Raw genomic sequence first — 72089 nt, forward strand, 5'->3', positions numbered from 1 at the left:
ATCATGCGGATATCAGGACACCGCGGTGTCCGTTTCGAACTCGTCTGAGTGCATTTGATTGCTTAGCAGACTGTTTTTATCGGGCGAAGCGGCTCGGCATCTCCGCCATCCACGCTACCCTATTCGCAATTCCAGCGCGCCGCTCGCCCTCCCGCGGACGAACCGAGAACCAGAGGAGCGGGGACGGCAGCGGCGGCGGCGGCGCGGAAACGGTGGCAGGGACTGTCGGCCTTGATGCGTGAATCCGTTTTAACGAAAGAAGTGAGCGTGTTAAAAAAGGAATTCTTGTGCTCCGCCTTGCAACAGCCTTGCACAAAGGACCGGGAGGTCTAATTTCATTAGGCACTTTTCGTGTATCGCATACGCTGCGGATTTCTGGTCTTGGGCATGGCCGCCAGCTCAATCTGTGCTCAACGTGACGGAAAACGCGCTCGCTAATAATGAAGAACTCTATAGTAAGGTCTACGGAAAGTCTATTCTTTCACAAAACTCTCCGCGCAACGGTATGTCGATCAATACAAATTGGGAATGGGTTCGCGTCTTAAGGCCGTTGCAAGGAACATGACCATTTTTTCCAAGCACTTTATAAATACAGAATACCTGTACTTGCTTTCGGGTAATTACAAAGCAAATAAAGAAATGGTCGAAGCATTCTAAGCGCGTCTGTGTTCGCCAGCCGTTTGTGACGAGAGCTTAGAACGCGCAGTTTTGACCAGAGGGACCGCAATGTTGCAAATAACAGGGTACAACAAATGTACGGTATATTAAAATATTGTTTTGATAGAGCAACAAATAAAACCCCTAAACACACCGATTCTGTTAATAGGCAGTTTTTGCATAGCGTACGACACCCCTAAACTTCAGTTGAACGTATACAGCGCACTGACGTTCAACCGGCGCTATCAATTTTCACGATCGGCTTGATAGCCGAGTTGTGCAACTTATTAAAATAGCTTAAGCGTAAATGACTGTAAAAAAAATAAAGAGAAAGTGATCGGGGTTTTCTTGGCCCTACTGCAAAACCGCGGTGTTTTTTGTTTTATTTTTCGATACTCTTTGATGCGTACTTTAGCTGTTTAATATCCTATATTGCGCCGTCATCAAGCCTCTCATAAAAGTTGGGGCCGTCAGTTCGACGTCAGTGGGCTGCACGGCGAACTGAAGTTCTGGAGTGTTGTGTATGTGACAAGGGGTGTAAGAACTACAACAGTTTCTTTTTTTTTTTTTTTTTTAGAGATGAGCACGGCGACGCTCCAGGCGCGCAATGAAAATTGTGTTTCAAAGGCGCAGCGCGAGCTTGCGGTTGTAATGCTACACCGCACGGTAGCCTGCAGTAATAAACTTTTTATCAATAACCATAGAGCAGTTTGATTACGTGTTGGAATACACAAAAACCGAGACGGCGAGCTGCGATTTGAGAGGCTGTGACGCGAAGACACCAGTACTGTGTATTGCTGCTCTTCTGTAGCTTGACGGTCACCGTTCACAGCTTTCTTTTTAGATTACTAATGGCCAGGCAAAGCGCAAACATATCTTCATCACCCTCAAAAATATTCTGCCACAAACAATGTCGTGGCCGGTGTCTAAAATGCGCTCGCTCACAACAAAGCTTCGCACTTTGAGGTTTCTGCAACTTTTAAATAACAGCATGCTCGCTTTCCTAACGTGCATCAGCATCTCCGTCACCTGTTGTACGATCCCTCCCTAACCGCTTCGCATTTGTAGACAAATAAATCATTTTTAGCGCGCTGAACAGCGTCAGCGCGAGCAGGCGCACGAGATATCCTGGAGAATCTATCCCCGTCTCTTCCGCCGTCTTGGAACTACCGCCCCACCACCTATAGGGCGTTGGAGTTGCTAATACTGGAACCGGCAAGAACGGTGGTTCTACACTCTAAATAAAAGGGGTGTGGAGGTTACACCCCTTGTCACATATACGACACCCCAAAACTTCAGTTCGACGTACAGCGCGCTGACGTCGAACTGACGGCCCCAACTTTTGCGAGAGGGTTAATCACGGTGCGATATAACATAATGAACAGCTAAAGTACGTATCAAAGGCTGCAGAAAAGAACACACAGGTCTTGCAGTTGAGCCTAGAAAACCCCGATAACTTTTTTTGCAGTCAGTCACACTTACATTAGCTATTTTAATGAGTTGTACAACTCGGCTGTCAAGCCGCTCGTGAAATTTGGTAGCGTCGGTACAACGTCAGTGCGCTGTACATCCAACTGAAGTTTTGGGGTGTCGTGTGACAAGGGGTGTAACGTCTACACCCCCTTTTTTTAGAGTGTAGGGTCCCGATCACCAACAGCGTATTTCGTTTTAGTGCCAAGTGCGATCTTCAACATGCGGATTGCCAGGACCATGGATATTCTTTCGACAGCGCCTTCACATCGGTGATTTTCCTTTGTTGTGGGCATAAATGTGACCATTAGCTTCGACGGACCGAAGACACGACGGACCACCCTCTCTTTCATGTGATTGACAAATAGAGGTCCTCCTGATCATAGGGAATCATAGGTATTCTTGCTACGCAATGTACTTTCTGTCACTATCCGATGAGTTTGAACCGTGTCGAACTCTGTGCCAGGAATCTCCGACGAGTTCAGCGTGTAATTCACAGCGATCGGCTTGAAAGGCCCTGTACAGCGCTATTTGTAAGTTCTTTTTATTCTAATAGACCATACGAGACGTTCTGATTGGTTATTTCTGTGCTCGAAGTCATTTTTCTTGTTAAAATATGGCTGTCGTTTTGGCGGTAGATGTGTACTGTAGTAAAAAGTCCTCCCGGTATGTCCAAAGCCGAATACCACAGAGCGTTGAGTAGTCCTTATTTGCCAAGGTTCGGCTTGTTGGGTGTGAGTGGAGTGTCAGTTATGTCACCGCGCTCTGCGAGTGTAATTGCCAGTAATTTTCTTTACACTACAAGCTATTTTATGTGCGTCATTTATTTTAAATTCTTGATTGATTCAAGCATTCAGTTCTGTTGAACTGTCAGGTTCTTACGTATAACGGGGTATTTATTGAACTCTTAATTTAGTAGTGCGTTTGACACTGGTGAGCTAAAGAGGGTGCCAGCGGTTGGATTTATACATTGTAAATATTATGGAGGCAATATGGGTACATTTAAAACTACATATTTCCCTGCCACCAAAACCGTAAATCTTAAACACATTTTTTTTTTCAAATTAACGTGGAACTATTAGTGTGAGCTTAAATAGTAAGATTGTAATTCTTAAGACTTCTTAAAGCTAGGTGAAAGTTAAGAGACACCATGATGTTGCAAGAGTAGAGCTAAGCAACGTATGAAATAACCTTCGTACTATTTGATTCATTTTTTTAAATCCCTATGAGCATTTTAATCTAGATCGATTGAGCTCTGACTAAGGACAAGACGGACGAACAAAACAATAGTAAGCGCCTGGGCCGTCTTGCTAGAAACAGCGTCTCAGCTGAGACGGGAGGAAAGAAGGCACTGTCAAAGCCAGCGTACGAGTTGAACGGGACTCAAGCCTCGACTCAAGACGCTTGCGCGTCCCAGCCTCTACAGTGCTTTCTTTCACCCAGTCTCAGCTGAGACACTGATTCCAGCAAGCCGGCCCCGGTGTCTTACCTGTGCATCTGTTTATTTTAGAATGCAGTACTCAGTTTTTTACATACAAAATAACGAAAAATAATTCACCGGAAAAGAACGTTTACAATAAGGAAAAGTAAACATAGAAAAGTCGAGATTTTATACTTGAAGAGCAACTGAACCGATTAATCGAATAGTTATTTAAAGGGCGGCGATTAATAATGAAGCTGCTATGTTTTATTTTGATATTCATTATTAACAAGCGTAGGAGAGAACTGAGAGCCTCTGCAACTCTTCACCTGAATCCAAACCCCCGCTTCTGCCTCTTTCGGAATCTTGTGGCCAGGCCCCTGCGTGGAATCCCTTTGCCCAGCCATCTGCCCTGTCCACTACCGAGCCTGCCGCCGACCCTGCCGCCGAGTCTGCCCAGGCCCCCCCTGATTGCACAATGTTTTAAATCTTTTTGTTCGGTTTAAATAAATTATGAACTGTCATACGTTATGAACAATTCATTTGCATGCTTTAATGATTTCTAATGTGTCCAAATACGGTAAAATTGCTGAATTTATTAGATTTTAACATCAGAAAGAAAACAGTGCTTGAGGAAAAAGGGCAAGATACTTGCTTGGTTCTCTGCACTGTATTTGTGACGCTGGTTACACCACTGGCTGAAAAATAACATCCAATAATGGCATAGACAATGGATGCAAAAAACTAGCCAGTGTATTAAACCGGATGCCAATATTGGAATAGCTAATATTTAAGCCAATGTTGGAAGAGCCAGTGTGTAGAGCGGTGGGTGCCAATTTTGGTTCAGCCAACGGTGAAACCTCTACACCAATATTGGAAAAAAAAAGCGCAAACCACGTTGGTCCAACGAGGGCTAGAACGTTGGCAAACCAGTGGTCCAATATTGGCACCAATGTTGGACCACCATTGGATCGGGTGGCGTTTTCGAAAATGCCAATAGACCCTTTCCGAAATTCAGTGCCATCTGGTGGCTCGTAAGGCAGTTTAGGTTCTGCCATATCAATGGCGTAAATTAACTTGTATCGGCACCGTCGCTTTCGCAAGTCAACAGCACGCGAGGAATGGTTCAGTGAAATCTTTCTCGGTCACTTTCAGTTCGACGGTGACCAAGAACCTACTTTCAGAACAAAGCTCGAACCCACTCAGATGCCCCGAGAAAATTCTATACACGAAAGTGCTTTAAAGCAGATTGTGTGCCGCACACAGATTGACTGAATCTGAGTTATTAGAAATAAACGCTTACGTAGCTCTTGCGTTCCATTCCTACGTCACGTCTTACTAACCCCTTGAATGTACAGGCCTCGCAAAATCCGCTTAGGAGCATCTTCAACGTCTTCTTTTATCAGTCACTAGAAGGCCGCCATTGGTATGGCACAGATGCCGTTCCACTGATGATGATAGTGATCAAAGTGTCCAGACTGAATTTCGGAAAGGGTCTATCTCAGACCAATATTGGAACCATTTTTTGCCAATATTGGGCCAACGGGGGTCCAACAATGGTGTGCTGCCTGGGTGGACACTACCCAAGAATTACCCCGGTTGTTGTTTGCTTTGCAATCTTCTTAGTTGTATCACAGCTGAGTAGTACCTCTTCACATATTACAAATTGCTGAGATTGTGCTTGTCTACAGAATAAGCTGTGTGTAATAAACTTTTAGGAGATTTCAAAACAATCCCTTGTGTCTGTTTACCTTCCTTTTTGCAAACAACTTGGCGAGTGCACTTGCAAAGAGCTGGGCGAGTGCAACGATGGCCAAAAATCAGCATGATGGCCAACATTGGATCGGGTCGCGCTTCCAGTGTTGTCCAATATTACGCCGGTCTTCGCCAATGTGGGAGCACCTTGGCTGGAACCATGGTTTAGCAATGGCCCAAAATTGGTACCAATGATGGGGCCGACATTGGCTGGAACGATGGCTGAACAGTGGCCCAACATTGGCACAAATCACTGGGCCAACATTGGAAAGGGTAACGCTTCCAATATTGAGGCCGGTCTTTGGCAATGTTAGGCCAATGTCGGATCGAGAATGGTGTGCTACCTGGTTTAGGTTACCTTCAGCAGCAACATGCCAGCATGATACAGTTTGTTGCGTGCCAGGCTGTGCAAATAATACTGCCAGCGCTCAGCGTGTTTTTTGGCACCGCTTTCCAAAAGACAGCGTCCTGCGAAGCGTTTGGGTGAAGAAAACTGCATGCAGTTGTCAGGCACCGCAGTGTATAATAGTTTTCAACGACGAGAAGGGAGAACCCCTGGAGATACAGGACACAGTGATAGAACACGTAGGAAAGCACAAATATCTGGGATGGGAGTATGTTTAAGTGAGGGAAGAAAGTATCTAAAAGGACATGAAGATATTGTAATAAAGAAGGGGAAATGAGATTCAGCTATTACGAAACACAGGGCACTCCGGAATAATGATATTTATTTATTTATTTATTTATTTATTTATTTATTTCAGTACCCCCAGTGCCCAAGGGCATTACAGAGGGGGTGGACAAAAAATATTGCCTCTGCATCAAATTCAAACAAGACAACTTGGTAATAAATGTTAGTACGGCACAATCCTAGTAAAAGTGAGTAGTTAGAGCCTTTCTAAATAAATCTATTGTTGGAATAGTTACTAATGATGCGGGAAGGTGGTTCCATTCAGATGACGTTCTAGGGATGAAAGAGTTGATGTAAGCTAAAGTTTCCAATGAGGTATGCCAACTTTAAGTGTGTGATCAATGCGGGGAGAAATGAAGGGGGGGGGGGGGCAATGAATATTTTGTTTTTCAGTGAAGCGTTGGAATGATAGATTTTATGGAAGAGGCATAGACGAGATATTTTCCGACGTGAGGAAAGAAGAGTCAGAGTTAGGGTGGTTTTCATAGATGAGACACTTGCGGTGCGATGATAGTTGCAGACTATGAATCGTGCGGTGCGATTTTGCAGGTCTTCTATGTTTGTTATAAGCGTTGAGTGACCTGGATCCCAGATTGCTGCGGCATATTCCAGCTTTGAACGTATTAAAGTATTATACAAGAGAAGTTTTAGGGACATAGGGGTTAAGGGAAGGTTTCTTTTTAAATATCCAAGCATTGAATTTGCGTTAGCGATTATGTGATCAGAATGAGTTTTCCATGATAGGTTAGAAGTCACGTGAACACCGAGATACTTGAAAGAGGTTACATATGCCAGCTGAATATTACATATTGAGTATGGTGATGGAAGTAAAGTCGTTAGGGGTGTATGAAAGGGAGTCATGGTCCCAAGACTGTCATTTGGAAATGGGGTATTTTGTATGAGGTCAGAAATCCAGGCAGGTTTAGAGATACAGCAAAGGAATATGGGTAGGTTGCCATTGGGGGCACATGGGAATACACCAAATGAGGAAGTACAGGAAGATGCGGGTTGGGCATCTTTCGATTGTAGAGAAGCGATCAGTTAAGTAAACTTTAAAAAAAGACTAGCTGAAAGTGAGGATACACGGTGGACAGCGAAAGGGTGTAGAAGTATCGATATATGAAAAGACTAAGCACTAAGTCGACAAACGGAGCCCGCAAGCTGAGATCTAAATACATTCAACGAGATGGGGCCGATCAGAACATATCAGTAGAAAAGGGAGTAAAGGAAACAGAGAGGAAATTGTGGGAAAAGAGAATACAGGGGGAGTCAGCTTTAACAATATACAGGGCACAAAAACAAGACATAAAGAAGGAACAGTTGTATGATAATTCATTGGGGAGCTCGTTGCTGTTTGAAGCTAGAACGTGGGTGCTAAGAACGAAACCATATAGGGCTAAATTTCAGGAACTAAATTTCAGGTCACGTGACTCTCGGGCGGTCACGTGACTATGGGTGTCACGTGACCTCGGGGGTCACGTGACCCTGGGGGAGGGGTCACGTGATCTCTGGGGGTCACGTGACCTTAAGGTGACCTTGGGGGCCACGTGACCTTGGGATGACCTTGGGGGCCGCGTGGCCTTGGGGTGACCTTGGTTACGCCGACGGCGACGGCGACGCCGACGCCGCTCAAGCCGGGAACGGGCCCCTAAGAGCTGCGCTCTAAAAAAGTGAAAGCCGTTTACAACTCCCCGTAACGCCAAATTAGAGCGCAGCTCTTGAGGAGGAGGAGGGAAGGGTACTGAGGTGAACTATATCCTTCCTCCTCACGTCCTCCTCCTGTCTGCGACTCCTCCCTCCGAGCGGCGTCGCCGTGGCCTCACGAGGGTCGCGTGACCTTACGGAGGTCATGTGACGTCACCGGGGTCACGCGACTTCACGAGGTCACGTGACCCCTATGAGGTCACGTGACGATGACATTGACGTCATCAGTGGCGTCACCAGTGACGTCACTGTTGACGTCATTATCACTAGTGACGTCATCAGTAATATCATCAGTGACGATGACGATGACGATGCGAATGCTGATGACGTCATCAGTGACGTCACTGATGACGTCATCTTGGCTAGGACGATAACGATGCAGATGCCGATAACGTCACTGGATGGATGGATGGATGGATGGATGTTACTGGCCCTTTGTAGAGGGTGGTAGCTTGCGCCACCTAGCCTAAGTCTAAGAAAGACAAACATTTGATTTGATTTCTCGCGCCCTTCTAAGCCAATTTCCTACCCCCTAACTATCACCAGGTAGTGTGGGATATCACCAGGATGACCTTTGGGGGATCGGGCGAAAAAACTAAAAACATCACCCCCCGCCTCTTCCCCCCGGCGAGGGAGTCGCCAATTTTCCTCTGGTCAGACCTTGTCGGCGTTACCCCCGCACCGGACCCACTGGAAGACAAGGTTGAGACTTTGGGCCGGAGCCACGCGGAAGGGAGTCCCAATTTTCCTCTGTCCCGCCTGTCCCCAGCTGTGCTAGTTAGTTCTGCATCATTCAATTTTCCCTAGATAATTTCCACCCATCTTCTAATCGCCTCTTCGTGACTGTAATCCTCTTCTCCGTCCCTCCATCGTCGCCAGCAAACCCCAGGGCCCCTGCCAGATCTGTTACCCCTTCAGGGAGTGCAGCACGAAGCCCCGTGCACTTTAATACCAAGTGCTCAAGTGTCTCACTCTCATTATGGCAAGGAGCACATAATGTGTCTATCTCCTGAAATTTAGCCCTATACGTCCTCGTCCTTAAAGCCCCCGTTCTCGCCTCGAACAGCAAAGAACTTCCTATTGAATTGTGATACACATTTTCCTTTCTTATGTCCTGCTTTCTTGACCTGTACACTGTTAGAGCTGATTTATCCTGCATTCTTTCTTCCCACATTTTCCTTTCTACCTCTTTCACCCCTTTTTTCACTGAAGTAGTCTGTTCAGCCCCATCACCAGTGTTTAGGTATTTAAATGTAAGCTTTCGGGTTCGATTTGTCCATTTTGTGTTTAAACTTTTCATGTATAAATATTTGAATACCTTCCGTGCCCACCGCGTATCATCCATTTCGGTCAACCTTTGTTCAAATTTCAACTTACTAACTGCCTCCCTGCTCTCAAAAGACGACCATCCCATGTCCCCCTGTACTCCCTCATTTGGTGTTTTTCCATGTGCTCCCAGTGCCAGCCTGTTTACGCTTCTTTGTCGAATTTCTAATCCTGATTGAACCTCTGATTTCATGCACAGCACTGCATTGCCAAAAGACAGCCCTGGCACCATCACTCCTTTCCATATACCTCTGACCACTTCATACCTATTATAGTTCCATAGTGCCTTGAGCTTCATAATTGATGAATTTCCTTTCCCTTTTCTAATTATATTCTCCACATGTTCCTCTAGATATTTTGTTCCCTCATTGAGCCAGACTCCCAGATATTTGTATTTTCCTACTTGGTCTATTTCAATGTCTTGTATCCTCGGGGGTTCCCTCTTTTTGTCGTTAAACACCATTACCCCAGACTTTTCTCTACTAAAACTCATGCCCAATGTGTCCCCTTCCTCTCCACATATTCCAGCTAGTTCCTGTAACGTATCCCGGTTATCTGCCATAAGTACTATGTCATGGGCATACATCAGTCCTGGTATTACCTGTACTACATTTCTCAGTCCTTCCATATAACTCACATCAAAACCTAAGTTGCTCTGCTCTAATTTCTTTTCCATTTCCAAATATATCATGAAAAGCAGAGGTGACAGTGGACAGCCCTGCCTGAGCCCTCTTTTTATCGCTGCGGGTTGTGTAGTTTCTGCCTCCCATGCTATAATTACCTTATTGTCTGTATACACTTGCTGAAGAAACCCAACCAAATATGCATCTAAGTTATATTCCCTCAGCTGACTCCAGAGTTTTTCCTAGCTCACATTATCGTACGCTCCCTTGATGTCCATATAAGCCAACCACAAAGGAGTCTGGTTCTTCATTGCTATTTCTATACATTGTGTGGTGGCGAATAAGTTATCTTCCAGTCTTCTATCTCTTTGGAATCCATTTTGGAGCTCACCCAGCATTTGATTTTCTTCTACCCATTCCTCCATTCTCCGCTTTACTATCTGTATAACTAATCTGTATAGAACTGAAGTTACCGTTATTGGGCGATACGACTTAATGTTGTCTTTGTTTCCTCGGCCTTTATATATTAGTCTCATTTTACTCAGTTTCCAATCCCTAGGCACCTCTCCTCCCATAATTATTTGATTTCTTGCATGTCGTAACTTCAATTTGCTTGTTTTTCCTAGTGTCCCTATGAGTTCCATGGGTATGTCGTCTGGGCCTGTCGCTGTACCTGCTGGAACCTTACTTTCTGCCTTATCCCATTCCCTTGCGGTCGTCTCCATTGTTACATAATTCTGCTCCTCCTCTATGCTGCTGCTGTCAGTGCTATCCACCGTCCCCCTCTGCTCAAGCTGGGAGAAAGCCCCTTCGATTGTCTGCCTAATATATTCCCGCGCCTCTTCCCCCTCCACTCTTCTCCCTTCCTGTGTGGTTAGCACATGTTGGAAACTATCTGTCTTTCTCCCTTGCGCCTTAATATGTTCCCAAAACCTTTTCGCTGCATTCCTATCTTTTTTATTTATTTCCATCATCCACTGCACTCCTGCACTCCTAATTTTGGTATGTATTAAAGCTGATGCCTCCCTTTTTCGCTCTTGGAAGTTTTCCCACTTTGATTCTACCTCCGTTGGCAAGGCTCCCCTTTTATTTGCCCACCTATGCTCCCTAGATGCCTCTTGGCGCTGCAATATGGCTACTTTGACCTTCTTATCCCACCAGCTTTTTGGTTTGTGTCTTTGTTTTTGCTGTCCTCTTTGTTTAATTCGATGCTTCTCTAATTCTCTTTTAAAGATTCCTATTAGATCCTCATATGCCCATTCCCTTTCTGGTTGTTTCGATACTATGTTCTCAATGCTTTTCGATACTTTTTCTATTTGAGCTTCAATCAGTTTAGGTTTACCCGCTCGTTCCTGGGCTTGCTGCTCTGGTTTAAATGCACCAAATTGAATCTTAATTCGTTTGTGGTCACTCCCTAACCTTTTGTTCCTTCCTCATCTATTTCCATACTTCCTAACCTGGCATACAGTTTGTGGGACATGAGGCAGTAGTCTATAGTTGAGTGCGAGTCGTTTCGTTCCCACGTTATTTTGCCGTCGCATTTTACTTGAGTATTCACTAACACTAGGTCAAGGGCATCACAGAAATCTTCTAGCAACTTTCCGGTTGTATCTGTGAGTCCATCACTCTTCTAAATTGGCATTCATGTCTCCTATCATAATTCCTCTCCTGAGATATCGTCATCAGTGACGATGACGATGCGGATGACGTCATCAGTGACGTCCCTAATGACGTCATCAGTGACGATGGCGATGCCGATGACATCACTGATGACGTCATCAGTGACGTCACGCGTCCCATAATGCACCGCGCGGTTACGCCGAAGGCGACGCCGACGCCGCTCAAGCCGGAAACGGGCGCCTAAGAGCTGCGCTCAAAAAGAAGCAATAGAAACGCTTTAAAAAAAAAGGGGGGGGGGGGGTTGTGTTAGAACGAAATTCATATGAACTTCAACATAGAAGGGATGACGAAGTGGCGCAAGCTGCCACCCGTTACAAAGGGTATAGCCATTACCATCCATCCATCCATCCGACGCTCTAACGGCGGCGCTCGCAGCGTCTCCACTTTTGGACTAGCGAGCGTGTTCGAAAGCATAGTATAGAGAAGTGGGTAATCCAATCTAACAAGCTGGTCCTTGTAGGTCGCCTTTGATTCTCAAAATCGGGGGTGTTTGAAGATAGACGATCTTGATCTTCTATCACCGTCATTAGTGAGGAGAAATTGGAGCTATTAATACTGCCACTAGATGACTCTGACGTTTGAGAAGGGTCAATTGCCGGTGTTGATGTTTGTCTCGTGCAAAAGCTCCCTTTTACGGCCGAATGAATGAAACTTCCTGTGTACGTCATTCGACTTTGTATTTTTATTTTCTCGTATTTTGCGGAATGTTTTGTAAAGGGCGCTGACCTTGTTCACCTTTAAAAGGTGTTTCTGACGAAGTCATTTTTAGACTTTAACTATAATATTTTCTCGCCTGTACGCCCGTTTTTACACGGAAAATGTATTCGGCTACACTCATTATTTTCAGCGTTGCCACTGCTCATGCCGGTGATGTATCGATCCTATTTATGTAGATGTTTCTGCATGACTTTTTTCTAAGTTACGAAAAACCAAATTTTTATTTCTCTCAGGATAAATCCTTCGAGCTTTTTGGCAAGATAAACAGTTATCGTGGAAATTCCGAGCACGATATTGCAGACGAGATATAATTTGCATTACGGCATGCACCACATTTCCAAAAGGTGTAGGGTTTAAATTGGCTTGGGTAGACTTACTGCACTGATTTTATTCATAGATTTTTTTATAGTCGCTGACAAATAAGACGCGCACGTTGTGTCGTAATATTATAATCTTGATTCTTACTTCTTGATTGCCTCTTCCGTGTTCTTACTGGATGAGAAGAAATAAAGAGATGCTCGCCAGTCAGCACGCCCTTCACTTCTTAAGTTGTGAGTGATTATAGAAGTGGAATTTAATAATTATATGCCGCTATATCTTCCGATCACAGGACGGGTTGATTCGGACACTTTAGTACGTTGGTATTCTACTATATCCAAATAATGTGTTCAAAGACACAAAAAAAGTAAAATTACGACTAGGTTAACAGAAGCCAAGCGATTATTTGTTTTTATATCTGTGACAGAAGTTGCAAACGAAATTTTAGTACTCTTAACCACATATGGTGATTATTTGTTTTATAGATTTGTCAAAGTCCCTTAGCTTATGCAGCATCCTTACGTGCTGCTGGCTAAAAAACAATGGTGCCTGGAACACGTCTCCAACTGGTGTGTTTACCGCGTTCTGAAAAATTTTCCTTCGATTTCCGCAATTGGGCGTCATATGAGTTTCATGCCGTCAGCCAAGATCCTCCCGTCGTCGCAGCAGCGGTGGTACGAGCAAAAAATACGAGCGTTCCATCGTATTTTTGGCCGGCAATTATAGCACCAACCGCCAGGGTCGCGACAGCCAAGAGCAGGACACTTCGGCTCCTGTAAGATCGTTTGTTGCTACTTCGGTATTCTTTTAAGATATGGGTGCCATAGGACCCTGAATACAGCAGTAGGAGACGAGTTCTATAGACATTGCACTCCATACTTCAGTCAGCCAAAGGGCGTCAAAAACAGATAGAAAGCGAAACCGGGGTCATCATACCGGAAGCAGATGTTTTCTTATTCAACGGCTGACGTACGTCAGGTCTACGTAAAGATCAAGCACTTGGTTTCTCCAATTACACCTACAAATTATGAGAGGGTGCTAATCTGGTTTATTAATCCGGAACGATAATTGCATTGTACGTGCACGGAATGCACAAACATGTAATTTTTTTTTTACGATTTTCAAACTGCCAGAAACTTTTCGCGTGAGGTTGGACACAGGAGAAAATTACTCTTCGCGCTTTTCTTAGCCTCTGTTTGTTCAGATTAGGTGTACCATCGAAGTTACTAAATATAACAACAACAATGTGACGTGCTGGGCTAGTTGGTTTGAGGTGAATGTTTTGGGAAGGAACAGCGGCAAAGGAACTTGGACGTGAGTAAAGAAACAAACACGACAGGACGGCGCTGAGTTAACAACTGTTGTTTATTACACAAAAGGGGGAAGGAAGTAAACAAGAAGCATCTTAATCAGAAAAAAAATATACACAGATACACACGCCAACAAAGCAGCATATTTTGTCACGATAGGCCAAATCAGTGGCTACGTAATGCCCCTCATAGTCGATTGCAGATACCCGAATTCTTCTTCAGACAACGCCATGACGGTTCGCTGACGCATTTCCCGCCAAGTTCTGATATAAAAAAAGGCCTTGATAATTTTCCTTGTCACTCTGTCTCTACGTCTATCTAAAACAGCGACTTCACTACAATTAGGCTGGCACTTGCAGTCCCCGCAGTGTTACTACCTTTGCACTGCAGGGAGTGCAAGTGCCAGCCTAATTTTAGTGAAGTCACTGTTTTAGATAGACTTAGAGACAGGGTGACAAGGGAAATTATCGAAGCCTTCTTCATCCTAGAACTTGGCGGGAAATGCGCCAGCGAACCGTCAGTGTCATCTGAAGCAGAATTTGGGTACCTGCGATCGACTATGACGGGCATACGTAGCCACTGATTTGGCCTACCGTGACAAAATGTGCTGCTTGGTTGGCGCGTGTGTGTGTGCATTTTTTCTGATTCTGTTACTTCTTGTTTTCTTCCTTCCCCCTTTTGTGTAATAAACAACAGTTGTCAGTTAAGCGCTGTCCTGTCGTGTTTGTTTCTTTACTCTTGTCCAAGTTCCTTTGCCGCTGTTTGTTCCGAGTTGTTTACTAAATATATGTGACCGCCCCAAAACGATGTTCCATTGGTCACGGGACCACACATTTAAAAGACTTAAGAGCGAAAAGTTTAACAAATATCCAGAAGATTTTCGCATGAACAGTCACAAAAGTGTTGTACAAAAGATCAAGATTATAATTAATACTGATAAAACGTTGGTAACAAGGTAGTCTACATTCTTCAGTTCTTTTGTTTTATGTTATATGTCACTCTAATAGCAAATTGAAGCCAAGTAAAGTAGCATATCTTCTCGTGAGCTCTATACTGAGAATGCATATGAAATGATAAAAAGTGTAAACTAAACGCCCAATGAAGGACCCCCCCCCCCTCCCCCCATCTTCCAAATCTGCTCCGTTCAGACTATTCGCATCAGGATAGGCTTGCTGCCCGTGGTCTGCTATTATTGCATTATATTCCCACCCTGCTGACATTGCACAAGGGCTTTTTTTTAAGTTAATTGTTTTTTTTGTTTTTTTTTTGAAAGGAAACTTTTCAGGGAGATTTAGGCACCATTTATTTTATAAGAATGACACCGTGACTTGTGACCACCGTTTTGTTTCTTCCTCTTTACCGAGAAGTTTGTTGCGAGTATGGAACGGTCGGATAACAGGAGCCGTTACGTTCCAGGTGTCGTGTATCCGGTTCTGATTGAAAGCAGAAGCGGCAACTCAAGAGGCGCTGTTCAACTTTCTAAAGACTACGTCATAGACTTGGAAGTGTCCAGTGTATTAGGGGACAGTCTGTTTTTTAGCGAGGCTGAAGATGGAGAGGTGAACCATGAATTGGTAAGGAAAGTTTACATTTCCCAAGAAGGCATGCTTCCGCCTCATGGTTTAAAATTCAACTTATTTAACTAGAAAATAAACATCCCACCTGTTCAGTCGCTAAAAAGATATTTCATCTGTCCGCTAGTGCCTTTGGAAGTATTCGTATATTTTAACCTGCCATTGAAGCAGAATTGTCACCGGTTTTAAGAAAGCATGCTTGTTTAAATGACTTGCCGACTCATGTTAATGTATTGATTCCTGGCGTGCATGCGGAAGAATTACGACAGTTGATATCATCGAGATTTGTTTTTTTTTTATTTTGTGTATGCTCACATAAAATGTGATATCTTTTTTTCTTGTTAAACACCAAACATATTTTTGTGCTATTGATGTTCTTATAATGATTACTACGTTCATAATACTTTTATTTGTAGTATATTTACCTAAGTTTCAATATGTCACAACCCTTCGCTAGTTTCAAGTGTAGTTTTAACGACCCCTCATTTCTTCTATGTGAGAGATACCGAAATAAAAACACCCACGATTTCTTTTTTTCGTTCTTTGAGAGTGTTTTACTTTCTCGATAATTTGAGGAACAATTCACTCCGATATTTGGTGTGCGTCTTGTAGAATTTCATTGATTGCAATTATTTACTGAGTTTTTATAAAATGGCACACTTTGCAAAGAATAAAAGTTCAGAATTTCAACCTTAACCATTATGTATATCACTTCGCAGTTTTTAGAGCGCAGCTCTTAGGCGCCCGTTTCCGGCTTGAGCAGCGTCGCCGTCGCGGTCGGCGTAACCACACGTTGCATTATGGGACGTTTGTCATAATGACGTCACACGTGACGTTACAAAGGTCATGAGTTACGTCACCCTCATGACGTCACACGGCGCCTAAATTTTGAGGAAAAATGTTCCGCTCATTTAGCAGGAACTTTTTAAGCTAAATGTAGCGGGAAATTTTTCTGCTGAATATAGCGGGAAAATTTTCTGTTAAATGTATAGGGAAAGTTTTCAGCTCAATTTAGGGGCAATTGTGTCCCTAAATTTTGTGGAGAAATTATTCGGTAATTTTTTCCGGTAATTTTTGCGAGAAATATTTTCCACTAAATCTAGCAATAAAAGTTTTCCGCCAAATTAAGCGGCAAAAAATTTACGTCATACGTAGCTAGAAAAGTTCCTGCGAAATTTAGCGGGGAAATTTTGCCGCTAAATTTAGTGAAACAATTCTTTTCCAAATTTAGCGGGGAAATTTTTTGCCAAATTTATTGGGCAAAGTTGCCGCTAAATTTAGCGGGTAATTTTTTTTTACTAAATTTAGCGGGGCAATTATTTAGAAAAAATGTTTCGCTAAATTTTGTGGGGAAATTTTTCCTCCAACTTTAACGGGGCAATTTTTTCGCTAAACTAAGTGGGGGAATTTATATTTCCGCCAAACTTAGCGGGGAAATTTTCCCACTAAATTTAGCGGGTGAATTTTCCGGGAAATCATCTCACAATATGACAGTCGATTCTCCTACGTACCCTCCCCTCCCCTCCGCACCCTTCCCTCCTCTTCCTCAAGAGCTGCGCTCTAATTCGGCATAACCGAGAATTGGAAACGTCTTTAATTTTTTTACCCATGGTATGTTATTTTCAGATGGATACTACAGACATACGTAACAGTGTTTATGAAAATTCGGAACACAAAGCATCATTTACAATTACCGAAACAGTTGGGGGAATTGAAATGGTATGCAATATTGTTTAAAGTATATATTCGTATAGGAACAGTAAATACGATTATATAAATATACGGGAGGTTATGCAATCATTATTTATAAATCCTCTATTTGTTAACTACCTAGTTTTTTCGCGAAAATTTTTGTAAACCTGCAGTACTTTTTTAAGTTTCGTAAAAATGAAGGTGTATTAAGCACATTGGAAGTTGACGTCGCCACAACGTCTAAAGGATGTCATTTACGAAGAACCTTAAAAATAATATTAAGAAAACTTTCTTCATAAGTTGTTTCCTTACCAATTGAATTTTTATTAAGCATACAATGTTTGTTTAGCAGATGCACAAACGGTCTCCAACGTGCAATGTTTACAATATTTATAAATTTTACACTTTTTTAACAGGAAGGATACCTAAACTTTACACATGGAATTGAGCCATTGCGAATACATGACAAATCCGGCCGAATCCCCCACAGAATATTTCCGCTCCCGACGCCTGAGCAGAAGATCCACTTTGAAAGTGAGTGACACGATCAAAAACTAAACTAGATATTTGCTGAAAATTCGACCTTTAAAGGCTAGACCTTACGAAGCGCAAATGCCTCGAGGTTTTCAACGAGCGACGAATCTCTACTTTCAGCGTTCGCTCCGCGAGCGGCGTCAGTACTTGGACGCTCTCAGTTCTTTGCCACCTATTCTCTCGTTGAATTAATTGACCTCACGTTTTTTGTCTAGCAACATATTCTGTTTAAAGCGTGGCGAAATGAGCACATTAATTGATTATCGCTGGAAAATGAAAAGGAGCAGTGTTTCCAATGTCGACGGCCCCTCGGCTTCTTAATTTTTTTTGTTTGCATCAGTTCAACGGCTCATGTATTGGTGATCTGAGTATGTAATCCCATGTTCAGAGTATTTAACCTGTGTATAATCTTAAATTGTACCGATATCTAGCACTTTCTGAGTGAAGGGAAGAGGTCAGTGGTTTGGCAATCGGAAAGAGGCTCTTGTATCCCAATACACAAGACAAAACACTTTAAGTGCGTTAAATGTTGCCGTTTTATTTTGCCTAAATAATTTAATTGGTAGCACTTAGGAGTTACGAGAAAATGTGTCTACAAATGATATTTATGACGCGGAATATAGTGAAACTTAGAGCGTTCCTTGTATTTTTACTTAATAATACTAGCCTCTTAGGTGATGCAAAAAAAAAAAAAACACTTCGTCGTCTTCTCATTCAAACAAAAAGAGTTATCTACTTTATTTCGGCATGGTTCAGTTTTGAGGTGATGGTATTTAAAAAAACACATATCCGCCCACATCGGATATTTTGAACAATTTGAGAAAATTATCTTGAAAATACCTTAACGACTGAAAACCGCAAAACGGGCCAGCAAAAGACAAAAACAAAATTGACAGCAAAACACGAACTGTTCTTCTATGATTTTGATGAAGGAGCATGCCTTCGAAAAGTTATAACCTTGACTTTGATTACTTTTTGCATTCAGTATCGCTATGATGTTTACAGTTCCCGTTGAAGAACGTTCCGATGAAAGTTTACCGCCAAAAAGTAAGTTTATTTTGTTTGTAAAACCTTCAACATTCCTCAGCAGTCCTCTCACCGAATTCTACAAACCCCAAGGCACCAGCCGCAATTCCAGTTACATGCGCAGCATACGTACTGGCCATTTTATAACTTTCATGCAATTTTATGTACGCACTTTAAACTCTATTTTTTCTGCTCTAGGTTTTTGCTTTGAAATATTTCGGTAGAAGTCAGCACGTGCTGCGCGTGTAACTGCAATTCGAGATTGCAGTTTGATGATATAATAAATTTTGAAAGTCTTAATTGGAGAGACTGTTTCATCATCTGCACAGGAAACAAGAACAGCTTATCATGGCATTGTGCATATGAAAATAAAAATTATTGCATAGTCAATTCTATAATTGCGAAGCACTGAGAACATGTCATGATTTGAAACCTTCTAGATGACACTGCAGAGCCCCCAAGCGAGTGGCGACCCGAAATGTACGTTATGTTTGACAGTGTAATACACAAGTACCTCAAGGAAAGCAAATATCTACAGACAAGATACATCATAAGGCTAATGAACATTGTGCGTATGCTTTTCCTTTCTTCGTCAGGAATAATATAGTAATGTCAGTTCTTTTTGATCAAACCAAAAGTGCTTACTGTAGCTTTCGTGCTCCGATTACTGACGCCCGTTCCAATGTCTTATTTCTCTCACGCAGGTGAATGCAATCTTCAAGACGGTTCGCAAACCCCGAATAAACCTCCAGCTTGTTGGAATATTCCGGTTTAAGGTGCGCATTCATTGCTAAACGCCCACACTTCAGTATCTTTAAACTTGAAAGTCTTGTTATATCTGTCAAGGGTGCAACACGATTACAAATCCAAAAGTTTTAGGAGAAAAAATGCGTGTCATTCGAGTGGCCTTTTCTTATTTGAAACCGTTTTGATCATACTGCGCTATGGAAAAGCGACTCTTAACCAGAGTGGAAAACCATGACGATTTATTTAAGTATAAACGATTGGATACCTATGATTTAAATCAGACTCATTTGCGTTATACCAGAATAATTTATTTTAAATGAATGTAGCTATAAAATAGTGCACTTATAATCACTAGATGTATCATTGAACATGGCAGATTGGCTAATAAGGTCGTCCAATCACTGAAAATAATGCAGATGAAATAGTTACTGTCAATTTAAAGTACAGTTTAAGTGACTTTTTTTAGTAAATTTTGACATTGTAGAACAAAACAGTTTAAAATTGTTTGGTTCCGATCTGCTCAGACAACTGTTTTATGCCTGTGTTCAGCGTGATATTGTCACGGGTGGTGACCAATAAACAAGAAATAAGCAGGAAGAAATAAACGTTTAATGTGGAGAACTTATGCCAAAAATAAAAGGGGTACAAAAGATAAGAACAGCGTCGCTGGCGTCGAAGTCGGCGTAGCAGCAGAGTCGAACCCTGGGGCGAAAACTGAATCAGGATTGTCAAGCGGGCCCCTTACGTACACGCGTTGGTTTCTGGAACAGTCGGCCTAGAAGGTTCGGTGACGAGAACATTCGCACCTCGAACAAGCAACGGGATATTCTCGAATCTACTAGAACACTAAATTGCAAGGATAAACAGAAGACGCGTCGCTCCCAGGAATCAAACCCGTGCACTTCGCGTGGGAGGCAGGCACGATAACCGTGTCGCTCCCAGGATCGCCCCCATGCACCACAACACAAACAACAAACAAAACAAAAAAATTAATAAACATAACGGCAAACTAAGGAGTCATTTGGAACGCATAAGCTCCACAGTCCTATCGAGCGTAGTACGGCTTCAGGCGCACGACGTGGACAACTTCAGGGCGTGGTGGGCGGCGTGATGTTCTTGTCCCATCGGGCATCACCTCGTACTTCAGCTCCCCGAGACGACGAAGTACCTTGTATGGTCCAAAGTACTGTTTCACCAGTTTCTCACTGAGGCCGCGGTGACGGATGGGCGTCCTAACCCACACCCTGTCTCCGGGCTGGAAGTTGACGTCCCTGCGACGAAGGTTGTAGCGGCCGGCGTCAACGCGTTGCTGGGCGTCGCGCTCTCATTGTCAGCTGGCTCATGGGGCAGCATCGCGTCCAGCATGGTCGTTACCTTCCGACCATGTACCAGCTGGAAAGGTGTGAACCCAGTGGTCTCTTGAACCGCCGTATTGTAGGCGAACGTGACGTAGGGCAACACCTCGTCCCACGTCTTGTGCTCTACGTCGGCGTACATAGAGATCATGTCGGCGATAGTCTTGTTGAGTCGCTCCGTCAGCCCGTTGGTCTGCGGGTGGCGTGCAGTGGTACGATGATGACTGGTGTGACTGAGCCGGAGAATTTCTTGGATCAGCTGTGCCATGAACGATGATCCGCGATCTGTAATCAGAACTTCGGGAGCGCCGTGCCGGAGGACAATGGACTTGAGGAAAAACGTGGTGACTTCAACCGCAGTCCCCGAAGGAAAGGCTTTCGTTCCTGCGTACCGCGTGAGGTAATCTGTGGCGAAGATTATCCAACGGTTTCCCAGGGTCGACGGCGGAAAAAGACAAAGTAGATCCATTCCGATCTGCTGGAACAGTGCAGTTGGCGGAGGAAGTGGCTGCAGGAGACCTGCCGGCTTCGTCGGCGGTTTCTTGCGTCGCTGACACTTGTGGCAGGATCGGGTGTAGAGGTGGACGGTTTTGGAGAGCTTGGGCCAGTAATACTTTTCACGAATACGGGCCAATGTCCAGCTGTATCCAAGGTGTCCGGACGCCGGGTCGTCGTGACATCCTTGAAAGATCTCCTCTCGAAGGTCGGTCGGAATTACCAGCAGCCACGGCGAGTTGTTCTACCCGAAGTTCTCTTTGTAGAGTACACCTCGTCGAATGGCGAATGGTTGCAGGGCTCGTGAGAAAACACGGGGCACGGTACTCACGCGCCCTTCCAGGTGCTCGATTAAGGCGCGCAGCTCCGGATCGCCTCGTTGACGTCGTGCCATGTCATCCGTGTTCACTGCCCCTAGGAAGCACTCGTCGTCATCGTCGTCACTGCTGCCGGAAGGTGTTTCGACAGGGGCCCTGGACAGGCAGTCAGCGTCGCTGTGCTTGCGTCCTGACTTGTAAACCACAGTCATGTTGAACTCTTGTAACCGGAGGCTGCATCGAGTGAGTCGTCCTGACGGGTCCTTGAGGTTCGCAAGCCAGCAGAGCGAGTGGTGTTCCGTGACTACGCGGAACGGCCTTCCGTACAAGTACGGACGAAACTTGGTGATTGCCCAAACGACCGCAAGGCATTCTTTCTCATTCAGTCGTGGAGTAATTTCTCTCTGCCTTGGACAGTGTCCGACTTGCGTAGGCGATGACTCGCTCGGTGCCTTCTTGTACTTGAACTAGTACCGCGCCAAGTCCTGCGTTACTTGCGTCAGTGCGAATTTCGGTGTCCGCATCCTGATCGAAATGTCCAAGACCCGGAGGCGTCTGGAGTCGTCGCTTCAGCTCGTCGAATGCCTGCTGTTCCTCGGCCCATTCGAACCTCTCGGCGTCCTTCGTGAAGCTTGTGAGTGGTGCGGAAAACCTTGCGAAATACCGAACAAAGCGACGATAGTAGGCACAAAGTCCAAGGAATCTTCGCACGGCCTTCTTGTCTGTCGGCGCTGGAAATGACGTGACGGCGAGAGTCTTCTCTGGGCGAACGCCTTCGTTACTAACCACGTGACTTAAAAACTTCAGTTCGTCATGGGCGAACTGACACTTTGACGGCTTGAGGGTGAGTCCGGCGGTCCGTGTGGCTTGAAGAACAGCTCGGAGTCGTCGCAAGTGCTCGTCGAAGTCGCTGGAAAACACTACGACGTCATCGAGGTAGACGAGACAGCTCTGCCACTTCAGTCCTGCCAGTACGGTGTCCATGACACGCTAGAAAGTTGCTGGCGCCGTGCATAGTCCGAAGGGCATCACCGTGAACTCGTACAGCCCATCCGGCGTTACGAAAGCTGTCTTCTCTCGGTCCCGTTCGTCGACTTTGATCTGCCAGTAGCCGCTCTTCAGGTCCATCGATGAGAAGTATCGAGAGTGGCGCAGCCGGTCTTAAGTGTCGTCGATGCGGGGGAGTTGGTAGACGTCTTTCTTCGTCACCGCGTCCAGCTGCCTGCAGTCCGCGCAGAACCTAAGCGTTCCGTCCTTCTTCTTAACCAGTACGACTGGAGAAGCCCAAGGACTGCTTGAGGACTGGATTATGTCGTCGTTCAGCATCTCTTGGACTTGCTCCTGGATCACCTCCCTTTCTTTGACAGAGACTCTGTACGGCATCAGGGTGGCCAGTTCCGCTTATTATAAGCGGATTTGGGCTTCTTTTTTCACTGAGTCGCTGGTAGATCTTCCCAGTCGCTTGTCGCGCTTTTTGGGCTTATTCGCGTTTTCCCCGCAAATATTATTTTATTGCTCGTCATGCTCATTCACAGCGCGTTTGTCGCCAAAAACACGAAAAACATCCTGACCGTTTGGCGCCGCGGTTGGTTGGCGCAAGCTACCGTCTGTCACAAAGTACAAAACAATTACTATCCATTTACAATGTTTTGGCGTCTTGCCCATCTTGCCAGTCGGCAGTCGCGGTCGTCGTGCCTAATTGCCATTGTATTTTGCGCAAAATGGCTTCGAAGTGGTCGAAGTATGGCAAAATATATTGTAAGAAGTGAGAAAAGGAAACACAGCTTAAGGACTGACTGCGACCAGTCACCAGAGACGATAAAAAAGCAGCGTGCAAGTGCGAGATCTGCGCTCATCATGCCGACCTCATTTAGCACATGGCAGCAGAAAAACACGTGAGGAGCTCTCGGCCACTTTCCAGTGCACGTTTGACTACTATGGGCTTCACCAAGTCGTCGCCTCGAAGAACTATACCAGAACTCGAGCTCAACCTGGCATGTTACTCAGACCCCGTAATCGCAAGTAATAAGCTTGTGCTTCTCGAAAAAATACGCGGACAGCGAGGTATACACGACGTTTTGGGCGGACGCCCTTCCGCCGGATAGTGGCATGGCACTCTGACTTCGTATTTGAGCAAGTTCGCTTTCGTACTTGAGCAAGTTCTCTTTCTTATTTTATTATTACGAAACTATTTTCAAGAATGTGTACATTTTCTTAACTTTCGCTTGTTTTGGGCTTCTTCACAAAGGTCACGCCGCTTTTTCTGGGCTTGGTCGGATACAACTATTTGCTTATTCGCTCGGCCGCATCTGGCCACTTTGACGGCGATCGATGCACAGGGCGCGCGTCGTCCTCGGTAACGATGCGGCGCTTCGCAACAGCGGTTTGGCGCACCTTCGACGACGACGCAAAGCAGTCGCGGTATTCGGCGAGGAGCTTAATCAGCTGACATAGTTTTGGGCCCGGGAGATTAGGGTCAATGTCGAGCTGCGCTGGTGTGTGTGTGGCGAGGATTCGTCAGTAATGGCGGCGATTTCGGCGCCATTACTGACGCCACACACCACGGCGCAAGTTTCGGAGTCCCTCGACGTGGCCAACGGCTGCACCTTTCGTGAGGTGTTGCGCTTCGTTTCGGAAGTTCGTCATGAGGACCACAGTGCGGCCATCCTGAAGTCCAGCTACCCCTCTTGCGACGCCTATTCCTCTTCCTAGAAGCAACTGGAAGTTGCCTTCTAGGACAACTTCGCCGCAGGTAGCTGTATCGGTCACGACGGGTACGAGAACACTTGATCGCGGCGGCAGGTTCACGTGGTCGGCAGCGACTCGGACGGCGGCTGATGCTGTTTGGGGTTCCTCTGAAGGTGGCACAGGTGTCCGCAGTGTCGACCTGTTTTCACGAAGTCGATGACGGCGCCGTATTCAGACAGAAAGTCCATGCCGAGAATGACGTCCCTGGCACAGTCTTGTAAAATGACGCATTTCACAGGGCACGTCTCACCATGGATTTTGACGCGAGCGGCGCATCTGCCTACTGGTGTGATGAAATGCCCTCCGGCGGTTCGTATTTAAGGTCCATCCCACGGCGTCGTCATTTTTCGCAGGCGGCGAGAGAGCCTCCCACTCAAGACTGAGTAGTCTGCTCCGGTGTCCACGAGTGCCGATGCGTCGAGGCCGTTGATAACAACGTTTAGGCTGTTGGACACCGTTGCAGGGACGTCGGTACGATGCGGGGCTTCGGTAGAGTGGGAGCACTCCGTTGTTCTTGGAGGCTGTTTGCTTCCGTCTTTTTCGGCATTGTCACTTCCAGGCGTTGCCGCACTTAGTTTTCTCGGCGACGCAGGGGAGATTGGCTCTCTCGGTGGGGTCGTTGCGCTGGGGACGTTGAACGTCGTGGCGATGGGGAGCGGGCTTCACGGCGGAGAGACGACACTGGGAAGGGCGAGCGGCGGAGGTACTCCTCAATGTCGCGAGGGCGTTCGTCGTATCTTGGGCGCGGGTCGCTCGGGTGGAACCCGCGCAGCCCCAGTTGTCTGTAGGGGCATCGACGGTAAATGTGGCCGGCTTCACCGCAGTAATAGCACAACGGGCGTCGATCGGCCGTCCTCCACACGTCGGTCTTTCGTGGCGCTGCTCGTTCTGGGTGGGCGTGCGCCCGATCTTCCTGGCGTCGGGAGAACCTCGGCGCTGGAAGTTCACGTCGGGGTGGTGCCGTGACCTGGCGGTGATCTTGCGCGGTCGTTGAGTCATGGCGGCGTAGGTCAGTGTCGGTTTTTCGGGTGCGGTCATGGTGACAGGGGCACCTGGTAGGAGCGCTCGCTGAACCTCGTCTCGGACGACCTCGGCAATGGAGATTGAGGCCGGGCGTTCAGCAGTCGGCAGAAGCTTCCTAAGCTCCTCCCAGACGATGTCGCGGATGATGTCGCGAAGGCCGGGGATGCTATGGCTGATGTCGTAGCCCGATGCGGAAGCAGCAACGACGCTCGAGTGCCGATGGTAGTGGCTGGCTCTTGCGAGGAGGGCACGTTCCATGTTCGTGGCCTCCGTGACGAAGTCTTCAACGGTGCATGGGGGGTAACGAACGAGTCCACCAAAAATGTCATCCTTGACACCTCGCATTAAAATCCGCAGCTTTTTTTCGTCGGTGGCTTGAGGGTCGGCGCGAGCGACCAGGCGCAAAACATCCTCGACGAAACTGGTGATAGTCTCGTTTAACCCTGTGTCCTCATTCGAAGAAGGTCCTCGGCCTTCTCCCGTCGATATTGGCTGGCGAATGTCCGTCTCAGCGCATCCTTGCAGGCGGTCCACGAGATCGAGGAGGTCTCGCGATTCTCGAACCACTGCCTGGCCGTCCCTTCGAGCGCAAAGTAAAGACTCTGCAGGCGCTGTTCGTCCTTCCAACGGTTGTGCTGGGCCACTCGCTCGTACTGCTGTAGCCAGTCCTCGATGTCTTCATGAGGCTCACCGTGAAAGGACGCAGGCGTACGGGCAGCAAAGGGTAGGACAACAACGGGTGGACTGACCATCCTCGCAATCTTCTTCTTTGGATTCTGCGGCAGGGGTCCGAGTTCAGGGGGTAGGCCTTGGTTACGGCGACTTGACCGGGCCTTGGTCTGGTCTTCTGCGAAGGGTAGCCTCCCTGGGCTGAGCACGTCACTTGGCCGGCGTGTTTTCGGAGGGGTAGGGTGCACAGGCATAGAATGCAGATACCCGGCACCTCCACCAGAATGTCACGGGTGGTGATCAATAAACAAGAAATAAGCAGGAATAAATAAACGTTTAATGTGGCGAACTTGTGCCAAAAATAAAAGGGGTACGAAAGATAAGAACAGAGCGTCGCGGGTGCCGAAGTCGGCGTAGCAGCAGAGTCGAACGCAGGGGCGAAAACTGACTCAGGATTGCCAAGCGGGGCCCCTTATGTACACGCGTTGGTTTCTGGAACAGTCGGCCTAGAAGGTTCGGCGACGAGAACATTCGCACCTCGAACAAGCAACGGGATTCTCGAATTTACTAGAACACTAAATTGCAAGGATAAACAGAAGACGCGTCGCTCCCAGGAATCAAACCCGTGCACTTCGCGTGAGAGGCGGGCACGATAACCGTTGGGCCATGGCCGACGCGCCTACTGCGCGCGCGGCAATATGAGTATTTTTGTTTTGTTTATATTTTATGATAGACAAATGGTAAATAATAAAGCTATTTTGAGATTATTTTTGTGAAAATGCTTTGATCTTCATTATCGTAGCGAAACAGGTCTGATTGAAATCACGATTGAAATCATGATAGAAATACCGAGAGGAACATTACGTCTATGCAGACTCTGAACATAATTACTTTATCTTTTTCATGGATTCATCTAACTACTCCCCCCCAAAAAAACGCGAAGAAAAACGAAAAAAAAAAACCACAGCCAATTGGCGCCTCGAAGCACGAAAGAACAATTGGGTTATTTTTCTTTTAAGTTTTATAAACAAAAAGTTACGAGCAACGTAAATCCGTCACCCGTTACTCCGAAATACGTAACATAAATACATTACCCATTGCTGTCTTGAAAAAAGTAACGAGTAGGTTACGCGTTACCGATAAAAAGAAACACATTACCGGTAACGTCGTTTTTTGTAACGCGTTACCCAACACTGGCGATGAGTCATAAAACGCAGAACCGTGTATGTGTCGAAACACGTAACTGTAAGTCCCCATCGCAGTAAAAAAAATTAACGTTGCACTCTGAAATACAACATTACCTAATCAACAGTGAGACATCAGTCAGGGGAGATTTTCGAGTTTGTACAGAGTGACACGCAGAAAACAAAAGTGTCTTTACCTTGAAGGTTGCATAGGTCACGAACAACGGCAAAATGCAAACTGAACGGTTACGTGTTGTTGCCGTTACACTTTATCAAGATGCGCGGCTTCGATTTTGATTGAAGAGGACAATGTGAAAATAGATCACGTAAGTTTCTAAATTCAATTAGTCTTTGACGATCTAGACATGAAAAAAACCACTGCATTTGTTTCGTTCCTGACTTACTCTTACTAGCGCCACCAGGTATATGCTTACGGGCCGTCAAAATGCCATTGCACATTTACGCTCCTTTCACTTATAGGCGACCATAACCATGCAACACACGAGCCGACGCTTGTGAGGGACCAGCTGCGCATGGCGCTGAAAGCGTCAGCAGCACCCAACCCGAATACGGCCGTGCGAAGTTTGTTTAACAAGGAACTTCTCGAAACCTGCTCTGCAGTATCCTTCCATATGGTTATCTATATCACGTCTACGAAGTATCATGCAAAGTTAGCTAAACCAAACCACTAAATTTATTCTCGGTGCCAGGTGAAGAAGCAGCAGATATACCCATGTTTGCCAGCCTGAAGGATGCAATGGTAAAGGCGCTCAGCGCAGCCACCGCTTCCTTCACCAACCGACGGTCTGCAACTCAACGACGCCCACAACAGAAAAGCGCAGAGCCCTTGCTATCATTGACGACTCCTGCGATGACTTCGCAACACGAGATGACATGCAGCGGCTGTCGTCAGCCACAATTATTTTTGCGGACGCGACGTTTCTTTGTTGTATCTTACATGCTTGATCAACTTGTAACTGCGTGTTGTAACTGGTCGGAGTGCATAGCGCAGCCATTTACTTTTTGTTGTCAAGTCGGTTAGCGACAAATTTATGTCCGTACGTTTGATTGGTTATACTGTCATTGACGCCTGCTGGGATTGCTTCATCGACCCCTCAAAGTTTCGTGACGGGTTTTGAGCAGGCGCTTATTGTTGGAATGTGCGGAGTATTTGACCAAGCTTCTCATCGCGGGAGTCACTTTCATTTTTGGGCAAAACCTGTTGGCAGCTAAAGGCGGTCATTCGTAAGCTCATGTCACTTTCCTTTGTTTCGCCTTCTCACATCCCTCGCCCCACGGCGTTTCTGCGTCAGGAGGGTATATTACTGGGAGTTCGGAGCTTATGGGATAATTCGATTACTTTGACGCGAATCGGATGAGTGTCATTTTTCACCTGGAACAGGGTAACCACCACCGAAACGAAGGATTTGAACCAACAGCCATGTGGAGGCATGGCATTGAAAAATCAAATCCGTGACGGGAAGAGCGCACCCGAACCCCTTCGCGTTCATTGATTTAATCGAGAGAGACGAGGCCCAAACAAGGGTCATCCTGCTTCATTTTGGAAGCGGGGGACGCGTTCGTGCGCAAGACCACAAGTGGGCTAATAAAGTCAGACAACTGGCGGATATTGAAGTTCGATTCCAGAGTAATGTCATTTCGTATTTTTTAGAGCGCAGCTCTTAGGCGCCCGTTTCCAGATTGAGCGGCGTCGCCGTCGCCGTCGGCGTCGTTGCAACAGCGCGGTGCATTATCGGGCGCGTGACGTCACCGATGACGTCATCAGTGACGATGCCGTGCCGTCACATGACGTCACTGATGACGTCATCACGATGACGATGACGATTCGGTTATCGTAATCACGTGACCTAACAGGGGTCACGTGAACCCCGTGAGGTGACGTGACCCTCGTAAGGCGACAGCGACGCCGCTCAGAGGGGGTGTAGCAGACAGGATGAAAAGGTGAGGAGGAGGGAGGAGGGGTATATTCTTCCCTCAGTACCCTTCCCTCCTCTTCCTCAAGAGCTGCGCTCTAATCCGGCGTTACAGGAAGTTGTAAACGGCTTTCGTTTTTTTTATTTTTTTTTCTGAACTATGCCCAAACTCTTTTTTTGAATATGAGCATTGCTGAGAGCTTTAGCCGGAGAAATAAGTGTGTGAAAAAAGTTGCAGTTGATTCGTTGTACCAGTGTGTGATGTGTGAGAAATAAAACCAAGATACGTTTGTCGCAAACAGATGGTATCCCTTTAATCGAATGCCGAACAATTGTTTCAAACAAGCCTGAAAGGAGGGAAGGGAAAGGGGGGGGGGCTAGTGCGTGCCTGTACACATATATCTGATGGTATGTTGGAGCCTCGAACAAGGTAAGAAAGGAGCGTCGATCTGTGTTGCAAACAAGGGTTCCTATGATTCGGCTAGGGTAACAAATAAACTGCTTATTTCCGCCATGAGCTAGCACTATTTAAATGTCGTGATTTTATAGCACCGTGTAAATAAATAAGAAAACGAAAACTTGTGTATCAAAGCGATAGCGCCACGGAAGAGCAATCGGGGATATATCTGTCTAAATCAAAGTTACAACACTCTCTGTTCGCGCAGTCAAAGCCATTGGTTTTAGTTGGAAGTAACCGTTCGTTTTCTATTTCAATTTTGAACAATTTGTATTTTCTCGTGACACATGGCGCTGTCAGATCAAAACTGGCTCCTTTCTAATTCTTTTTCGCACAGGTCCGTATGTTTCATTTAGCTGATTTTACTTAGTAAACTCAATGCCAAGTATTGCACAATTTTATAAACAACTAGACCGAGACATATTATTGCATCTAGAAAGTACCACTTTTCGATTATAACCAAGAACCACCCTTTTCAACGGCGGTGTAATTTGAAGTTGAAAACGTAATGAATATAAATATTTTCGTTTAATTCTTTATGCTTACAGACGAAAGAAGATGAGTATTTCATTGTGGAGGAAGATAATATAGTCTCATCGCATGAGTCACTAAGAGCCTTTGGACAATTCACAGCAAGCACCACGTTTGCAAGGCCTGCCGACTTCTACTTTATGCTCGTTGGGTAAGCGATATCACGTAATTCAGCGTGAGGTCGAGTTGTGCCGTTTCGCAGAAATAACATATCATAGTTTCTTATGGCGATTCAATGCTCACAAAGGATATATAATATATTAAAGCGATCGTGAAAGAATTTTTGGGTTTACAATAAATAAGCACCGTTTAGATTAAATCTTTGACGTCCATAACGAACGAAACACGGATTAGCTTTTATTTCAACGCAAAAGTCGTAAAAAATATTTTTTGACACAAACGAGCACAGTGTGGTGACAATACGAAGCGACTGAAAGAGGAACTGCGGAAACGAACTCAACACCCCGAGGAAAACCTGAAGCAGTTCATATATGTCATCAGCAGTTACTACGACAAGATCGGCGAGCCTGTGACAGATACGCAGAAGGTGGAGAGGGTACTTTGACAGATGGGGGCACTCGCAGTTCCGAGATCTTGTTGAAGAAAGGACCTTTTTCAACGCTGAAGGAACTCGCTGACTCTGCGGATGAATTAATGGAGCCCATGTGGCGACGTCTCTAATATGTACCCCCTCCCAAATTTCCAAACCAAGTGGCCCGGGTTTTGGCGTTCCAAAGTCGAACGGCGACTCCAGTGACTCGTCCAGTTCCAGTGACAAATCAGATTATTGCAGCCTAGACCACGCCCACCCTTGCTGCTCCAAACGCGTATTCCTGGTGCCTGCATCCGAAGGCCCTGCACCCTTCGTACTTCAGGAACCAACTCGGTGCTGTCGCGACGCACAGCGTAGTACCGTTCCACGTGGGTTTCGGCAGCCCAATCGGACAGCAGGCCGTGCCCCAAGAAAACAGCTATGATCGCCAGCTATGCTTAGTAGAAGAGCGTGTTGGTTGGTTTGAAAGATGTAGTTTTGTTGTCCCTGTTTTAATTGTTTATTCTTTCTTCATCCATGATGAAAGATGTAGTTTTGTTGTCCCTGTTTTAATTGTTTATTCTTTCTTCATCCATGACATCGCCAGCTACTGTGTCACAGGTGCGGGGGCGTGGGACACATGTCACCGTGTCCCACGGGCGCAAGACGGTGCCGGGGCGGACCTCATTGTTTTCGCTGCAACGAGCCCGGACATATGCAAGCGAGTTGTCCGGGAAACGGCGGGCAGTAGACGACATACCGGCAAAAGTCTAAATGTCAGTGCGGGTATACTGCAGCAGCCTGTCAAAAAGAGCCACTTGCGGAGCTTCGCATAGGGGACAGTATCTTTCACGGACTCCTGGACACCGTAACAAGCGTCAATCTAGCAGGATAGGCAGTGATTGAGCCAGCAGTGGCTGGAGGAGCGACTGTTCGAGAAGAACAGCACTGGCTTCGTCTTCCAGCCGGTTGGTCTCAGACAGCAAGCACCGTACGATGCCTAGTGCATTGGACAGGGGGATCACGCAAACAGCGATCCCTCTTCATGCCAGGACTTTGCAGGGACATTGTGCTAGGCAGTGACTTTCTTAACGCTACTGGCATCTCCATATATATTTCTTTGAGTGCTTGGACGATAGGGTCTGAACAACACAAGCTTGTCCCGTCTTCCAAGAGCGAAATCTATGGAGAAGACTCCAGTCAGACCAGTAACAAACAAGTGTACAGATTAGAGAATTTGTTCGCCCAGTCCAGTGAAGGCCCTGGTGTGCGGAGAGAATAGCCTGCGATGATCAGTTTCTACGAAAGAATGACAGGCCTCAGGCCTACCATAACAAGAACATGGCTACAAATGCTCGGCATCTGCTGCACGACAACAGTCCTGATGTTGACTATGCAAAGCATTCGAATGTTTTAATCATGCTGGCAAATTTTGACGCACTATTTGACAAACGGCCTGTCTGCAAGAGACTGATGGAGCACACCTTCAAAACTGGAGATTCCGCGCCGATTCGCTGCAGGCTTCGCCCGATTGATGCCCACAAAAGGCAGATAATATATTCGTGCATCGAGGATCTGCTGCAGCAGAACTTGATACAGCCCAGCTTTAGCCAGTGGTCCTGTGCCCCAGTCCTGGTTGCGAAGAAGTCGGGAGTGTACCAATTAGCTATGGATCACCGGCCGCTCAATGCTAAAATTCAAGTTCCCGTAAACCCAATGCCACGGACAGACTGGGTACTGGCAGAGTTTGGCAGAACTCAGTGGTTCACAAGCTTCAACCTGTCCCAAGGCTTCCTCCAGATTCCTGTACGCCACAAGGATATCCCCAAGACTGCATTTATATGCCGACAGGGCGGCTATGCATGGCAACAGTCGCCGAGTGGAGGAGAAAGAAGCAGCGCAAGGTTGTTGTTGGTTCCGGTGGTTGGAATGAGCGGCCATGATTTATGGTTGTCTTAGATCAACTATTTAGTTGACGCTGGAATCTGACAATGTAAAAAAATCCTTATGACCAATGTGCCATTGATTTTATTTATGAATAAAAATGCACAAGTTTGTTTCACTTGAATGTTTGCCAAAACTAGACTATTGGATAGATCCATATGATAATTGCATTCAATTTAATTGAAAGAGTGTTCAGCACAACACTATAACAATATTTAACGGAAAAATACAATTAGCTGGCGGCGATTCCGAAAAGTTTTCAATTTCTCCTTCCTCTAGAGAAGGCAAATACAGCGCACAGAAGAATACATAAAGAATACAGGACGAGCGCTAAACCAACGACCCTCAGAAACATACAATATAAAAACGACGCAAGAACAAAAAGAAACCGACTCAATCATAATCAACATTCGCATTTACTGAAACGGGAGGTTGTAAATTTTGTTCAAGCAGACCGCCTTTTTGTTAGGTGAAAAACGCCCAAAGAGGAGCTGTTTTAACTTTCAAACGACCTGGAAAGCTTTGATATGCCTTTCTTAAGTCATCGGTATCATTCGCACTACAAGCAAACAAGCGTTCCACTCGCACTATACTAACACCATCTGAGATTACAGGTGCAAAACAATTATATGTATTCTTGTTTTCTTGCAGACAATAACACATTTTTATCTTTATTTCGACATAGTTCAGCTATTTGGAGGCGGTATCTAGTTTGACACATATGCGCCGGTATATGTCTAAATGAAATGTGTCCAAGAGAGGAAACATATGTGCTATTATGTGTCATTTCTTCGTATTCGTCTTTCTCTGCGCTGTAGTTACCTTACCTAGTCATGAACCAACTCGCCTTCATCGCCCCCTTAGCTACCCTCGTACTTCGGTTTGACTCAACCCAGTAAGACTGTGTAAAGAAAATTTCAATCTCAAATTAAAACATACCCCCTTTTTATGGGCCGGTAAAATTTATTTTATGGCAAGGCGACAAGGAACGTGGGGGAAACGTTTAATTCCCCCTCGAAACGAGGGGTAGAGGTGTATAGTTTCGGCTAATACGCGCTGCCTGCTACAAGCTATTCTTGTCATTTTTCCGACGATATCAAAGTCATTTTTGTATTGAATCAGAGTGGTCTCAATATTTCAGTATTAAGCTGTCACAAGCGTCACAGCTTTAGGTTTTAGAATTTCCTGGCAGCAGATATTAAGAAACAATATCAAGGTAACAAAATGTATTGTGCAAAGGTTAAGTAAAATCATTGATTTTGCTCGATTGTTTATGCATAGTAAGTGAGGTTAGCGGATCTCTAATATTTCATGCGGTTTCTTAATGTTCTTAAAAATAAAAAAAAAAAATCTGCTTTTCCCGATAAACACCTTTTTCCACTTCATATGATTGAATGAAGTTTTTATCTGCAACCTCTTCGTTAGGTCCAAAGCAATGGCTTAGAGAAAGGTGTGGTAACTGCCGTGGGTAAATATCATATTCAAAATCGAGTTTTTAGATTGGCAAGGCGATGGGTAAACGCAGACGACAATATTATCATCAGCGTTATTGCAGTGCCAACCTTGTACAGATTGCACGGGTGGTAACGTCAGAGCCACTGCCCTTCCCAAATGCTCCACAATTTCCTAAAATTAACGAATTTAGTGCTCTTTGATGACACTGAACTACCTTCTAATAGGAATGATATGTTTTTTTTTTCTTTTTCTTTTATAAATGAGAACGTTCATTTACAAGTTACCTCTGCTACATTCGCACCGTCGTGTAAGTCACCTGCTGAGATCACATAAGTGTAGCGTTCACGGTTTTTCTGTAAAATGACATGTAAAGCCTAAAAAGCAGAAATTATATGTACAGTGCGCCGCAATATGAAAGACCCACTAAGAGCGCTCGGCCACGCGCTCCGAGTGGGTCTTTCATATTGCGGCGCACTGTACGTACAGAGTTGCACGTGATTAATGTTCATAAAAGCAGGAATGGGCATAATTAGTATTTTTATAATTGCATTTCAGGCGCCGCTTAGGGACACGCAACAAGAACACTAATAAAGTATCTCCTAATGTTTACGGTAAGAGAGCGGGGTCAGAAGATGCTCCGGACAACACATTTATGCTGAATCTTGAAAAAACCAGAGTTTTCCTGGTATTTCCGAGAGATGTCTAACGAATAACGCCGTTTCTGCTAATTAGCAACACGAATTACTGAGTGGGATTTGTAAGTTGTTCGCCGTTTTCACGGAAGGTGACCTTTACTGTATAAAATTAGCATAAGCAGTTACAGAAAGTTAAAAAAATGTTTTTAAAAGACGTTCTGGCCACTTAGTTCACAAATAAAATTGGACGAGAAGGGTTGTCGTCAGATGATGATCATAAAGATCACATTCAACAAATATCTCTTGAAAATTTCACTGATATTCGTGGTGAGATTTCTACAATACCAAAAGGAAAAATCAACAACAAATTATGACTGTACATTTTTCTTATGCGTAAAACTGTAAGGCCGGAAGTGTACATGTGACCGCAAAAATAGTGTATTTCATGACAAAATAACATAAGCATTGCCCAACGCTTAGTGCCCAACAAACGGAGCTCTAACGGTACAACCTGATGCCACAGTTTTAGAACTCACTGTTAACAGATTCAGAAGTTAGAACGGATTTTTAAATATTTCCACTGGCAAAATTAGTCCTGTTATCGATACCCGACGTCACTCATCTTTATGCGTTGGTGGACTTCGTTGACTGACCTCGTCTAATTGTGAATTCCCTAAAATGTTCATAAACTTTTAGCCAGCAAGTTTGGAAACTTTGGCATCAGGTTCGAACACCGAGCTCTACATTTAGCCAGAGACTGAGAGTTTAGTCACTCGTAAATTATTTTTTCGCTTAAAAACATTTGTAGATGTTCGTTTGCGCGTTTGTTTGTTCATTTGTTTCTAAAGGCACATTTCCTCTTAAAGGGCCTCTGAAAAAAAAAATTTTTTTAAACAGATTGGTTGAGACACGCGTGTCAAAAACAAACTATACGTAAAAAAAGTGAAAGCCGTTCACAACTCCCTGTAGCACCGAATTAGAGCGCAGCTCTTGAGGAGGAGGAGGGAAGGGTACGGGGGGGGTGAAGTGACCTGGGGGGTCACGTGACCTTGGGTCACGTGAAAATGCCAATGATGTCATCAGTGACGTCACTGATGACGTCATCAGTGACGATGACGATGCGGACTCCGATGACGTCATCAGTGACGATGCGGACTCCCATGACGTCATCAGCGATGGTGACGATGACGATGCGGATGTCGGTGACGTCATCAGTGACGTCACTGATGACGTCATCGGGGAGGTCACGTGACCTCGGCGGGGGGTCACGTGACCCTGGGGGTGGTCACGAGACTCGGGGGGTGTCACGTGACTTCGGGGGTCACGTGACCTCGGGGGGAGGGGGTCACGTGACCTTGGGGAGGGGGTCACGTGACCTCGGGGGAGGGGTTCATGTGGCCCTAAGGAGGTCACGTGACTTCGGGGTGGTCACGTGACCTCGCGGGGGGTCACCTGACTTGGGGAGTCGCGTGACTTGGGGAGTCACGTGACTTTGGGTGTCACGTGACCTTGTGGGCCACGTGACCCTTGGGTAGGGGTCACGTGACCTCTGGGGGTCACGTGACCTTGCGGGTCACGTGACCTTGTTATGATCTTGGGGGTCACGTGACTTTGGGATGACCTTGGGGGTCACGTGACCTTGGGATGACCTTGGGGGTCACGTGACCTTGGGTTGACCTTGGTTACGCCGACGCCGACGGCGACGGCGACGCCGCTCAAGCCGGGAACGGGCCCTTAAGAGCTGCGCTCTAAAACATTTTTAGAACAATATTGATGGCGCGAGACGCCCTTTAGTTGATAGTCACCTGCTTTCCACTTGTTTTCTCTCTCGGCTTTTCGGGCGCGTTGAGGAGAGGTCGATCGGCTTCGCCTTCACGTTGAGTTGGAAAAAGCGAATTTCATCACTTTGAGCGAAGGACCATTCCGTGATGTAATGTACTTTGAGCTCAGAATTCCAAATAAATTTCTCGCCGTCAATATTGCTCTAAAAATATTTTTCGCGTAAATTTTTTTTGGCACGCCAGATTGTTTTCTTTTTTTTTTCTTTCAAGGGCCATTTAAGCTCGCCACCCGACCTCTAGATACGGCTTGAATCCTAGGTATTCAAAAATTTTGCAGAAGCGCTCACGCCTAATTTTCACTTTTAAGTGGCTAAACGTCTCATATTCCTAAATTTCCCTTTTCCCAAAGTGGATGACATTCACTTCGAAGCGTATTTCAAGAGTTTGAAAGAAAAAAAAAACGTTGTTGAATGTATTTGGCAATCAGCAGATGCATTGTTATTTCCAGGTTCCGCCTTTACCGGAATGATCTGTGTGAGTGGCTCAAATGTAGGAATAGCTGAGGAACGACCTCCTCTTTACTATATGTTCGGCACAATAGCCCACGAAATTGGGCATTTGTAAGTATCCTGTCGATTCTCTTATATGCACATGTGTTGAACATATGATTCGAGAAAAGCTTTTTCAGTCACCGTCATCGAATCCCATGTTTGTTATCATCGCCACGGACAATGCGATATGGGCCGATAGGAAGGCCGAGGAAAGAATCACTCGGGCAACAACCTTGACCATGATGTGCCCCGCTATGCGTTTCTTAATCTGTCCCTGATTATAGTGTTGAGCATTACATGGTTTTTTCTCAACATGAACGATATTTACGCAGGCTCGGGAGCACGCATGATGGAAACGGTCCCGTGGGACATATCAAGAATCATCCTGGTGCTGTGGACTGCAAGTTACCAGAGAAATACATGATGAAACGTGCGGGGCATTATAGACCACCTTTCACATTTTCGAATTGTAGTGAAGAGGGGATGCAATTTGTTTTAAAGTAAGCATATGCTTGAAGTTCCCTAGGTGCTGGCATCATCGGAACTTTCTTATTCTATTGACCCGTGACAGTTCCCCTAGCAATTATTTCATCCTAAATTGGAGTGCATCGTTTGCCCGTTGACGGGAAGTTACTTTCAATCCCAGTTTCTTACGTCGTAGTTCACCAAAAAAAATTGTGTTTGGCGCATTGTGGTTGATCGGCATTTTGTTTTGGAAGTTGCATTTTGCTTCACGTTGACAGACAGAAGGTTTCTTTACCCTTGAGAAGAAAACAGGTGCAAGAACCATATTGAAATTACCCTTTTAGCCCTGACGTGTTATGGGACCCTGTGAGCCCTTCAAAACCCCTTCAGCCATCAGAGCCCTTAGTCTTTCAAATCATTCAGCCTTTGAAACCCTTCAGACCTTCAGACCCTTGAGACTTACATACCAAAAAAGCTGTTGTTTTAAACGTTACTGGAAGTTTAGTTTTGACTTTAGCCATACATGCCTTTTGAATCGCAAAAAGAAAATAGGCACCTAAGTGTACTGAACCCAGAGCGCAAGCAGCTGTATTTAAAATTAATCAGACCAAATAGCAACAACCTTGTTCTTTTCGACAAAATATTCTTCAAGGTACTCATTATGTTGCTTTGTAAATTCCTCAGAAGAACAGTAGTACAACTTGCAAAACTGTAGAGGTGCACCACACACACACATACACACACATACACAGTCAGCAACACGTTCAGAAAAAGTCACGAACACGTAACCAACGTCGGCCGCCTTTGAGGTAATCCAAGCACGGTGGCGGTGTCGTCCCTGTTGCCGTACCGTTGTCGTCTCCGGGGTGTTTTTAGCTCACTGTACAGTCTCCGGGGTGTTTTTAGCTCACTGGACAATGTCCGGAAGCCGAAAGTACAAAGAGGCGCAATAGAATAGAGGGCGAAAACAGGACGACACGTTTCTCCAATTCCTGAGAAGGAATTATGCGTAAAACTGCACGTCCTGTTTTCGTCCTCTATGTTGTTCTCCACAAACACCGTAACTTAACCAGCACGCTCCATTTCCACGAAGGCGCAATAGGGAACTGAGAAACATCCTCCCTTTTCCGCACGCGGAGCTGCTTTTGGAAATAGATCCCCGCGCGGGAGGCAAAGTCGACACTGAGCGACAGCTTGTTGCGGCCGCCCGGTGCAAAATGCCAGCGGCTTCTCCGACGGATATAGCCTCAAGGTTCAAATGATTTCTCCCACATATCTTTAAAACTATATCGATAGGTCACGTGCGTCGCCGAAAAGATTCCGACAGAGCCGAAAGGCCTCAATAAATATGAAGGCCTCTTACACCCCTCAAACATTTTTCATGTGCACGTAATGCCCCTTAGAAAACTTTGATGGGCATCTAAGACCTCTCAGAAATTGTTGAAGGGTATTCGAAAACCCTTCAGAGATTCTGGTGTGCCTCACCGGCGGTATTTTAATAAGGAAGCGCAGTCACAAGGGCTGGACTAGCCGAGATGTATCAAAATGTTTGGATAAATAGTAATAGCTTTTCTTCTCTATTGTATTGAAAACTTGTATTGTAATTTTTACCACTTTGGGACATATATGTGATCGTGCGAATAAGGTTAGAGAACAGGTTAAATTCTGTCTTAGCGAGTGAAAAGAATAAACCACCGAGCCTGAAGAGAACGCGAACGACGTGGCCCATTACCTTCTTTACTCGCTGCATCGCCAGGAGGCCACTGGAATCTGACAAAAATATATGGAAGTGAAAAGGGGAGCAAGGGGGTGTGCTAAAATACTTCACTAGGGACTGTATTTTGAAACCTGGTTACACACACTTACATTCGACCGCAACTGCGCTACAAGCAAGTTTAAAGCCACTTGTGTTTGTATATGACCGGCTGCGAGTAGCCAGTCGTAAGCAATCACAAGTTTGCCTACGACATTTCGAAAAATGGCGCTACTCTATTATTGGACCCTTCAGTGGGTTAGCAATTAACAGAAAAATTAAGCAAGACTCGTAACCGACAGCTGAAGAAGCGCCGAGCGCTGTGCATATTGAGCATATCGAGTATAATATTAACACTTGCCAGTGAATGAGTTTGCGACATTAACCGATAAAGATATTGAATAATGAGGGACGAAGCTAGAAGCGTTAAAAACGCCGCGCATCGAGTTCCTTAGAAGCTGTCAGTGATATTTGAAAGAAACTGGCAGATCACCTGTCATCGGAGAGACCACGAGGCTTAACGTTCACAATGAAACTGCATACTATTGTGGTTGGGCCGTTAATCTCGATAAAAACAAATTATGGTCATTATATCAACTTCAATAACACATCAAAGCTTTTACCTAAGGGTTGCGGAATCCAGCAAGCATGAAAAAAAAATCGTTTTTACAAGATTCCTACTAAGTCCGTAGGTTGTTTAGTGCAAACGAACTAAACCGAAAGAAACATATCAAGAGTGATCGACTAGCCACGCTCCCAGTCACACTGAGACAACAGTTGAACAACTCTCCATAAACATGAGTAAAACGCGTTTAGGGTGACCCTGTCACATCGCAGCATCAACAACATTAGGGCAACATGCTGCTGCCGTCAGGCAACCGTGTTGGCCGATTCGTTGTCCGACCACCCTGTCACACCGCGCTGACGGCGGTCCCAACACTGGGAATACTCCGCCATCTTAATTCTTTACCTTTGTTCGTGTGTGGCAAGGAGTAGCTGGGAATGCAGCTCTACAAAGTACTAGAGCGCACGAAGGGTTAGAAATTACCACGGGAGGACATCAAACAGTGACTGGATTTCGAAAACTTGACACGGGGACTACTTTCCAGCCTTTATACTATCGAGATGCTCTTCATTCGCTGAAAAAGCCGATATCCCTATTTGAGGAAAGTGAACTCGCTGATATATGTTCGGGATTTACGCCACCGATTGAGGTGTATCTGTCCGGTTCTTTCTATCATGCAAATTTATTCCTACTGTAAATTTTAGTTAGCACCGGCAGCACCCCAAAGCATCTTTTGTAGCGTGGTGTTGGGTTGAGCTAACGGTGCTTAGAAACTGCGACACCGACACGATCGGCTTCCATAATAATTGGTGGAATGAATATTTTTCAACACTGTCTCTTTGCCTATTGCCTGCTATGTGATCGCTCCATTCCCCGAAATATCTTGGGCATTTTGGAATGAATTCGGGTGTTTGGTAGCGGCTGTTTACAAGTTCCAATTATCAATAATCATAATCATAGGGGTTGTTTTAATACTTCAATTGTTTATTCTTTGCTTTTCTGCATTATTTCAAAAATACATTATCAGCGGGAGAGTAGGTGTGCCATTTTTTTCACTAGCAGTGATGTTAGCTGGGCTCTCGGTAGTTTTATTTTCAACACCAGTCTGAACGTTCACGACCGTAGCTGTGACCATCTCGACAAGCCCGTTCCGTACTTACGCAGTAAAAACATTCATTAAATTTTTTTTTTGGCTGCAAGACAGCCTTAATTATTGTAAAATGACATTTTCCAAGCTTTTATTTGAGTAAGCTCTTAAAAAAAGACGTTGATATGGAATTAGCTCTGCCATTAAAGCTATCTGTGTTGTGGTGTTGCCGGTCCAAACAAGTTACTGCTGTTTTTGTTGCCGATGGCTGTCTTAGCAAGGTAAAATGTTCGTTGTCCATGCTGTGCTGCTTTTGCCGCGATGCAACAGGGTTGACGGATAACACGGGAAGCGAGCAATAAGTTGCCCCTACTTTTGGACAACATGTTGTGTGGCTGCTAGCTGCTGCTGCTGTCGTGTTGCCTCAGGGTGACAGGGCCTTTAGAGTTTTTGTTGGCACGGATTTTGGGTAATTACTCCAATTAAAGAGGCATTAGTATATCGGCGGCCTTATCCTAATTGAAGGATACTTTTTTTTTCTTTGTGTCTTTTCATTAAAACTTTAAATGTTGCATCCGTACCTCTCCCATTGCACACTCCGAGATTTCGGCATATATTCATTTTAAAACATATATTGATCGATTTTTGTCTATTTGCAGGCTACGTGGGGAGGAATGCTGGAAAACAAAATCCAACTATGACTTTTTTGTTGTCACTAAGGAGGTTGCGGGCCGCAGAATCACACCGGAGATGTTGTGTCGACGCATTAACCCGGAGCAATTCTCTTCGGCCGTAACCATAATTCCCTTTCCCCTCTTTTTTACCTATCCTCAGCCTGCAAACCGCTCCCATATCTCTCAGCAAATCGCGCAGCCCGCTGAAGGTCGGTCCAAACCGGACACGTTTTGTGCAGCCACAGCACTTGCCGTTATCGGACGTGAACGGTTTCCTTACGTTCCGTGCCGTTCCACTTTGGGACGTTTCTTTGTATAAGGCGCAGCTCTTAGGCGCCCGTTTCCGGCTTGAGCGGCGTCACCGTCGCCGTCGCCGTCGGTGTAGCCGCTCGTTACATTATGGGACGTTTCTTAAAATGATGTCTCGTGTGACGTCACGAGGGTCACTAGGGTCACGAGTGACGTCGCGAGTGTCGTCATGAAGGTCCCTCGGGAGGGGCATGACGAAGGTCATGCGTGACCTCACGAGGCATTCACGAGTGACGTCACGAGCGTCACTAGGGTCACGAGAGATGTCACGAGTGTCGTCATGAAGTGACCTTCACGAGGCCTGCACGAGTGACGTCACGAAGGTCACTAGGGTCACGAGTGACGTCACGAGGGAGGAGGGAGGGAGGGGGAAGAGAAGGGGAACGAGGAAGATAGGATGAGGGGACGAGAATGACCAACACCACCTAGATGGAAAGCCGCAGCGCTTCCCTCTCTCCCTTCAAGGAGCGTCGGCATGAGTAGGCTAAACTGGTAGTGCGCTTCTCCGCAAGGCTCCCCTTGATATTTGGCTTCTTTGCAATGGACGTTCTCTTCTTTTTTTTTTCCCTCTCCGCTCGACGGGGCACAAAAAACAAAAAAAGGCGCCACGGCGTCGCGTTTTTTTTTTTTTCTTTTCTTTTTCTCCCCAACGGTCGTTTGTCGCGTTCCTTTCTTCGACGGCTTTTTTTACTTACTCGTGCGGGTTGAGTCACGTGACAATAAGGCTGGAGGAATCAACTAGAACAACTCTGGACGCGAGTAGGTTTTTGGACGCCGAGGGTCAGAAGTCCAACTCTCGAGTGAGATCGAGCACATTTTGGAATGTCCTCTCGCGGCCTCGTGTGTGGACGTGAAAGCCGTGAAAGCTGCTTTTCGGTTGTCGGTGCGTGGTCGGTGCTGTCATTCGGTACAGATGTTGTTTATCCGTGCATTGACGGAAAACTGGATGTGAAAGTGTCCATATTTGAATTTCTGCAAGGATGACTACGAAAGCGTGGACTATACAGCGAATCGATGGGAAGATCTCGCTCCTTGACGGTATGGCAGGGTAAGAATTTTTTAATTTTTATGATCGTGGTTTCGTTTTTTGTTTTTACTTTTCGCTGAATGCATGCTTGGGAGTGATTTGGTTGTGGCCTGGAAGCAACACATTCAAATGCTGGCGCTACTTGCAGGTGCAGAACTAAATAAAAATGACCCGATTTATGAGTTCATGTTGGAATGTTTTCGCAAGGTACGCAAGTGATAGGTTACCGCGGTTGCAACCAGCACATCAATTAAAAAACAACAACAGAAGTACATTGTGTCTTTTCTGCGTATGCTCATCGGAGCGCAGAAATGATCCGCTACAGCTAACTAGTAAGACCTATATTTTAGCGGGTCTCTGAGCAGTAGTTTGGAGTGCACGCAAGCCAGAATATGGTTCATTGATCAGTTATTTATCCATACACCAGAGCCATATACTAAAGATTTAGCTGGAGCTGCTTCAGGCTCCCCAAGGAATCCCACCACGCACCAGGAAGCTCTATTAATTATTATTATTTTTTGTGCCTGGTTCTATGTGCTCGTGCAATAAGCATTATTATTATCATTATTATTATTATTGCGCATTCGGCACATCAAATTCAAGAATAATTTTGATGTTTGTGATCCAAAATACCAGATCAAAACACTGCCAGTGTTTTCTCTCAATTACGGGACCACTTCAGCTTAAAGAAGAGCATTCTTTCTTCTTTTCTTTTTTTTTTCTTTTTATGACCATTTTTGATTACATTACCTTTCTTTAGGTTAATATGATTTCCTCCTTTTTCGTTCTATTTCCTGCAGAAGCGGTCACACATCCCGGATACTGCTTTGATGAACTCTGGCTACTGTACGGCCTCCATGGGACAAGCTGAAAACTGACACCTTAGAAGAGTACTTCGGAATGTATAGGCAACTGGCTTGCCTCTAATATCACGTGTCTACAAGGCACATTTGCGAAGATGAAAACAGAATACTGCTGTGGAGCACAATGTCAACGGTCACTACAGCTAGCAATGGAAACTAGAAAGATCTTCCCAAGCGAGCGGATACTTGACGCCCTTCCTGCAACGTGGTATACCTGCAATGTGGCCCTGGGCTGTAAAAAAATAAGGCACAGCCTCCCGGCCTTGGGCTATGTGGCCAGCTGTGCAGTCTACACCACCTTAAAAAACCTAAGGGGCGAAAAATGCAAGGCCGCGTCGAACGCACGAAACAAGTTGGCTACAGTTCGCTCGCACAGGAAGACAAAGCTGGTGTAAATGCTGTAGCGAAATGAATGTTTGCAATAATGCCAAGAATGCCAAACAAAAGAAATGAAAAGCTGAAACTCGATCAAAGACACTCGCTGCCAACCGTCATGGATGTCAAGAAGCGAACTCGGACCAAGGAAGAGTATGTCTGACGCCTGTGATGATGAACCCATCGTGAGTTCGAGCTGAAGCATGTGTTGGACTGCAGTGAAAACTTTCAACTGAGGAACCTTTGTTGGAAGATACGTAAGAGGTCAAGGCTAAACAAATTAGTTCGTGTCCGGCCAGCAACATGCTTGCGCTTCATCCTCATGCAAAGGCAACTGCTCTCTGAAGTCAGTGGATCTGTGTGTGTGTGTGTGCAGATAATCGGTGTCCTTGTAGCAGTCTGTTGGGTATCTTGTGGTGCTACAACGGAAATGCCAACATGCTGCTCAGATATTGTGTGTCTCGGTGTCACATAATCTACAGCATCTAAGATGCATGTGTGTAAATGTTTTTGAAGACGGATATTTTCAGAACTTATGGATACCAGGAGGCTTGTTTCGCAGTGTTCAAAGGTGACCAATTTCTTCTTTATGACTCTTCTGCATTGTAAATGCAAGCAACTTTGAATATCAAGCTCCCATGCCCACTTCTGTTTGTGTGCAAAACTTGTTTTTAGCCGCCCTGTGTCGTTTCACAGACTCGGTACTGTCGAAGTACATCTGCATATGGGGCAACGCTCGGGTATTACGGTACTTTTTTTGCAAACATAAAGTTTTCACATTATGACATTGCCAAGAAATAGGTCACAGGTGTTTTTTGATGTAGTAACCAGATAGGTTGCTTGCTGCAAAACAAGTACTATATTTGAACAGGCAGAGTGCTTTGAATTGCTAAACCTATGCAGGTTGATCACAGGTCTAAGAAAAGTTTGCCAAAATATGTGCAATACATTTTTCAAACTATGTGCAATACATTTTTCAAACCAGCACATCACAATTTTAGAATGTTATTACTTTTATACTTGTCTGGCAATCTGGGTCCCGTTGCTGTTGCATCAGTTGTCCCTAAGGGTAGTGTACTCGGGCCTCTATTGTTTCTAATATATATCAATGACCTACCATTATCAATTAAATCGACAATTAGACGTTTTGCTAATGCTTGAGTTACTCCTCTATTATTCACAATATTGTCCAAGACGATTTAGATACAATATCACCATGGTGTTCCCTGTGGCAGATGAATGTTAACAGATATAAATGCAAAGAAATGTCCATAATTAAGTCCTCCACTAAAACTCTAACCCAGTACTTGTTACTTTCCGAACCACTAGAACACTCGCTGTCGTACAAGTATTTGGGCGTGTATTTTACAGACTCATTATCATGGATTGAGCAAATAACAAATAGTGCACTAAAAACACTTAATTTGTGAAAAAAGCCATGTGTACAAGAAAATTCTTGTGTTCAATGAACGCATGAATCATGCAAGATATATAATAACCATATAAGAACTATATAAGATATATAAGAAACTTCTTACAAATTTCTTATATTCTAATCTAGTTCTTATAGGGCTCTTATATGTTCTTATATATCTTGTATGATTCATATGTGTTTATTGGACACAGAAGTTTCTCATACAGATAAGATTTTTCAGTAGGAATATAGCTCTTATTAAAGCAAAACTACTCGTATACAAAACATTTATCCTCCCACCTTTAGAATATGCGAGCATAATTTGGAATCCACTCCTAAGTTACCTATAATCTAGAGGCTCGAATCTTCAGAACAAAGCAGACAGATTTATATGTAGTGATTATTCATCCGAAACTAGTGTCTCCGCTTTAAAAGCTAGCATAAATATTCCTAATCCAGAAAGAAGACAAAAATAGTCTGATTGTGTTGTTTTTATTGTTTTTTTTAAGATGTATATTATTCAGATTCCAATTTTCAATCTACTTAGTGCTGGGCTGTCCATTTCATATCATTCATATTAGATAATTCCTTCAAGATTGAACCATTTCAGTGCCATAGTTACACTTTTTTCTTCCTTAGTACTTTGCAACACTGACTAGAACAAACTACCTGACTATATTGTAACAGAGATATCCCATTTCATTTAAAAAGTGCATAACAATAACATGCTAAAAAGCGGTTTTGTGTGTGTGTGTGTGACATTTTCTTTTTGTTGGTGTCTTTTTTATGTTCAATTACTATTTTGTCTTATTTTTTTTTTAATTTCCCCTGATGTAATGCGTCTTTGGATGCCTTTGAGGTGAATAAATGAAATGTAATGAATGCCTCTGCATCATTTTTCCAATTGTTACTTTAGTTCATTTTATCTGGTCCTATTACTTCGATTATTGTTATTTCATAGGGATTCTTTTTTATTACACAAGTTCCATGTCGTTCAGAGATAATTACACCACCAAGTTTATCGCCTAAAAAAATAACACATCTGTCTCAAGATATCACTTTCTTGGATTTCACTACAATAATTGTAGGTTATAAGAATTTTCCTGCGTTCTAAAATTGGTTCTTTATATCACTCGGCGTTCACAGCTCTCATGTTAGCTCATAAAAAGTAAATAGAGCGAAAACCCGCGTTTTTACGACGTAAAAGCTACGCGCGAAGCTTTCAGCTCAGCTCTATAGCGCGGCGCTCGTCAGCCTGCTGCCGTGACGTCACCGGAGGCGTGTGCTGGCCTTCTCCTCTAGGTGGTGTTGGAATGACAGGGGGTGGAGGGAAGAGGAGGATGATGGAAGGGCAGAGGAAGGAGGAGAACGGGAAGGAAAAAAGGAGAGAGAGAAGGAGAGGAGGACAGGGTATGGAGGTGGAGGAGGAGGAGGGGCATACCCTCCTTTCCGTACTTTCCCCTCCTCTTCCTCAAGAGCTGTGCTCTAATTCGGCATTACAGGAAATTGTAAACGTCTTTCATTTTTTTTCTTTCCTTGGGGAAAAAGTAATTTACGGCTTGCGTTCTTAGACAGAAGCTTGAAGCGTAGTCATCACGTGGATTCGGAGTCACTCACACGCTTTGTTTCCTCTCGTCAAGACCCCGCTGTTTTTAGTCCCCAATCTTCCGAAAACCAGAAAGAGGAGGGGACAACAGCGAGGAGGCGAGGAGGAAACGCCTGCTGTTTGTGTGGTTGATGTCCTCACTGAAAACGCAGGGGCGCGCCACAACCTTTACGCTTTTTAGAGGCGTGCGCACTTTTTCTTGCTTGCCGCGCACTCCTTTTTTTCTGTTTGGGCAATTCTTGAGTCGTGTCCTAATAAACACGTTTCCAACAACAAAAAAAACTACCTTTCAAGTAATGTCTATTATGTCTTTACTGTGTCATGAACAGTACGATCTTAATTTGAGGCTTAGTATTTGCAGTCCTATGTAAGAACAAAATCCCTCTTGACTGTATTCCATTACCTCGAACGCCTCTTGGGTATTGCATGTAGATCGACTAGACCGTTGGATATGAAACCTAGACATAAACGGATGTGAAATTCATAAACATGTACCGGAAATAGAACCTGCACGACATAAATAAACTTCCAGAAAAAGTTAGAAGCATGCTTAAGTTCAATCTTTTCAGCCAGATCACAGAGGCCCATAGGTCAAAAATATGTTAACATTTCCTTATTCGCTGATAATTTGTTTCAATTGATAAAGGATTCGTTGTCGAAGACGCTTTGCATTTGCTACAGTGTATCTGGTTATGTGAAAATACGTTCTACACAATGTGCAATCTTAATTAATGTTGGAAACGTAATCAAACATTTGTCCCACTGCAAATATTTGAAGCTAACTACCTTTCTTACGACAAATATTTCCAGAAGATGGAGAACTGCGTCATAACGTGCCGTAATAATGTGACCATTAAAAACGGTTCCTACCAAATAAAGGAGAACATCCACTTTGCTCCATTTGGTTACCCGTGCGGGGATGGAGGAAAGGTAGGACTCTCAAAATAATTTTTTTTTAACCTTTCCAAGCAGTTTGGGCGCATGGGTTTGTCTGTTTAGTGGAGAAAAGGAAACGTCTCAGTAAAGGAAGCTAGAGCACCGACAATTTAAGAAACGAAGAGAGTATCGGGTACTGAACATTTTATCATTGCTCGGTAGCCCAGAAGATGGCAGCATCAGTGGATAAGAACGCCGAAGTACTAATCACGTAGTCAGAATCCGGAACATAAATGTCGACACCCTGCGATTCTTAAACTGACATTCACTCCGTGTGTACTTCAACACCGGCTTACCAGTATATTTTCTCCTAGCGAACACTACGTGCACAATTAATTTTAGATACATATTTAATTACTTCGACACATTCGAGGTGCAAGTAATATCTGGCTCCAATTAATCTGCTGTAATACACAGCGCGTTCTTTTAGGCTTCAGAGATTCGTTTCCAAAAAGTTTTTGATAGCTACACATATGCAGTCTGTCCAGGTGAGTTACACGGCTACGGGGATATAGTGTAAGGGGATTAACGTCACAATAAGTCGAATTATTAGCTAATGCGTTAATTACTTTTTACAGTAAAAATAAACATGCGATTCGAATTAGAAACTCTCTAAGAGTCATAGGAAACAAATCAATCGGCAATTCGTTGCAGAATTTTGAGCGCATTGGAAGCGCAGTAGTGCGCTGAAGTTACCACTCGTACAACATTCACAAGGCTGGTATTGAGAGAACACGAATGAAATAGAGAGCGAAAAACCGCGGGGGTGAGTTAACGCAAAGGTAGCCTTGTTGCTGCTGCATGAGTGCTACATTTATCGCTCCACCCCTCTTTCCGCTTGCACTTAGTCTTTCTGAACAATGACAGATTATGTGGTTCCCGACGACGCGCAGAAAGTTTCTATTTGGAACCGCATGTTTATTTTTACCACCTTAGACGTTAATAAATATATTTTAGTTGATTAGCCGACTCACCTTGACAACTAATCCCTCTATTACGTCCCTCCGGCCGTATAACTCACGCGAGCAAACCGCGTCAGTGTCGCTTTCGAGGCATTTTTTAAACAAATCAGTTCAGCCTAAAGAAAAGCTCACCTGAAAACTTAAGAAGCGTCGGGCGTGGTTAGTCCCGGGCATCTAGTTATCATTCGTCAGTCAATGAGAGTGCGGCATTAGCGGATAAAATCGCAGAAGAACCAATCACAAAGCAAGTAGCGGGAACATAAGACGCCACACACTAAAGTGACAATTGCATTAACACGCTATGGGAAAGCTGCGTCTGACAACTTTCAGTTCCTTAATGTCTTCGGCCTCACAGTGATGAGAATAATGAGATGCAACTGCAAGCACGGCAGACTTGTCTGAATCCAGGGCTGGGCAAAGATAAAACTAATCAGAAATACATATACTGAGGTACGTATATTTCAAGGCGAAATTACAGATACAGAAATATCCCCAAGATGTTTCTGCAAATACAAAAAAAAAAAAACCTGCAATGCAAAATAGATTTCTCAAGAAACACATTTCTTTCAAAGTTTTCGTAGGTGCGGAGGATGCAATTCGTAACGAATGAAAACTGGGGCGTTTGTGTTACTCCGTTTGCGTTACTTTATGCACCACCTCGATACGTTAAACCTATCATCTGTGCACAGCTGCCATCCCTAATGAAGCGAAAATATAATGTCGCCCCCAGCGACCCTTATAGGTGCAAGTAGGGTGCCTACATGTTTCCGCTCCGCTTTAGGGTGGCACCAACTTCTTGTTACCCTTTCCCAGATCCCCTCCCACCGCCATTTTTTCCCCACTTTTAGTTCGCTAAACGTAAACAACGTTGAGTTTCTGTAGTCTCGACACACCGGCAACAATGGGGGGCCACTTCCGTTTCCGTTCATAAGGGGAGTCGGAGGCTTAGCGGGATGGCGGTCGTCGTGGTTGTCGCTCTCTTTATTCGGGTGTTTCATATTTTGAAGTTGCGAGCAGGAAGTGTACGTTGCTTTTATCGAAACGCGAGTTTCCGCGACAAAATGGAACCCATCAGACCGGCATTGAACGCCGAAAGCTCGCCGTCGGAACGAGAGCGGTGAGCGCTCCCTAGCAATAACGAGGATTAGTGGCGTAGTCCGAGCGCTCGACCGGCGAGTGTGACAAAATGGTCGACAAAAACACCGGAGGTTGCCATGGTAATGAGGTAGGCAACACTGGATTCTCGGCAACAGGTATCACAAACGTTGTCGCCACCCTAAACAGCGGAGCGGCGAAAACATGTAGGCACCCAAGGTACCAGATGCTAACGACTGCCTGCCTTGCTTGACAGAAGACATCTGTCTAAAATAGACCCTTGTTTGCTGCGACGGTGCGTCTCAAATTGTCCTACAAACCCAGGGTGGAAAGATTGGACAAAAAGAGCCGAACTTCTCTTTGTTGCAAAATCAGAGGAAGATAATCTCCTCTACTCTCGATGATTGGAGGTTTCAGTTTTCCTACTCTCCTCTTCTCTGGCGTTCGCTCTAGCATAGAGGAAACAGTGAAGGACTTCGCGGGAAGAGCGCTTATTGTGTAATTCATTTAAAACTATCTTTCTCAGAACCACTTTTTGAAATTTAGTTTAGATCTTGTAAAAGGTTATATGGCGAGTTCACCAAAAAGGTGTTTTCTTCAATTTATTGTAAAAATTCATCAGTTAAAATTAGGCATCGAATGCAACGAAATAACGAGATTACTACTCAGATTAAAATAAATATTTGACATGTACTTCGAAAGGAAGATACAGATACTTGGAAGTGTATCTAAGATACCATCGGGATACATGTGTACCGCAATACTGCCCAGCTCTGTCTATCTCTGATTTCACATTGAACCGAGCTGATTGCCAGCAAGAGAACTCTCGAACTGATATAAAGAAAGAAAGATAGCAGATTGAACAAGCGCCGCTTATCTATTTCAAGCATTCTTAGTCTGATCTTAATTTCCAATCACTCTTTCACGTAATTCTTAACTAAATTGCGACTGTGCTATGTGATGGCGGGTTCAAAAAAACGAAACCAATTCGGCGTGTCACGTGTTGCTCGCACACACATTATAACCGGACTGAAAACAAATCAGGAAATTTCGTCACAAATTGCAAACAACTCAAACCTCAATAAAAGTGATATTGTCGCAGAAGGCGTTTTTTCTCTGTCCGTATATAATGGGTATACGTGTATGCTTGTTTTGTCTTAAGTTGTTCGCACATGTATACACACCTGTAGTATATCTACGTGTATTCAGGAATATCTTGCTTACCTTATCCAATCTTTGTTAAATGCTTATTCGTAATGTACATGATGCTCTAAAAGCCGAAACCAGACCAGTACGCGTAACAGAGACCTTCTACGTTAAAACTTCTTCGTGGTGCTTAAATTGCGTATCATGCGTAATTTGAAGGCAGGCTAACATTCCTCGTTGCCTCGCCACGAACAATTTGAGAAATCTGAGATCAAAGATATGCGCTTTTTTTCAGCGGTGCTGGTTCGGAAACTGCTCAAATATTGAAAATGAAGTCTGTTAAGCAGGTGCAAGTTGGAAAATGGCGATCTCAAATGTCCACACCTCTGAAGAAGTATAAATAAAAGCGCTTCTTTTTGACTTGCGTATTGAGCTTTATATGAGCAGATAATCACAATAAATTGATGTATTTACAGTATCTTTCTATATTAGAATACCTATTAGAATATTTTATCAACCTCATTTAGCTTCACCTTCAGGAATTACATGAAAAAAGGAATGCAGGGACTTAACTTTTACTTTAATTCTACCAGAATTTGAAAGTTTCTTCGCGGCCGCCATTAGTCCAGGTCCTGATATCTGTCGTGCTACAAATCAACAACGAGCGAGAGCACTGCAGCAACTTGTATCATATCAATCAAGGCAAATCAATTTTATTTCTTAGTTGCCACACTACAATGCAGCATGTACATATAAAGTCGGTTTCGATTGTGCTGGATAGCCCTCTTACATGTTGGCCACAACAGCCAACAAAATTGGGCATTTGTAAACATCTTATCGCTTCCATTATATACACATGTGCTAGGCACATGACCCAGGGAAAGAGTTCTTGGCCACCGACCCCATGTGTCTTATGATGGCCCCAGGGTTAATAAAAGTGCGGGATAAGCGCATAACGCCGAGGAATGAAGAATGCTCAAGATTCTAAAGCACATTAACACCCCATTCACACAGTCGTACAGGTAGGTCGCTTTAGTTAAGGGATCTTTACGGTCGGCGGCGGATCAGTTCGCGATCCTCCGCGCGTGGTAAGTGCTCGCGACCCGAGAGCACTGGCTGATTTGCTGAATGAAAGAGTACCTATGTTAAAGGTACCTTTATGCTGGCTGTGTGAATGGGGTATAATATGCCATTCACACGGCCAACATACATTAAACATAGGTCCCTTTGAAATCGGCGAATCAGCCGCTCTCTTGGGTCGCGAGCACTTGTCACGCGCAGAGGATCCCAAACGGATTCGCCGAGGGCCATAATGTCCCTTCGCTAAAGGGACCTCTACGACCATGTGAATGGGGTATAAGACGCGCGCGGCGTTTTCTCAGCTCTCAGCGACTATACGGCGTTCAAGCTCGTCTGCTTCCTGCGCAGCTCCTGTGGTTGTTTACCCCCAAACGCGACCACGTGTTTTGTTTGCCCCCGACCTCAACCGTTACTCCGCGTGCCAGGCTGTCTCGTCTCCGCGCGTATAGCTTCTGGGAATTCCCTTGCTGGCTATCCGTCTCGGAGAATGACACAGCACACCGGTTCGACAACACGGAGGCATTTAATGACCGTTATCACCAACGTGGTAGAGGGGCTTAGAGCGATAAACCTGGGTTCCCGTCTGCACTCGAAAGTGACCCCCATAAGGCCGCTGCCATTGTACGCAAATTTGATCACTCGTCACATGACCAAACCAAAGACGTGATGTCACAGAAAAGATGGCAGCGCCCATGCAGCGGCTGACCCCAGCTGGGCCCGAGCATTGGCCGGAGCTTGTCGGATGCTTTGTTCGTTGTCGTTCGTCTCGGCGAGTTGATTTTAGAGGCGGAAGCCGTCATATGAGGTTGTATGAGGCCGGTCGAAAGCGACTTCAGAGTTCAGCGTCGTGAAAATACGGAGGAACGGTGTGCATTTCGCTAGTGACCGACGGGGATACTGCCACGAAGGAGACAATCGGCCCTACGTTGCTCAGACCTCGGATTGATTCGTACACCGCTAGGTTATCGGGTTATCAAGGTGCTACAAAGCCTGGCCGTGATCGACGGACTGCAACTGCTGCGCTGGGCTACGATCAAGTCATCGATTCCTGCCCGCCGGTGATTGGCCGACAACACTACGAGCCGTGCGCAACTCATCTTCAAAAGACGACTGTCTTCACTGTGTCCGTCATTTGGCAGCGGCGGCGGCAACTGCATCACGTACTAAATCTACGAACAATTTCAGGTTGGTTCTAACTTCCCTTGACTACTAGTGTTGCTGTTGCTTTCGCTGTCGCTGCTGCCAAGCCTAGCGTGTTGGTTGTGTTCATTTTCATTGTTTTTCTCTATGTCGAAAGACGTAGTCAAACTGTTGAACGAATTCAAGGATGAACTTAAACAGGAGCTCAGGATGTTCAGGGAGTCACTCGAGAGGGATATCAGGACAGAGTTACGTGATATACGTGCCGATTTGAAAGAGTTAACGGAAATAAAAAAAGGAATGACCTTTATTAGCGAGGAGCACGAATCAATGAAGCAGTCACTCGCTTTAATCAAAAAAGAAAACTTCGGCTTGAAGAAAGAAAACGCTGAACTGAACGGTAAATGTGGCGAACTGGCCAGAGCGCTAAAGGAAACCGAAAACAGGTTAGTCGGCTGCGAGCAATACTCACGCAACAACAACCTCGAGGTGAAGGGAATCCCGAAGGACCAAGCTGAAAATGTCGACCAACTGATAAGTAAACTCTGTGAAGTAATCGGCGAGCCGATAACCAAGGCAGATGTTGAAGCATGCCATCGGGTGCCGACAAGAGATAGGGAAAAGAGCAATATCATTGTTCGCTTCCAGAACCGTAAGAAGCGAGACTGTGTCCTGGAAAAGGCAAAGAAAAAACGAATCTCGTGTTGTGACCTTGGCCTCTCAACGGAGGCTCCAGTTTATGTAAACGAGCATTTGTGCCCGTATTTGAAGAAACTGCTTGGGATGACGATATCTAAGAAACGTGAGCATCGTTGGCTATATGTGTGGGTCCGAAACGGAAAGATATTTGCAAAAAAAGCGGGCGACACCCCTATTATCACGATTTCGAAAGAGGATGACCTGAATCAGATTTGTTGAATAATGTTGGTTCTTTTCTGCTAGTGTACTGCATCATTATGGCAGAGAACCTTGATGTGTTGACGCCTGACCAATTGAATTTTTTTATGAATAGAAGAGGTAGAAATACTTTCAGTTTTTTTCATTTAAATGTACAGTCTGCCAGGACCAAGGGAGATGACCTAATGATGCTTTTTGATTCCGTTCAGAGTTCATTTAATATTATTATGTTAACAGAAACATGGTATAAAGATGATGATGATTTTTTTGTACTTCCTGGATATAGCCACTTTTATTTAAACCGTGGGTATGGACGTGGTGGCGGTGTCTCGTTGCAAGCAAACTTTTCTGAACTCGAAATTCTTTCCGATTATTCTATCGTGACACGGAACTATGAAATACTTTGTGTTAGAAGAAAACGGGACATATTTTCTGTTTTGTATCGTCCACCTGGTGGAAACGTTGAAGTATTTTTAAAATTTTTAGAAACATTATTTTGTTTTGCAAATGAGGAAGGATGTACGCTCTTTCTTGGTGGAGATGTGAATATAAATCTGCTAGAGCAAACGCGTCTTAGAGATGAATTTCTTACTTTACTTACGTCTAATAACTTTTGTAATGTCATTGTCCCTCCCACTCGTGTCACAACCACGTCATCAACATTGATTGATGTGTTTGTGACGAATTGCGAGGAAAGTCTCATCAGTGCTGGTGTTCTAGGTTATGGTCTAAGTGATCACTTGCCAATTATTATGTTTATACACAAAACTGTGCCCCAGGCCACTGAGCTTGTTAATGAAGATAAGGAACCTACTAACATGACCCGAAGTATAAATCCCACTACATTAGAACAATTCCGATTAATTATTTCTAATACTAATTGGGACTCTGTATTCTCTGCAACAACTGCCAATGAAGCGTACAATGAATTTTTGAATATTTTCAAAAATATTTACGACAAGTGTTTTCCGTATAAACAAATAAAACAGTTTAAAAAAAACCGCAAGCCCTGGGTAAATAGAAAGTGCTGGAAAATGATTCAGAAAAAAAATAAACTCTATAATGTCTTCCTTAAAACAAAAGCACCTGAGGACCTTGCTCTTTTTAAACAATTTAGAAATACATTGAACAATGCTCTACGTCAGGCAAAACAAACCTACCTTAATAATTTATTCAATGAGTCATGCATGGATAGAACAGATGTGGTATGGAAACGGCTAAATGAAGTATTAAAACGGTGTCCCTCTAAACCAGCTATACACGTAATACAACGAGATGGGGTAACATTGCAAGGAAAAGCTCTCGCTGAAGCTTTCAATTGTTTTTTAACTAACCTTGTTAGTAGCATACATATACCTTCATCAATGACGTATATGAACCCTAGAAACGAACACAGCGCAGTTTTCTTTCCAACTGATCAAAATGAGATAACTTTAATTATGTCATCTCTTAAAAATAGCAACTCCTGTGATATAGACGATTTGCAGATAAAACCAATTAAGCATGTTTTGGACGTTCTATTACCTGTGTTAACACACATTATGAACTTCTCATTGTCCAGTGGTATTTTTCCTAAAAAGATGCAAACTGCAAAAGTCATTGTTTTGTTTAAAGGAGGGAACAAAAATGAATTTTCGAATTATAGGCCAATATCAATATTACCTGTGTTTTCGAAATGTCTTGAAAAGATTATTCACAATAGAGTGACGAGTTTCTGCACTAAATTTTCATTAATTTCTGACTCACAGTACGGCTTTCGCAGAGGTCGATCAACGGAGTTCGCTTTGCTAGAGCAGAAGGAGTTAATTTTAAAGTCGTTTGAAGAAAAAAAGTTAACTTTAGGCGTCTTCATTGATTTTTCGAAGGCGTTCGACCGTATTGACCATACTACCCTAATAAAAAAACTCGAATGCTATGGAATTCGCGGTGTACCTTTAAACCTTTTACAATCGTACTTTAAATTTCGCCAGCAATATGTCGTGATAAATGGACAGAGTTCTTCTGTCCTACCCATTAGAGCTGGAGTACCACAAGGTAGCATTTTAGGTCCTTTGTTATTTAATTTATACATAAACGATATTGTTAATATCAGCAAAGCCCCATCCTTCATCATTTATGCCGATGATACCAGTCTATTTTTTTTCAGGTACAGAGATAGAAGACCTTGTTAAAGAAACGAATGCCTCACTAGAGAAACTGTATGATTGGAGTGAAGTTAACTCACTAATAATTAACACGACCAAAAGCAAGGCTGTCCTTTTCAAACCCAAGAATAGACATGTTTCTTTTTCTTTTAATATCATCTTGGGCCCCTCCGTCATAGAAATGGTGCCGAACGTCAAAACGCTCGGAGTGTATTTTAATGAACAGATGTCTTGGGATTATCACGTTAATAATGTTGTTAAAAAACTATCAAGAGTGCTTGGGAAATTATGTCAATTTAGAAATTTATTGCCTCGTCACATAAAAATGCTTATATACAGGGCCCTTTTTTTACCCCATTTGAACTACTGTAATTTAGTGTGGTGTACCACATCTCTGTCAAATGTTAACAAATTACACCTTCTTGAAAAAAAGGCTGTTCGCACAATACTCAATGTTCCTTTCGATACACATACACCCCCATTATTTAAAGAACTACGTCTAATAACTGTCCCTAATCTATATGAGTATACTTTACTAACACGATATAGATCAGCCCTCCGTTCTAACGAGCCTTTCCTTGCACATATCTCAAACCTAACACCAAATATCCGGGTATATGACGTTCGTGAGGGGGAGCATTGGAAAATGCCAACAAATCGCACAAATTACGGTTTCCAAATGCTAAGGTATAATCTTCCATTTATTCTAAATAAACTTCAGAAGCATAATTTAACAAATATCGAGAGACTGAATCTTAGTACAATTAGAAATTTTTTCCTGTATTAAAATTTCGCTTGTATTGTGAGGTCGTGTGTTCTGTATGTTTCAGTTATCCTTGAGGTAGTACGATTATTATTTCTAGTCCTGTCATGTACCTAAATATGCTATGTGCCTTATATATATGTGTGTATATGCGCGTGTGTATGATGCGTATGTATGTATGTATGCGTGTATATATGTGTATGTATATGCATATGTATATGCATGTATATGTGTATATATATGATTTTTTTGTTATCTTTAACAGCGTGTTTAACATGCTGTTCTTCTGGTTCTTTTTTTATTTATTTATTTATTTATTTATTTGCTTAATGTTAAAAACTGAAAACTTAATATTATTACTTTATGTGTAGTATGTCGCCGTGTGCCAATTGTAAGGCTGCAGAGGCCTTGTCAAGTCAAACTTTTGACTTTTTGCCCCTGCAGCCTACATCAGTTTCTGATGTGAAATAAAGAATTGATTGATTGATTGATTGATTGATAAATTTTAAGGTGACGTTTTTGCGCTCTCGTTGACCAGCGGAACCATAGAGATCTGCAGTAAAGCGTGTGCAATATATTTGGATACACAGTTTAGCGACAGAAATTGCGTGAGTCGTGCTTGGCAGTGTGCAATCGTGGTGCCGCTTCGTTCAAATGACCGAAGGCTCACTTTGGTTGTGCGGTGCACCGGGGAGCTGCCTTGCCGCTTGTAGTTCCCGTGCCGTACTAAATGATACTGTGCTACTTCCCAAATTGTTCCGGCGTAGACGTGCACTTTCACGGAGCACAAGTGTGCGGCGCGGCGAAGAGCTGCTTTCAAGCTGGTAGTTCCTGTGCCGTGCTTTAGGTGAGGCTGTGCTGCCTACTAAATTGTTCTGGCGTAGACGTGCACTTTCACGGAGCACAGGTGTTGCAGTTGGTATTGATTCCGCTGGTCTGTCGCACGTTTCGTCGACACCAAAGTTTCATCAACATTCGTTACGCGAATTGCAAGCTGTATGGACATTTCATCGCGCGCGTTACCTACCCAGTCCACCCGTTCACAACGTTTTGCGACGGCGGTCTGCAGCGGCTCATTACCAGAAAAGTGGTCCCATATCGATTACAGTTCAGCTCGTCGACGGCAGTCGCCAGACCCCGAAGGAGAGGATTTATTCGGACAGAATGCCACTAGAGCAATGCAGCTTCTTTAGTGGTCAGGATAGACTCTTTTCTGTCTGTTTTGATATATTGTCACGGATGCTTGCTCCAGTCCTATTTTCTATCAATATTTTCTATTCTGGAAATTCCAGGCCATGCTCAGCTGTCATTGTATGTTCTTGCGGAGGTGCTGCGCACTTTACCCATAGCCCTTCACTCTGTGTGGACCCTGGCGGCTCCTCAGCCGAGTTGCCCGATAACAAGACACGAGTGCACATTATCCCGAGGCCTAAACCCCCGGCGAGCCTTGAACCAAGTCCTATTCCGAGCCTGGCAGAAAAATCACAAGACGGGCGAGTACCGCAAGGACGAAACTCGGAAATACACCACGAAGAACTTGAAATACAAGCCAGTCGCTGCTACCAGCAAGAACCACCGGAATTAGGTCTTTCGCCAGAAAAACCGAAGCTGACTAAGCCAACAATAACCAACTTGTAGCAGCAAACCACGTCCGCTCCCACCATCGTTTGCATGCCCGTCGCACCTGGCACTCTGATGCCCTTTCACGCAAGGTGCATAAGACGTCATGGGCTGGATTGAACAATATGACCGTGTCGCCCGCCACAGTGGGTAGATAAACAACCAGCTCCTGCAGAACCTATACTTCTGGTTGAAGAAACTGAGAGGCACTGTTTGCGAACCACGAATCCTCCTTAACGTCGTGGGAAGTTTGCAAGATCGAGCTGAAGTGCTCGTTCATCAGCCAAAATTGCCGAGAGAGAGCCGAATTCGTGATTTTGTCCAGGACACGGCCCCGATGAGAGCATCACCACCTTCGTGGAGGATGTTTTGCTTCTGATCGAGCACCTACGCCAACCCTGATGCTACAGAAGACAATAGGTTAAGAATCCCATGTCCCTCATGTGAGGTACAACACCTTCGGCAGCCTTGTCCTCAACCCCACGACAACAGTCGTAGGGTTCGTATCAATGAGGCTTCCAACATTGACTGTTCACTGCAGGGCCGAGCCTGACACTATCAACAACTCCTTAGCGTCTCGACACTCGAGTCGTCCAGCTGCAACTTCGACGCCAGCCCCCCAGCCATCCGTGACATCATCCACAGTGGTGTCCAGGAGGAAATAAGGAAGCTAGTTCCTGCCATCAGTTGCCCGGCTTTTATTTTGATCGCCTAGATTGTTTCAGAAGAAGTTCGAGAGGCACTTCAACTGGAGACTTCTTCGAGTGAAGCGGTATCTGACAAACCGAGGGCGACTTATGCCACAAGGTCACAACGACCACCACCGGCTACCTGTTACTACTCAATGTTAATTCAAGAAGGCACCCCAACCCCGAAGTATTCCCGACATCGGGAAGAACCAATGTAGGTCCGCGCTGAACAAAGTACACCGAGGAAAACGGAGGTACTGCGAATGGCCGAATGAAAACCACTCTGCTATCACTGCATGAGGCCGACCATGTCTACTGGAGGTGCCCGTACCAATGAATTGGCCTGCAAGGGTTCGTGCCGAACGACCCTCAACCACGTCTCGACGAGCATCCGGGGAAGATTGAGGATTATCTTCGGCAGTCTTTGTCCCTGGTGCCGACATTACCCCGAAGCTCGTGATCTACTTCATCTGGACGGGAGGTAAGCACGACAAAGCAGGTGAGCGGCAATGCAAGGAGAGTTGATATGGTGTCGGTTGTCGTCCAAGGACAATACCTAATCATTTGCTGATACTAATTATCTGTGTCCACACCACGAAGCACACAATTTCACACTTTGAGGGAGAATGCCGCTCAGTGACCTTAAGATATAGAATGGTTGGTTGCTCTCAAAACTGGACTGCAAGCATCACAAGACTTCACTTTGCCACACAAGACTTTCACAAGTTGCAGTGGTCGTGGGATGCAGAATAAATCTCCATTACGAAATGGAAGTGAAATGGCTTGGATAGCAAACAAGCATTGTTGCCAGCTATCAAGTCAACGGTACAGCAAAAGGCACTTCCACATAACCAATACATGCCCGAGCTTGCTGCATTGATGCAGAAAACTATAAGGAAAATTTTGCGGATTAGAAACCAGCCCTGCAGCTTCAGTGCATCAGATGTCAGTGGGCGCACATGACGTATGATTACAAGACGGCATCAGTCAGTCAAAGTTGCTACTCGACCAAACTGAACACCGACGTGCCAGGAGCGTCATTTCACAACAAGGTCCACAGGTATTACGACTGAGCGCCTGACAGGAGACTGTCACAGAAAAAACTCTTTCTGGAACCATTAAATAAGAATCAATAATTATGTAATCCAGTGGAAATAAACATATTTGATACACGAACCAGATAAACCTATTTCCGCTTGCCTTTACGCCTTCAGAGTTTGTACACCGAGAATTGTGTTCACCGCACGCGCAGGTCCTTTCGAGGACACTCGCGTCTCTGACCCTTCAATATTAATTAATGGTACATACCAGACTGGCAGACTTGTTGCATTGGGCTGCACTCATTCCACTTCTCCTGAACATGTGGCACATTCGAAGACCAACTTCAGTGAGGTGAAAATGTTATTTAGTAATTTATTCTCATCAGGGGCCTTCGTAGGCATTGCAGAGAGGATACTTAAAACTACACACATGATAATAACATTAAAGCATACTGCTGTAACTTGTTAATTGCAAAAACAAACACACCTCTGAGCATATACTTTAATAGTATGTGTTGATGCATTGTTATATAGCAGGACACTTCCTATACGTATGACAGAATAGACGCTTTGCAGAACCCCATCAAGCAACACAACTGTAAAGGCCCATACGCACATTCGCGTTTGAGCGCGGTGCGTTCCGTAGCGGCAAGCGGACGTGTTGCGTTGCGAAGACCGCCTGCGCCAAACTTGTACGCACAGTTGCGTTGACACGCACTCAACCGCAGTCAAGAGCCAATAAGAACGCGCTATCGTCGCTAGTGGCTCACCAATAGTAAGCGAAATCCAAGGCAACATGGCGGCGCACGGCGACAGCGTCGAAGTTTTTGATCTTGGGACAATCTCGCCGGCTTCCCCGAGGTTTTGTAAAGCTTGAACCATCGCAGCCTTGGAAAATACAGTCCCCACCGCTCCCCAAAACGAAAAAGCAAGCACTCCGACCGGCGAACCGGATACGTCTCGCCGAGTCGGCCGGGTGGGGCGAGCGAACACGTCACCCCCTCTCCTCTTTCGGCTTCTGATTGGTCGAACGCACCCGAACGCACCGCAACGCTTGGGAAAGTTGAGCGAGTCTCTACTCGCTTGCGTCGCGCTACCGAGCGTTGCGAGAAGGCGCGCGTCGCTCCGCAAGGGGCCGCGCCTGGCCGCAAGGACTCCGCAACGCACTCAAACGCGTTCAAACGCGAATGTGCGTATGGCCCTTTATCATTTTTTTTTTCGGCTTCAAGCACACAAATGGACCCCAGTTCACTTCGAATGCTAATGCAGCATTCGAGTCCAATAGGCGCTGAGCCGAGTTCACAGTGATGGCGGACATAACATTCTTGTCGAACAAATATCCAAAGTATGAAAGCCTGGGGTAATTAGAGTAGTAGCTACTGTAATTCGTTTCTTCACAATTTGGCAAACAGCAAAGGCTACAGTCTCTACAATCTCGGTGAGCCAATATGCACGTTGGAGAGAGGCACATGACAGCATGTCATTCAGAGTGCTTGTCTGCACAGATTTGTCACGCACCTTCACTCTGTCTCTCTGATTGGCTCGAGGGGGCTGTGGCGGTTGCCCTTTTCCAGGTTACAAAAATACGAAGTATAGGCAACGCACACTTTTCAAAAAAGTCTATTGAAGAGACCGAAAGGAATTGTCAACACTTTTCAACAAGACTGCTCTTCAGGCAAGGGATGAACACAAATATAAATCATCTTATCCAGGTAATTAGAACAAGTAAATAATTGACCGACTAATACAATACACTCCTGATGAAAAAAAAGTATTGCTGCAATAAATCCTACGAAACAGAAAAAGGTGCAGTTAATCTGTGCATACACCAAAACGGTTGTTCTTATTGCAAGTCGAATAGCTTTGAAGCAGGTGCTTGCAACGATTTATTCATCCCCACACTCAATAAAACGTCAACCTCGTAGCTGAAAAATAAGTGTGCACTTCGCACTCACCAAAAAAGGAAGAAAAGCGATCGAATGTTGAATCGTCGATTAGCACAAAAGGTTAAAGATCGCAGGAGCTTCCTCGCTAAAAGTTGCTATGGTTATTCGGTGACGCCGGCCTGAAACAAATTCTCCTAAGCCCTAACGCGACGTATACCTTTCGCGTCGATTCTCAAACATTCCAATGTTCACACAAAGCTAAGAGAATGCGAAAATTTTATGCTAAAACCACTCAAAGTTCTATCGATCCTCGAACAGATCCCTAATCCGAGCACCGGTACGGCGATACGGCTGATGCTGTCTTACAGGTGTTAATATCCAGGTGATCCAGAGCGGTCTTGCGCAAAAAGGGTATAAAGTCTCATTACTTCATATTTTCTCTTTATACCTGCGTCAGCGAGCACGAAAAAGCCCGAAATCGTCGGAAAGCAGCCGCACATCACGACTGCCGCGCACCGAACAAACTCGCATCCGCCAGCTCTGGGCGCTGCCATCTTACCTGAGACGTCACGGCTTTTGGGAGGTCACGTGACGAGTGGTCACATTTGCGTAAAACATGGCGGCAACCGGGGGGGTGCCACTTCCGAACTTCCAGTTTATCACTCTAAGCCCCTCTACCTCGTTGGTTATCACCCGCGCCGCGATTCCTAAAGCCCCCGCGTATACGCTGCGACGGCCCTTTATCAGCGGCGGAGCGCCGCTCGCGTGGCCAGTTGAGCCTGGCCCTCTCGCGATGCAGATGACCACTGACGATTTTTCCGAGGGGCAATCTGGGCCAAACGCTTTGGATCCCCAGGTTGCCCACATCCTTGCGCCTTCTATAGACCTTTCCAGCGGCAGTCTCGAACGAAGCGATTTACAGCGCGCGTCCCTGGTTTTGAGAGTGTACGTCAGTGTTGCCCGACTGCGCTGAGCTGTGGAGTTTCTCGTCAGTGGGCTGTGGCAGCCTGCGTAAGCGCAATTCTGGACGCTAATAGCGGCTGAATTGCCGCGTTTTCTTTTTTATTTTGTGTTCTGTGGCGAACATAATTTATAGAGGTATTTAAGAAAGCAATGCTCTATTTTTGGGAACAAAAACAAAGAAAAGAAGGCTGTTTTGGTGAGTCCGTGCGCGACAGAACAAATGCAACTGGAATGTTCGTTTCATTTTATGTTCGTCGTTTAACGGCACCGTGCACTCAGCCGTGTCAATCTATAAAGGTCAAAATATTTGACCACACAGGATATCCGAACTGCATGGATATTCCCCGCCCACAACATGAAATTCAATGAGTCTCATCAATCGAACGACATATATTGTACGTACCCCACGGTGCCGCGTTATCCGAACAGGATTTGAGAAAGGTCAAGTCCGGACGATAGTCACTTCACGACAATCGGACGGAATCCGGCGTGTTTTGGGGAACATGTAGAAGAGAGTACCTTTTTTGCACAGCTTCAAAGCAAATGAACGAACGTGTCTATTCTGTCCCCACACCCCGGACCCGACCCCATCAGCTATTTTTCGCGAAGACCCAGAACACAGCCGGGAAGGCTTTTTCGAGATTATCTCAAAGGATATAATCCCCCAAGAACCTCGAACTGCCTGCGTCGCGGGATGCTTGACGTTCGCTCTCTTCGTTCGTTTCCTGCGAAGGCCGAGCAGGCTACGAGCCCTGGTATTCCCTGGTTCTCAAAGTGGAAGATGACACAGAAAGGGTAAGCATCCTAAACAGGCGAATAACGTAAAAACTTCCGGGGAAAGACGGCGAACTCCGAATAAAAAATGCAGGTGGGGAGTCACGCTGACCGGGTTTCCACAGCTCAGGCGGGTGCCAAAAATTTCTTGCTAATAGGGGTCGCTCGATTCGCAAAATGGCGGCGGCCAGAGCGCTCTTTTTGCAAAGGTCTATGTTGTGCCTTTCGATTGGCGTGCTTCTCTTCGAGCTCCGATGCGCAGAAGACGCATATTGGAACAGTTGCCCGTCGTGTTGGAAGCGTTCGACTAGAGTAACTGCATATGCTGCGCTTACGGAGCAGAGTATCGCAATGGTGCCCCGAGGGCGGCCATGTTGGATCCAAGGCCGCGTTCCGGGAAGTGACCTTCGCTTCTTCAGGATATCGGAGGCGAGGATGTCATAGGTGTGAGGTGGCGTGCTGCGGCATGCGGAACAGAGAAGATATATTGCGCCGACACGCCGCACGTGCACCGTCGTCTTGTCATTTATCTTCTGTTTTTTTTACACCATCGGTAGAATAAAGTGGCCGACGAAAAGGCGTCGTTCCTTTGGAAGCCGTAGCTACGCGTTGTTGTTTGCAATCTATACCAAGGCTGTCACCTTACACCCTTTTGTCTTATATAATGCACCCCAAAACTTCAATTCGACGTACGGCGCATTATAGTCGAACAGACGGCCCATATTTTACGAGGGGCTGGATAACGGTGCAATATAACTTCATAAATACCTAAAAATACTATCAAATACCACAGAAAGAAAACACTGACGTTGTGTAGTAGAGCCAAGAAAACCCCGATTATTATATTCAGTAACAGGTATATTAGCTATTTGAATAAGTTGTACCACACGGCCATCAAGCCTCTCGTGAACTTTAGTGCCGTCAGATCGACATCTGAAGTTTTGGGGTGTCTTATATGGGACAAAGGGTGCGGTCCGAGGTGCCTGGATGTACTGGTGGCGAATCACTCCGCGAGCGCCGCAGACACGAGCAACGCGATCGTCCTCCGTGTCGTCTGGCTCCCAGACTTTGGAAACATGTTTTAAAACATCGCTCAGGTTACAAAACAACACGATTATACTGTACCCAGTGCTTACGCGTATTGTTCGATTGTCAAGGAACCTTCAAGTTTGTTTGATTTTAGTGTAAGATGTATTTTTTGCAATCACCGAGCGAAAAACATGCTCCGCCCGAAGCCCGGAGCCTGCAAGACGGTTTTCCCTCATGAAGGTTGGTTCCAGTTCGGCGCACGTGTCCGCTTCTTCGCCAATACGGAGTTGGCGGCGTAAGAAAAAGGAATGCGATGCCTTGGTTCTGCAAGAAGAGCCTTTACAGTTACTCTACGTGCGACAAGACAGACGCGCCATGGTGCGGCTCCTGGACGTAGCGTTTCGCGTAGACCACGGCCTGAGTTGCGTAGACATCTAGTGTAGAAGCGAACCTTGATTGTTAGTTAATGTAAGCTTACCTGAGCACAGCGATATGCAAAACGTTCAAGGGCACAAAAAAAAAACGCTACCTCTATTTATTTATTTATTTCACAAGATTTGGATTTTGAGGACAGAGATCCCTTCCGTGTGATGGCAGGAAGCGCTGCAATCTTCTCGATCCCAGGGCGGCTACTCGATCCGCCTGCGAGCCAAGAGAAATCCGATAACAGGAGAAACAATAACGAGTAGGCTGGGTGTACGACACGGCCGCAAGTTTTGGGCGTGATAACATCTACGTGCCGTGTCGAGTGATATGAAACACATGTATCGAGTATATCAGGTTTATTTTGATGTAACGGAATGAATTGAATAAAACACACAAGCATAAAATGGAACCCATTTATCTGTTAGTCACAGATTCAATTGAACGAAACAAATATTTAAACACGAGACAAGATTATACTACTGAACGATCCGCAAGAAACAGAACGAAACAATTACGTCAATACACCACACAGCCATATTCAAAAAGATGTCGCACAGGCAATCGAAATAAGTGCAGATCCAAATGCGGGTTTCACCTGATCTTCGAAGTCGAAACGGAACGATGGCCACACATTAATTTTAAGATGATTTTAGGATATATACGAAATATATCGTTGCGTTTCAGCTGTGGTGTTCCCTTGTGCTTCTCCGAGCGCCGACCGACGGGAACGGCTGTATAGTTCACAACCCTATGAAAGGTAGACCGCCTGCGCGAGCACCGAACATAAAGTTCATAAAACCATCTGGAGGGAAAGGTCCCACGCACTCGGGCCGCTTCGGAACGGCGTGGCATAGACGCGTACACGGTGCTCCCAGTTGATGGTCCCGATGGGCCTATACACCAACTCATGTTTACAAACATACCGGAGCGCCCCTAGCGGACGCCACCGGCGCCGTGCATGCGCGATGGGGTTGTGGGCAAGAAGCTCGCCGTCGCTTATAAACAAACCATTGCAATGCGATGTTGTCGGCGTCAGTGTGAGTCCCCCTGCTTTTTTTTTTTTTTTTTGCGTTCGAATTGTTGATTCTACGTCTTCCTGGCGATGTCTGACTACTTGAGCGGCGTCAGCGAAATTACGGAGGCTCGTTACACCGCAAAACTTCGCGTGAATAATCTGACATGCTGCGATTCATTCCGCGTGGACGCCGCAGTATGTACGCTAAAACCTGATTCGCATGATGAGATTTCACTCGCAATTTTCAGTCGTGACGCCGCTCGGGCTGCAAAAGCGTGAACCGTAGCTGAAATAGTCGACGTCGGAAAATCACAAGCAGAATCGGACCAAGTCAATTAACGAGAAAAGAGTCAAAGTACAGGCTAGCTGGTGGAAGTCAACCATTTCGTCGTTTACCCTGAGACTGGTTTTTTTTTAGAAGAGCAGAAGTAAGAGAAAAAACAGACAGGTCTCTTCTAAAAACCCCCCCAGTCTCAGGGTAAACGACGAAATGGTCAAGTCAATTAGGCATAGCAAGTCAGTGATGGTTACTCGTAACAATGATCAACATCTGCTTGTATTTACTGTTTACATCGAGCCTGCTTACCAACCTTCAAACTTAAGTCTTCTGAGGCCTGCGCTTACTTCAAATAGCAAGTACCGGGCCAACATTTAATCTACGGTCCGGCGTCGTCTAAGAGAGCAGACGACAAGCAGAAGCGTTTGAAAGAGCAGACGACAGTTCGAACGATCAGGCGGCCGTTTGAACTTGAAGACGCACTGAACGTAGTCCGCAGGTGGTCCGCACAACTTGATGGTTTTCTGGCGTTCATGTTGGAATAAAACAAATAAATCTGATGAGCACAAGTATCCGTGAATTCAACTCAAAGTGCTTCCCGCCCAAGCAATCGTTGTCCGACGGCATCTGCTTTTCCCTTTTCACGGCACATAACCAGATTCTCGGACGAACCGAGCACGTGAAAACTGACCTTCAAACATTTGTCGTCTCTTTTGGTACGGCAGCAGTCCCGGCGTTTTGACGAGAAGGCAGGTTTTTCTCTGGTTCCTTTCAAAACAACGCAGGAATGCACGTCTGGCATGGGGACTACTGCCCACAGTCCCAGACCGGAAGTGCGACCGACGCGCCACCACCGCGCCGTGACGTAACAGAGATGAGTTCGTGTATAGAAGGCACTGGTCTAGAACTCTATAGTTGAGATGGTTGTGCATGCCACGAGTTCTAGATTTTCACGTTACTTTTTTTTATTTTTGACGGATCCGTAACTAGCCTTCGGCTATGACTCAAGATCATAAGTATGTTTGCAATTTTTTGTATATTTATGCGTAAATAATGAAGCTTTTAAATCTTAGAATGTTTCCAACAGCGACACTCTGTAGGTTCAGGTGAGCGCTTGGACTGGAGTAAAAATGTACTTAATTACCGTTGCTCCAGGAGAAATAACATGCAGTTAAAGATTTTCTTTAAAAGCACGACTATACGAAAATACTCATGGCCCGAGATATTTTTTTTTTTTTGACACAGGATTCTTCAAAGTAATTGTAATTATAGTGATAGTATATCGTCAATTACGAACAAATTGGTTTAAAAAAAAACTGAGAGAGATCGCTCGACTCTACCCTTAACAGCTCAGTCGAACGTTCGGTCCCCAGCCGACATTGTCTACCATGAGCAGACAATAATGCTTCAGAAAGCTTTATAGTCGTAGCGAACTCTCGTAGCGACTGTTACTATCCTGATCAAGTTTAATAACCGCTTATCGAAAACGTCAATCAGCAATGTTGCTAAACGCGTAAGTGTGGTGGGCTCCAAGGGGAAGGTTTGGCGATCGCTCGCTTCTTTCAACGGCCGAGAGGGGTCCCACGCTTCGTGCCTCAGTGTCACTATCAACGTGGTATCATCTGAGAGCTGGCAGCAGCGCCAAAACTGCAGTCCGCACTGTGTCCGAACTTGCGTTGCCGAATCTTGGGGACTTGGACGTACTACGAGGAGAACGTAGCCTCCAAGGGACAACGGTAAACATAATTTCAACGTACGGTGAATGGGGAAATTATTTTAGACTATTTCTTATTTTATATGCGTTCAAATGAAGTTTCCCTTTGTCCCTTAGAGCTACATTCATTGAAGATATTTCGCGATTTCGCAATACAGTCGGGTCCCGAGCTACTCTCACAGTTCTACCCTCGCCCGCGCTCTTTCTCCCGCTCACACCCTAAAAAAATCCCCGTGAGTCTGCTTTCCCGCACAACACTCCGAGAGCCAATCACCGCAACTTACGGAGGCAGCTCAGCGAATGACGAGGCCGGAACATACGTTTAGACGAAAAAAAATTACGCCATCTTCCCGGGGGGAACCATGGGGTGATGCGGAGCATCGCGGATCGTTATTAACGGTGTTATTAGACAGTTTTAGTATAGCGTTGCTGGCCCTTACGTACGCAATATGCAATAGTATAGCGTACGCTAAAAATTACCTGCTCGGACCGAATTTAGTTGTGCGTTACGTTTTCGAGTGAACACCACGCATGATCTTGGTTACATTTGCTAGATCTGCAGAATTCTGTGTGCTTATAGCGCAACCATGCTCCTGGAACGAAATATTGAAAATGAAAACATGTCCTATCATTTTATTTCAAATTAAACCAAGCCGCAGCTGCCTCGTCAGGCCCGCTTTTCTGCGGGGTACAGAGGCTACGAGTAAAGGTCGGTTCGGACACTTGCGTTTGAGTGCGTTCGACTGCGTTGCGTCGAGAACCGAAAGCGAGTCACCGGCACACCTGTGCTGCGCATGAAGCGTGCAATACAATTCAAAGAATCATCTTAGCACGCAATATAAGTAGCAGAGATGTCCTGGGGGGCTATGTTGCGCTTTTTGCACTCCCAGGATACTAGGGAGAGGGAAGTGACGTCAACGACACAGCAAACGCAGATTGGGTGTTGATTTAGTTTTCTTCTGTCAACACCCAATCTGCTTTTGCTGTGTCGTTGACGTCACTTCCCTCTCCCTAGTCTCCTGGGAGTGCAAAAAGCGCAACATAGCCCCCCTGGTTTCTCGCTGCTGCAACGCAGTCAAACGCAACTGTCTGAACTAGGCTTAAGACTGCGTAGCCAAATTCGATCACGGAGCCCCCGTCAATCGTCCCGTTGAAACGGCACCTTTTATCAATGCTATCGCGGAATGAAATTCATGACCTACTGATGTCCAGTGCATAGCGAGAACTTCGGCGATTTTTTAGAGTCGCTCGTCCGTCGGCGATGAACTGTGCGAATAGGCTTAGCGTTGAGCAGATCGCAGCGTTGACGCACATTCCGAGTGGCGACCATTTTCACTGTGCACTCCTTCAGCTGCACCACGATCTGATTTGACCGCGGTAGGTCCCAGAAAAAATTCCTGAGCTGAACACCACGAATATTCACGTAACACAGAACTTCGGAAACACCACGTCGCCCTTGCTGCGCCAGTCGAGGTAACCGCCATCTCGAAACTGGCGCTCTCGTTGGGTCCGAGATCTCTCGAGAGCGTCCCGCAAGGCCCGCTAGCCCGCCTCGCAAAATCCCCAGCGTTGCGTGCGTACGCAATACGCTAGCCCTTCTATTGCGTTCTGCGCAAGCGCACTCACGACCCGCAATTTCCTTGCGTACGCAAAGCTATAGCGTACGGTCCACTAAAACTGTCTATTAACGGTGTTATTAACGGTGTTAGTAACGTTATTAGAAACGTTGTTAGTAACGTTGTTAACTTGCGTGTTATTACGTTGTCAACTTTTTACACGCGGCTTCCCGTTCTCGAAGGTCGGGTTCCGCCGCTCGCTTCGTACGCTTACGTTGAACTTCACGGTCCCGAACCTCAGGTTCTGCTGCTCGACGTTCTCGAACCGCCGCTGCTTCACGTTGTCGTAGTTCAGCATCCGCCGCTCGACGTTGACGAATGGAGGCCGCTTCTCGTTGCCGTAGTTCAGGGTCTGCCGCTCGCTTCAAGCGTTTGCGCTCAGCGTCGCGTGCCCTTCGCTGCGCAGCTTTGTCTTCAGTGGACGCTTCCATCACACTCGATAGGAAGAATGGAGTGAGTCAACAGCAGTGAAGTGAACGCGCGGCGCGCGCAGCGCGCTACCACTGCTTATATTCACACTTGAAGGAGAGGAGACTAGAGGATTAGAGTTGCGCATGCGCGCGCGGTCCGAGTAGAAGCGAACGCACGCGAAGTGCACGCAGCTGGTAGAGAGAGACAGCGGAGAGAGTAACACGCAGCTGTTCGAGAGAAGGTAAGAGGAGAGTTGCGCATGCGTAGTGTGAGTGCGGACTACGACGCCGCGGGACATAGACCCGAGCAAGAGATGCTCCGCATCTAAAAACGCAGTCTGAGTTGTGACATGAAGTAATGCAAGCGTGACGTGTTGCATTGCTTTATGTCACAACTCAGACTGCGTTTTTTGGTCTAAACATATGTTTCGGCATCGTCATTCGCTGAGCTGCCTCTGTAAGTTGCGGTGTTTGGCTCTCCCAGTGTTGTGCGGGAAAGCAGACTCACGGGCTTTTCTAGAGTGCAGCGAAAGGAGAATCTCTTCCCGTTTAATACACTGCATACAGTGGAAGCTTTGTTTACGCCGGACGAATGAATTGCCTGCCTTTTATCGCCGGAACCCACTCTTTGCGCGATAGTACGCGTGTACAAAGTGCAATCACGCAGCGCAAGACCAACTGTTGATTGGTCCGACGAGCAGGCAGCTACCACCACCCTGTCAGCTTGTCGGTGAACGGAGTGGAAGGGTGCAATGTGGCGCTGCACTCTAAAAAAAGTCTGTGCGTCTACTTTCACGCACAACACTCGGAGAGCCAATCGGCGCAACTTGCGGAGGCAGCTCAACGAATGGCAATGCCGAAACATATGTTTAGACCAAAAACGCAGTCTGAGTTGTGACATTAAGCAATGCAAAACGTCACGCTTGCATGGCTTAATAGAGAGTTTTAGTAGACCGTTTTCGGTTTCCCGCTCCGCTCTATGGAAAGCGGAGTCGCCATCGCGCATGCGCGACCCGCTCTGGGACTTGAGCGTGGAGCGTCAGCTCCGCTATCGTCGCCATTTTAAGAAGTACGTTCCACCCTTAGTAAAGGTTCAGTAGATGCTGCTTTTCTGGAAAGGTGGGTGCTCGCTATTTGAGATCATGCTTGGGAGCGCGCTTGACCGTTATGAACCTCGCTGCACTAAGAAGCTGCGCAGACTTTGTTTGAAAAGGCGTCCCCCAGAAAACGTTTCACGGTGGTCAAGAACCTCTGGCTGCTTCGAGAAATCGCTGGCCGCAATCCTTTCAAGGCCCCTGAACGGTGGAAACAGGTGCTGCCTTGTCTAAGCCAGCGGGCTCGATTTTTCTATGCGAGATGACGACGACGACGTTGAGAGGATGACACACCGGGCGACGGCGGTGTCTCAATCTGAGCCCTGGGCCTCGGTTCCTCGGAGGCGGCAGCTTCTACTTCGGCTGGACTACCTCCTTGG

At 45.4% G+C, this 72089-nt stretch overlaps 1 protein-coding gene across 1 annotated transcript; it reads left to right on the plus strand.

Annotated features, from left to right (window-relative positions):
- Positions 1-12118: 12118 nt before the first annotated feature.
- LOC115328605 (venom metalloproteinase antarease-like TtrivMP_A) lies at positions 12119-51475 on the plus strand. Its single transcript, XM_040206712.1, has 14 exons — positions 12119-12193; positions 15088-15245; positions 16872-16964; positions 17354-17471; positions 18477-18518; positions 18938-19065; positions 19202-19273; positions 29975-30108; positions 34444-34499; positions 36813-36924; positions 37188-37355; positions 41385-41517; positions 47804-47923; positions 51428-51475. Exons 1-14 carry the CDS (start codon positions 12145-12147, stop codon positions 51473-51475), a joined length of 1431 nt encoding a protein of 476 aa, XP_040062646.1. The 5' UTR covers positions 12119-12144.
- The last annotated feature ends 20614 nt before the right edge of the window (positions 51476-72089 follow it).

Source organism: Ixodes scapularis, unplaced genomic scaffold, assembly GCF_016920785.2.
Source record: "Ixodes scapularis isolate PalLabHiFi unplaced genomic scaffold, ASM1692078v2 PGA_scaffold6__148_contigs__length_123643588, whole genome shotgun sequence".
NCBI lineage: Eukaryota > Metazoa > Arthropoda > Arachnida > Ixodida > Ixodidae > Ixodes > Ixodes scapularis.

What these genes read in the sequence shown, in the direction of transcription:
- LOC115328605 (XM_040206712.1), top strand. Translation starts at nt 12,145, where the DNA reads ATGTATTCGGCTACACTCATTATTTTCAGCGTTGCCACTGCTCATGCC. An exon ending in CGTTGCCACTGCTCATGCCG is followed by an intron (nt 12,194 to 15,087) that starts GTGATGTATCGA and finishes GTTACGTTCCAG; the next exon opens with GTGTCGTGTATCCGGTTCTG. An exon ending in GCCCACGAAATTGGGCATTT is followed by an intron (nt 36,925 to 37,187) that starts GTAAGTATCCTG and finishes ATATTTACGCAG; the next exon opens with GCTCGGGAGCACGCATGATG.